Below are 70871 nucleotides of genomic sequence, written 5' to 3'. Positions count from 1 at the left end.
TGCTGTTATTTTTATGAATAATACTTTTAATATATTCCTTTTACGAGGCGATTAAGACCCATTCTTTCATAATAAACATCTCGAAAAACCAGAAAAAACCCGTTCTTAAATTTTCTAAGTGTATGGTGGCACAAGGACAAAACAAAACAAATTTGAACTGTACAAAAATGGATGTCCCTTCGCTTTTGGATGCTGCCGCAGGTGCCTCACTTAGCTGGTGGGTGGGTTCCAACTTGACATGTCATCAAAAACACATTAAATGCGTTTTTTACGAGCTCGTTTATCCAAACTGTCGTCCACCTGTTAAGTTCACCCAGGGAGGGGGCGGGGAAAATGAGGCGGAGGCGGAGGAAACCGCCGAGAGGACTACGACCGGAAATTGCCATTGCGTGGTAATTGAAAACTTTTTTTTTTGCGGCCCCGTGAGCTTGGGCTGCTGCTGCTGTTGGCAACAAAGTGGCATTTCTGTAAATTAGTTATGTGTAATTTTTGTACTCCCCACAAACAACAGCATCAGCACAAAAAGTTGCAGGAAATTTGACAAGTTTTTACTGTTCCTCCAACGATACCGAATCGGATTGTGTATGGTGCGGCCAGTAATGATTTATGTTTGTTTCACTTTCCAGACGCATTGCTTTATTTGCCCCAAATGAAACACGTAGGAAGGCTGTTCACTAAACCAAGACTTGCTTTAAAATTCTAAATTTTATTAAAATAGAAATTATACAAATTTGCATTTTAAAAGAAAAATGTGATAAATCCAAGTATTTCATATTGAATTGAAATATTTAATGCTTTGACACTTATCCATAATATCGGTTAATTTTGCTTACCATACAAAATTTAACTTTATGTCTGGAAATCAGTTGTGTTTACCTTTTAAATAACAAGTATGTTTGTGATTTGATTCAATAGAAGAGGCCTGTAATTTAAGTGAGCAGAATAATCTTGAGGGCCAGAAGTCGGCCCATTAATTCGTCCTTTCAACTTGGTTGGCTTAGTGGTAGTCGAGACCTGGTCGCAGCCATCCTGTTTTCTTGTGGCCAACTCGCTCTCATTGCCAGCCACAAACTACTGCTTAAATAGGAGCCTTGTCGCAGTCTGAGTCGACTTAATTAAGATAAATGTTCACCAGCAATTAACGTCTCAGATTTAAATGAACTTGTCCGCCATGTGTGGAGTGGAGTGGCTTGTGGGTAGTGCTAGGATGCCTCGTTGACACTTGAGTCATTAAAAGTGGCAGAAACACAGGGGGAAACGAAGCACTTTTCGGGGTGTAAAACAAAAAAATATGCTGCAAATTAACCACCTCTTTGGCCCTCCAAGTTATTGTGTAAAAATTCACGCCTAGTTCGGATCGAACCTGTCTCCCGCCGAAGTCCTGCCACATTTTCCCCTAAAGTTCGCGCAGTCGGAAACTTTGTCCTTTACGCTCCATATAGCCACAGTCATTAACTTTCCTAATTGAAACTATTAGCGAGTTGCGGGAGTTAGGGTTCGTCTCTCTCATTCTATTTTTATCGAAATTTTGCATAACTTTAAAGTCAAATGCGATTAAGCCCCAGTTGCAGTCGAGGATTAGGTTATCGCTCAAATGTGTGCAATGGAATTATGTGTTGCCTGACAAGCTTGCTAAGTACATGACTAAGGGATCGGAGGGTGGAGTTCATGTGGTTGTGTGCAGTGTCATTGATAACTTAATTTGCACCATTGTGCACTCCGCAACACGCAGTTTCCTTACTCTCAAGAATTAAACAAATACTATTTTCATATTAAAGACAATGATAAGCAAAAAGCGATGTCAACGGTATTACAATTTATGTTTTAAAGAATTTTTTTGCTACAGAAATCTTTAAATAGTTAATTTTTCTAGCAAAAGTGTGTAAAAGTATGCCACAATGTTTTTTGGAGTTTGAAGTATGAATGCTAAGTAGTACCTTATTTATACTTCAAAAAAAAGTTTTTTTATGAATGAACTGCTTAAAACTTGTGTTTCTTTAAAATGTAAAAGTGATATTGAAAAATAAAAAAAAATGTGTAAGCGATAAATTTATACTTTTTATAGCATACTTTTAAACACTTTTTTAAATGATTTTAAACCTGTTGAAATTAAATATGCCAAAATAATGTTTAAAAGTTTTCTGTTTCTAGAAAATATTTAATGATACTAATGGTTAAAAGAAATAAATGTTGTGAAAAAACTTTTAAACTTATTAAATGGGTTTTATGAAGGTAAGTAATGACGATCTATTTTTCATAGCATACTTTTTAACACTTTTTTTTCATATGGTTTCAGACATCTTCAAATGTACCTATAAACGATTGGATGATACTGAAAATTAAAAAAAAATACAGTTATGATACAGGATGATACTGAAAATTAAAAAAAAAAAGACAAATATGAAGTTCTATGAAATCCGGCCGGTTACTGTTCTAAAAAACACTATTGTTTCCATATGGCCACGAATGTTTGTTGGGTATGTGTGTATGCACTTATGCCATCAACCTGGATGAAAGGCTGCCCACGGAGACCCAACTAATTAGTGCCACACAAAGTTGGCTCACACGAGGACGCAGCTGCTCAATGTTTAAGCCTCGAGCGTTTGCACAAAACTAAAACAATGCAGCGAGCCGAGGAGCGAAGGAGTTTGGTTTGCGGAAACTTTGGGCAAATGTTTGCCTCTGCCAACTGTGGACATTATTCAGAAATGCATGAAATTGCTAAACTTGCACCGGAACGGCACTCCTCGGGGGAGTATTGGCCACCGAAGCAGGAACAGTTGGAGGCCGTCACCTCGATGGGAAAACTGTCATCTCCATCTGCCATCTCCCATCACCATCTCCCATATGGAAATCGATGGACGGCGGACAGCGCGCATAATTGCATGAATAATTCAGCGTGCATGGCCGTAAACAGCGACACAGTCGACACGTATTACCCGTTCGCTTGACCGTCAATTGCCCATCAGACTGCCCCCATATCCCCATTCCCCTTCTCCGTTTTCCCGGCATCTCCTGTAAGTGTCGGAGGAGCCGGGCACAAAGTGCTAAAAATCAATGAGCCACTTGTCACGGACATCGGCGAGCCAGTTGACAACATCCTGGGACAGGGCAATGAGCACGTGCGCGACATCGATTGGAGTGCACGGAAAGAAATTGATAAGATTTCATAATTGAATACTTTATTTTTCACATACAACCACATTAAAGCGTTGGGGCAGATACTACTATGCCTAAAGAGCATTTTCAAAATGTCAAAACAATATATATGGTAATATATTTTTGATATTATAACATTAAAGTTTCATGTTTACAATATCCACTATTTAAAACTTATAAAAAAGCAAAAGAAAACACTTGTTAAATTTTATAAAGTATGGAATGTAAAGATCATAACAAAATTATACAATATCGAAATCTTCTTTAAACGCTTCTATTTTAAATTGCATAAAAAACACTAGACCTTTAAATCACTTATAAATTTGTCTAAAAGTTGGCAATATTGTATATACAATATATTTTGAACCAGGCTACTTCGATTTCAAAATTAATAATTATAAGCTTATATATAGTCCAAACTTTTTTTCTTTCAAAATTATATGAATACTGTAAAAATCCATTTGTACTGTTTTTTTTTATCTGTGCTAAGACATTTTCCACATGAAGGCAGGGACTGCTTCCAAGTATCACGCAATTATGTCCAACAGGACATATTGCCATAAACCTACAAGACCTCGGTGCGGTTTGTATGTAGGTGTGTGTGCCGAAGAGCTGTACACAAGTAATTTGCAAATAAGTGAAGTCAACTTGTCAAAATCGAATTCCGCAAAATTTCCCTGCCTCCACCACCTCCACCCGAACCCAACAATATAAACACACACAGAGCAGAAGGGTCGGGATGTGTATCACTGGCTTGTTTGTCCCCCACGTTTTGCTCCCCCAGAAAGTCCAATTCAATATGCAGAGCATGTTACGAGTTACGAAATGTACTGTCAAAACTGTCTCCGGCCGAACAAGCTCCTGGCTAACCCAAAACAAAGCTTCACAACCAAAAACTTTAAAGGAGGTTGGAGGTTATTTTATTTCGTTTTCGTACCCCGACCAAGTGGGATGTAAATTAGGAATGCGATTTAAAATGGTGAAGTTCTATAGAGTCGCAAAAGGAAGTTCCATTGTGCAATAAACCACATGAGAGATCCTTTCTCTATGTACTTTACATTCATCTACCTGCCAGTACATCTATAGCCCATCTATCTGTCTGATTTCGTTTATGCAAAAGTAGCATTTTTACATCCCCTACCTACCTACCTACTGGTCGAAAGGATGTGGACTGGTCTGGTCCAAAAGGTTGGGCAAAAATAAGGGCACGGATAAGGCAGTTTACTGCCGGGACAGCTGGTCAAAATTAACAAGTTCCAGCGCATGTCCCTGACTTCTCCATTTCTCTGGCCCCCCATCCCCTGTACTTGTGTATGTTTGGGAGCATAAGCAATTTGTTGCAAACTTTTCTGTTGCCGGCTTTTGTTGGTGCCCCACTCTCTGATCCTTTCCCTGGTCTTTCGGCTCGGTAAAGAGCCTCTGAGGGCAGCTACACTATAACAAATTGCATATGTCAAGCAATTTTTTAAAATTAAAAAATATATTTAAAAGCTAATTCTGTCAAAGGCTCAATTGTAAATATAACTGGGCGTTTGAGTTATGATCAAAGGTATTAAAGGTTTATCTGACAATATAAATAAATACTGAGTGAAATGACAACTTCTCCTTAGTCTTTCCTTCATAACTTAAATGCATGCAAAAAATATTTTGTGATACCTTTAAAAGAAGAGAAGTTAAAATATATCATTCTTGAGTTACAAATGCCAGTCTAACAAATATAAAAACAAAGTGTATTAAAAAAGACTACCGAATCCTTCTATTTTAATGTACATTAATTTACAAAATATACCTACAATATGGAATTATTATCTCCATAAATAAAGCAAAGCTTAAATTTAATTTGATTTTAATTCGATTTATGTATAATTTGACCTAGTTTACTAATTTATTTTTAAATTCATGACTATATTTAAATAAAAAGTATGTACTTTACAAATACGAATAACATTGATAAACCATGGTGCTTACAATTAAGAAACCATTATATATATATAAACAAAAACAAACAGTTTTACAATTTTGAATTCAAGTCTCCATAAATAAAAAAAGGTTTAATAGAATTTTGGGTTAATTTCCTCATTTAAAAACCAAAACCAAAACTTTTGAACCCATACCCATATTTTGAAACCTGCAGACTAAGGCGCACATCCACTTCCGTGTTTTTGCGTCCGTTTGCGTTTGCTGGCTTCGCACAAAACTTTTAAAAGATCTTAAATTTCTGTTGTTTTGTAAAATTGATGAAGTAATTTGTTTGGTGATTGCACAAACTTTGCGTGTCAATATTTTTGAAAAACAGCAAAGTTGGCCAAACTTTGCGAACGCACACAAATAAACACACAGCTGGGCTCTTCTTCGGCTATTGGTCGTCCTGTGGGAGTGGACAAGGACACGCCCACTCAAAGGGGGGGTGGCGATGGGGCGGGAGGGGGAGGGAACTGAAAAGATGGACTGGTCAAAGTCGAGTCTGTCTGGCCAATAAGCCGTTTGCATTTTTAATGACTCGAAATTGTGTAAAGTGCCTCAGCTCGGTTCGAAAGGACTGTAGTGAAGGCAGGGAGCACAACAACTAGCCATAGAGAAAATCGAGAATATTTGATTTGTGTTATGCTTTTATCGCTCTCGCACCCATGACCCCTTATTTGAGTTTCTATGAAATGTGAGTGTGTAGTTTGACAACTTAAACGCGTCCAATTGAGGATTGAAAGACTTAATTTGCATGCAGTTGACCAAAAGAACAATTCCCAGGCGATTTGAATGTCGACCGATTGGACTCATCACCTCAACTCTCTGGAAAGGACTTTAGTTTATCAGAGACTACCATTTGAATTTTAATAGCCTCACAGCATCATTTAAATTATTGTTTTTAAATTTATTATATTTTTTTTTATCAGTATAAATTATAGACTGCTTAATTTATCAGAGCCTACTATTTGAAATATATATTAACAAACAATTTGAGGAATATATATATATTTCAATAGAAATATTTTAATGCTTGGACTACGCTATCTAAGCTTGCTAGTCTCCCTCTGCTTGATTTTTTTTAAATAATTAATTAAGGACACGAACAGATTAAAGTGCTTGTTAAATTAGTTTTAATTTTAATTAAATATAAGGTACTTCAAAATGGTCAATTAAATCTTCAAATTTTGATTTAAGATAAATAGCAAGCGTACAAATTAATTAGAAGTAGAACCTCCGGGCTGCGTGCTGCATCCTGTGGCCTGCTGTTTTAGTTGCCTTGCTCTGGTCTGCTTTTCCATGACCACCAGGCAACGGGCGCAATGGCAATGTAAGCCAACAAAGCCAAAAATCCAAGTAGCTCCACCGCCACCTTGACAGAAAAACAAACTAATTTCCAACTTTGTGGTACGCCGAGCTGCTCCAGGGAAATGGAGATGGTGGTCGGCGGAGGAGGTGCGGATGGGACGGCCACAGCTACCAGTTGAGCTACACGGAGAAAAAAACTTACCTCAAAATTGCCTAAAACATGGCATACAAAATATAGCCTACCAAACTGAATTTGTTCTACATATTACCTATACTTAAAAGTCCATAATTTTTGGAAATTTTATGAAATATATATTTTTACGTCTGCGCATTTTTTAAAAATATGGAAAATAGTCCATATTTTCATATTTCACGGTAATGAGTTAAACAAATTTGTAACTGTAGTTTATTTTCGATTTCTTAGATGATGTATAACATAGGGTTTACTAAACTATTTTTCTGTGTATTTGATTATCCATATAAAAAATGGAACACATACCAGCATATCAAAAGGCGTTTTAAAAAAGATAATAATGATTTAAGAGATAGAGGTTAAAGGTTATACTTTAACGAGCGTTTTTGAGCAGAGAAACAATATAATATGCACCTGACAACTGATGTTTGTTATGTCACATGGGACATGCTGTTGGCAAGCTTCCAAATTCATTTGCATATCTGCATAAAGTTTCTATATGACGCACTCATCAAAAAGATATGAAACTGATCAAATTGATATAAACTTTTTTTTTATAGTGTAGTTTTGTGTACAGTTTTGGTCCTGGCCATTGATGTCTGGTTAATCGCACAGCACACTGCATGTCACGGAACGAGGACGAGAGGTTGGGAGGGGTTTCAGGGGATTTAGGATGCAGCATGCAACTGGGGAATGGCGAGCTGGAGAAGGCAAAAGTTCAGCTGGAAGAAAAATAGTTGTGGCTGTCGATAATGCGGGCGAAAGGGCAGAGGCGGAGGTGACTTGTGCTGGATTTTATGTAGTTTGGTTGGGGCTCTGTTTACTCTCGAATAGTTATAGAAATGTTATTGTGCGCAATGCAAATAGACTTGATCTCGGGGGGGCCGAGACTTTAACTCCCCAAAGATGTCGCCTTTAAGAAGCGCCAATACAACTTTATGCGCAAAAGTCAGAAATTTATATAAAACGTATATGCATTGCGATTAGATTCATTCCATTCCATTCACTTGGAGCTATCGTTTCCGGTTGGGATGAGACAAGTGCCCCGGCACTTGAGTGTATTTTTATTAAGTATTTATCAAGGAAATCAATATGTCGCCTAACCGATTGCCCATCCCGTCCATCCGTCCAACCGTCCATGTGTAATATATATCTGTATATCTGCCTACTTCTCGGAGCTTCCGCTCATATCGGGCATATGAAATCGAGAGCATTCACTTCCGCCCATTTAAACGCCCCGCACCCCCACCACCACCACCCATTTATATGTTACTCCCCCACATGGACACAATTGAAATTGAATAAAATGAGTTTTCAAATTATTTGCGATATACAGAAACGGCAGGCAGGCAGGCAGGCACATGGTGGTGCCTGAAGTGCTTATCTATGGGAAAATGTTAACTGTAGGAAAGCCATAAACTGTAGATATGCAAAGCTGCCGCCATTCCAGCGGAAGAAGGCTGAGAATACGTAAAAACAAATAACAATTTTGCGCTCAAAATAGAACACAAACAACACACACACACACAAAAGGCTAGAGGGCTGGCATTTTTCCGGAGGTGGGTTCTCCGAGGAGCCTCCACAGCCAATTCCATTCACATATAGTATCTTGGAGGAGGTTTTTGTCCAAACGGGGTAGTGGGTATAAGAAGGCAGCCAAGTATCGATTTATGCATATTAAATTACACGCACTGCCTTTACATTTCTCGCTGGAGTTCGTATACTTACACTGAAAGCAAATGTTGGTTAAATTCTGTCACTATAGGAAATATATAAATTCATCATCAAGTCCATTTGAATTAGTATAACTTTATATTTATAAATTCGTGTAGTCTGAGAAAAAATTGTTGTGTTAGGTTAAAACATTTTAAGACACAATCGACATAAAATTCAACTTGCCAAAAAGTTTGCACTAAGTAATATTTTAAGTGAGCTATATTAAATGGATATTTCTTCTTAATAGTTTTCCGTGTATTACGTAGCCGCCCGGTGCTCCGGCGGAGCAATTTATATTTCCTTATTGGCCTGTGCGTGTGTATTTCTGACATCTCAGTTGAATCGCCTTGGCCTCGTCCCCTTTTTTTGCGCCATCATTACCATTGGGATTCCACACTAGCGCCCAATTTATAAACGTTTGGCTGTTTGCCTTATCTCGAGCTTGTCCTTCTTCGTTTCCACTGCCAGGACACTTGGAGAAAAAACGCAGGGCTGGAGATACGACGGCGAGGATAAGGGCATGGAATGCCCCGGCCCAGCTAGAAATTTATTTCAAATTGAAAATTCTTCTTTCCGACTCGAAAAAAAATCCATTTATGCGCTTTGCCCACCGTTCCCACCTATCCTAAGCCAAATTCCACACTCAAAAAAAAAATACTTAAAATCAACTTCGAAACATTTTTACATTTACTGTTTACAAAATGTCATTTAATAAGAAATTGTCTAATATGTTGGGCCATTGAATAGTGTTATATTCATTAAAAAAGTATCAAAACTATTTATATTATGGTTTTCTTTGATGCGCCTTTAATAATATGAAAACTATATTTTTTTCAGTTATTTTTGGGCTTTAAATAGTATTACAGCGATTAAAATAGATTACAATGTTTAAATTATTTAATTTATTTTTCTGTTTAAAAAAATACTATTCCAAGTTGTGGATTAACTATTTTAAATGACATTCCTCGAATTTGTATCTCTTTGGTAAATTTGTGTGTCAGGCTAGTAATCTTTTTAACATTCAGTAAATGTTGATATTAAGTCCAAAAATGTTGCTCTTCCTTTTTTAGAGTATCATTGACTAGACATCTATTTTCATGGCAGTTACCTATTTCGTTATAGGCTGGGCCAATTTTAACTATTTATTGGTTTATTTAACTCATATTTTGTTCCGTGTGTACCCCTCTCGTCCTGATCTCAATTCGAATTTCATGCGGCGAAGTGCATATTTTAGAGGAACTTAAAGGCGGACTTACTTTCCTCCGCGGAGCGAGGGATACAAGAAGGGAAACTATCCAGGCAATCAGAAGTTGACTTTGTAGCATAAGCGGCGGTCATAACTCACGCAATCCACGCCAGCATATGGAAATACGAGAAAGCCGCAGAGGGAGACTCGGAAAACGTTCAATTTTCAATGAGCACTTTTCGCTGCAAAGTGGGTGGGGGTGAGGGTGGGGATGGTGAGAGATGGTGAGAGATGGGTGCTGGGTGATGGGTGGCGACAAGGCTTTTCGAAGGGGGAGTTACTGTACTGCCCTGCAATATTAATGCTCGCCAGAAGCAACGCCCAGAACGTTAAGAGTGTCAAACCAGTGACTGACCAGAGGAGACATCACGGATGGGGACAATCGGGGGTCACTCTCGAATCGCACTCTTAATTATTCTGGTCACATCTGTTATGTAAACTGCGACCGGGCCATAAAAGTCGCCTTTCGAAGAATGGCGAAGGCGGCGCCCCAAAAGACAAAGCCCGAAACTTGGAAACCCTCGTGCCTTGCGAAAAATTAAAAACAAAAGCCACGCACTTGTACACTGGTAAAAAAAAAATAACGCTGTAAGCTTAAGTATTTCATAATCAATTTAAATATCTTTCTTTGATTTTCATACATTAGCCCTGACTTTTTCTAAGCCTTGTTCAAAATATTTTTAAAGTCTTGTTAAATATCTCTTAAAATAAAAAACAAAATTACTTTTAATTTAGACTTTTATAAATCAAAATAAAAAATAATTATTAAACTTAAATAATTGAAAAGCGAAATTAAAACATTTTAAACTTAAATAAAGTTTCCTCATTAGTTTAAACAATTTTATAAGCTTATGTTTAGCAATATGATTTTATGTATAATTTATGGATAAAATATATATATTTTTTGGATTTCGTAGTTAGATATTAATTTACACTACATCATTTTTTATCAGTGTGTTGGGCAGTGGAAATGGAAACGGAGGGCGGAGCCGGAACCTGTTTGGGATTTTCCAAGTCCGAGGCCTAAAGGCAGAGGACTCGGGACCCATAAATAAGCAGGCGCTTGTCCTGGAGCTCCAAAAAGCAGAGCCTTAATTTTTAAAACACTTCGCCCTCAGTTGCCCGAAATAACACCTTTTAATAGTGTACGAGTAGATGGCCACAGTGGATACATTTTCGGCAGAAGGAAATGCCTTTTAATGATAAACTAATACAATTTTGTGAAAGATATATTAAAAACATTATTTCGTAATTAAATACTATTAAGAAGACGTTATTAACAAATTCCTCGTTTAAAAAAAATATGATTTATTCTAGATTTTATAAAATTTTATTTTGGTTTCGTTTTAGGGCGTCAGTAATTGGGAAATATTTGGAATATTTAAAAAAATTAATAATGTTACAAATTACTACCTTGGCTCAACAAGTACAGGTAAGTATTCCAAACCCAAAGCGAGTTTTCTCTAGACTAGATATTCATATTATTTATTTTATATTTTTAACTGAAGAAATTTTTTATTTAAATTCACGATATTTAAATTTATTGTATTACTATGAAAAGTAATACGATTTAATTGAATATAACTATGACGCTTAGCCAAATTTCACAAAAATTTGGGTTAAGTTATTGATATTTCTGGCATAAAATAAAATATTTCCTTGGAAATATATATATGTATATATGGAAATATAAATATGTATATTCATAGTATTCATACATATATATTATATATTGTATATATATTATAATAATATATTTCCATGGTAATATTGTCTATCAGACTTTTAGTTATCATTATTATTTTAATCATAGCCAAATCATTAATAACTTAAGGGGTTTTTTCTAGCATAGAGTAAAATGATTTCATGACAGAGCTTAAAATATTTACAAAAACAAATATCTTACTCACGTTTTCCAGGGTAATACCATACTAGTCAGCAGTTTTAGAGCCACTGCATTCCGCACCTCTGGGCAGCTCAGCAAGCCACCTTTGCTGACATCTTTTACGTTGATTTTGCTTGGTGCCAGCCATCAACTTTTTTTGCATTGTACTCTATCCGCTGTCTCATCATTTGCTGTCTTTTGCCAAAAAAAACCCACCATTCACCACCCACTTGCCTTAGGTCATTCCAAACCGTATTTTTAATTAATGTTGACCGCAATTTGTGGGCCTTGTCCTCCGGCAGCTGCTCTTCTCAGATTTCCCACTTGCCATCAGGTTTTGTCTATCAGGAGGAACCCTTTGGGTCGTCGTCACCAGGTAGGCTTGGCCCTTTGGTTATTAAGAGATTCATAAAAACAAAGCTGCAAAGGGGCCAACGACCAAGTGCCAGAAGAACAACAACCTGTTTTTTGCAAATGGCAACCAACGGAAGCCGTTTCGCTGGAAAAGTGCTCGCCTCTCGCGGCGGTCAATGAAACCAATTAACTGTACTCGAAGTGGACTTGGCCAAGTAGGTCTGCTGCACTTATCCATCCGTGGCACATCGAATGTACTCCAGTTCCATCTGGAGCGTTTGCCTGGGAAAGACCAAACCGCAAGGGTCTTCTTTATATATCGTCGCTGGCAGATGGAATATCAATTACCTGCGGTGGCCGAACCGCTTCCTGGTAGCAAAACAGAACCAGAAATAGAGCTGGAATCTTGGAGAGAAACCAACTAATTGCAGAGTATAAGAGCTGCACAAACTCGTTCTGACCACAACAAAAACCGATATTCATTAGGGGTAAACAGAAAACATACACGGTATAAATAAGCTGTTTGAAGCCTTGGTGTAGCAAATGCAATATACATTTTAAAGGAGCTGATGTGTGTGGTTGTTTTCACAAAATGTACATATATTTACTTAGATGGTTAACCATGGATTTCGTGTCGATAGATAGACCAGCTTGGATAGATGAGTAGATTGATCATCTACTTCAACTTCTTCTTGGGGCGCAGGTTGTTGGTGTGTCCGCACTTCTTCTTGCGGCAATTGGTGGCACGAGGATGCAGACGAGCGTAGCACTTGCGGCAGATCATCTTGTCGCAGTTGTACTTCTGGGCCAGAATCCTCAGGGAGGGCTCGATGATGCCACCGCGCAGGCGGAGCACCAGATGGAGGGTCGACTCCTTCTGGATGTTGTAGTCCGACAGGGTGCGACCATCCTCCAGCTGCTTGCCGGCGAAGATCAGACGCTGCTGATCTGGGGGAATGCCCTCCTTGTCCTGAATCTTAGCCTTCACATTCTCGATGGTGTCGGAAGGCTCCACCTCCAAGGTGATGGTCTTGCCGGTGAGGGTTTTCACAAAGATCTGCATGGTGGCGGCTTCACTGTAAAGGTATGAGATCCAAATTATTCCTAAATCAAGTGGGTTTTACCAAGAAAACTTGGTGCTTCCAAAAAGCGGGCGGAACTTGGAGGTTAGGTCCGACCTGCGGGCCAGTTTCTCCTAAAAGAAACTGCTCCACAAGTGATTTAACCGCATATTTCACATTTCCCATCTCACAAACATTTCACTGAACGTAAAACACTTGACTTTCTGCCACGCTTTTAGGTTTTTTCGCTTATTTTTGCAATATTTTTAACAACTCACCAGAAGAAACGTGCAACCAAATGCTATTCACAAGAGAAAAGAAAGTGTGACCGCCGCTTGGCACTGTCAATATACCAAACTGGTATTAAAATAAATACCAACTTTTATTTTTATAATATTTTAAAGTATTTAATTAGTATAAACAAAAACAAAAAAAAACATCAAGAAGTACATTAACATTAATTGCCAATATATAGTTTCTAAAACGTAAGTCATTTAAATTTTGTAAATACAATTGTAGCAATTTGAACCCAAATATTTTATATTTAAAAATGCCTTGCAAAATAGATTTCTTTTCATATAAAATATAAAAATTAGTTTAAGCTGGCTCTTTTTAATAGTAAATTTCTTTAAAATATTTAATTGTTCAACCTGTAAAATAGCCCTATGGGTAAAACAAAAAATCAAAGCAATCAAACAAATTTAAATTGATATGATTTTTGTTTTAAAAATGTAATATTCTTGTTAATATTGCAACTTAATAATATAAGTGAATTAATTTATTGTAAGTCTTGTTTTAATTTTTTGGTTTTTAACAGTTTGAACAGTTTGAAGTGTAAAAATTACAATGCTTAATATAAAGTAAAAACAAGTGTTTCTTATAATCTAGGTATAAATAATTCTAGTGGAAAACATGTGTAAGCAGGGCAAAGTGTAAAAAGTTTATTTCAATTAGCCGGATGGTTAATCCATTCTACCGCCGCGCGGTCACACTGTTTTCAACATTTGGGCAAACTGGAGCACAAGTTGTGCGGAAAACGGGATAAAAAAGGGAAAAACGTGGATTGCCAATAAAAATCGGAGCATGTCGAAAGCAGGCGAGGATCAGCCCGCTGCTGAGGGAGCGGTAAGCAATTGCGGACATTGACCTTTGCCCCAAAACCATATAATTGCTCCGTTTTTTTTCTGCTAGGTAATCGCTGGCAACGGGAACGGTGAGCTGGCCCAAAATGAAGGTCAAAATCAGGAGCAGCAGCAGCAGCCACCCCAAAACCAACCCACCCGCATGGAATCGTTCTTTGCGATGACCAAATCCCTTATCCTGCGCGCCCTAATCATCTACTTTGTGAGCTCCTTTTTCCGGCGACCAGCTCCTGATGCCGCCACTCAAGATTCCAAAAGTGTGGCAAATGCCGGTCCCAAAATCACTGCCTGGAATTACTTTGAGAACGGCACGGACTTTGACCTCCACGTTTGGCTATCGGAGCACCCCGATGTGGTCAACTTCCAGCAGAAGGCGAATCTCCTTTGGCTGCAGGAGGATCTCACCTATGGCGATTGGACATCGGGTCTCAATGGCGATGGCATCTTTACACACAGTTTGAAACTAAAAACCAGCCAGCATTTGATGAACAATGGCAGTGTGTACCTTCATGCGTTCGTCACCCGCACGGGAATGAGTCCTGATCCTCAGTCACCCAACTATGCCACCAATGGACACATGGGCCATCAGCAGCATCAGTTGAACAAGTTCAAGAAACTGCGGGTCAATCGCAACTACAATCTGCTGGCCAGCGAAAAGGAAAAGCTGGAGCATGAGCTGAAACATGCGAATCTCAAAGACACCATTGTCTCGCACTGGCATCCCAACCTCACTGTCAATCTGGTTGTAGACCAAACCAACTGGGCACAGGGTTCAGTGCCGCCTCCACTCGATGAGTATGTCAAGTTTGTGGACGGTGGCAAGACCTATCTGCCCATTGTCTTTGTCAACGACTATTGGAACTTGCAAAGGGAATATCAGCCCATTAATGAAACCACTCCCGAACTGGAGCTGCATTTAACTTTCCAACCACTGGGCATGTTCAAGTGGCAGCTGTATGCCGCCAAGCAGATGAAGAACAAGTGGGCTGGCAATATGCTGGGTGAGCTGATGGCCGCCAGTCAACCGGAGGAGAGTGACGAGGATCAGGATTCGCTTAAGGAAACTCTGCTGGATACCAATATATATTTGCTGGGCATTACAGTGGCTGTTTCCATACTCCATTCGGTCTTCGAGCTGCTGGCTTTCAAGAATGACATTCAGTTCTGGAACAATCGGAAATCCCTGGAAGGATTGTCGGTTAGATCCGTCTTCTTTGGCGTCTTCCAATCGCTGATTATTCTGCTTTACGTGCTGGACAACGAGACCAACTTTATGATACGCATTTCCTGCGTTGTGGGTCTCGGCATTGAAGTGTGGAAGATACACAAAGTGGTGGACATTAACTATGACCACGATCAGAAGATCTTGGGCGTGCTGCCGCGCATCAGTTTCCAGGATAAGGGCTCCTATTCGGAGAGCTCCACCAAAGACTACGACAAGCTGGCCTTCAAGTACCTGGGCTGGGCCTGCTTCCCGCTGCTGGTGGCCTACTTTGTCTACTCCCTGATCTACAACGAGCACAAGGGCTGGTACTCGTTTGTGCTTAACATGCTCTACGGCTACCTGCTCACCTTCGGCTTCATCCTGATGACGCCGCAGCTGTTCATCAACTACAAGCTCAAGTCGGTGGCCCACATGCCGTGGCGTATGATGACCTACAAGTTCCTCAACACCTTCATCGATGACATCTTTGCTTTTGTCATCAAGATGCCTACAATGTATCGGCTGGGCTGCTTCCGCGACGACATCATCTTCTTTGTGTTCCTTTACCAACGTTGGCAATATCGCGTTGATCTCAAGCGTGTTAATGAATTCGGCTTCTCCGGTGAGATGGAGCAGCAAAGTGCGACCAAGAAATTGGAGGGACAGACTCCAAATGGCGCCATCGAAGCTCCTGAATCTGCAAAAGCAACAGCGCCAGCGACCAAAAAGACAGCCGCACAAAAGAAACAGGACTAAAAAAAATGAGGAGCAGCAGCATATAGGTCAAGTAGCCACATTTTTAGGCATTAGCGTTAGAAGACAATGCTATATACCCATATACTCCACTCACTTCACTTCACTCCCAAATATGTATGTAATCACTATCCAGTATACATAGTCAAGTAACCCAAATAGCATCATTCTTAGGGCTAATTGTATGTACGTATGTTTGTGTTTTGTTTTTCGTGCCCTCCGCGCTTCTCTCCGCAGCGTTGGAAGATCAAATAAATTAAGTGTGAGATGAGCCATGTGCGTGGTATTATCTAATCTTCGAAACAACTTGAAAATGGGGTGATCATGATGGGCTGACAAAATTAGTGATAAGCTTTCTTATCTGAGAGGTTTAAGGGACGTGGCCATAGAACGTATCATGATTAAAATGAGAAATAATTTTATGACCATCAGGCTTTCAGCAGACATTTTCAGTGGCGTAGAATATTTTAATTAAATAAATTGAAATTTATTCATATTAATTTTCCATTTAAGCAAAATGCCCAAATGACTGAGATAAAAATCGCATAATTTCTGATAGATAAAATTATTGTATACAGTTTTCAACAGACATTTTGATTAAGCGGCAGCAAATTAATTGAATACATTTCAATTGAAGGCCCAATTGTTTTTCAATTACATTTTGAGGGGGGAAACTCGCAATTTAAGCAAATTGGGATTCTCCCTTCAGCAAAACTTCTGTTTCCAATTTGAGTCGTTTGAATTGGTTCTTCCTGCCAATTAAAAGAGTCTCCCATAATGTTGTAATTTCAAATAAAAAAATTGAATATAGGTACAGGTACGAAATGAGGGGTACCATACATATAATATTTAGACATTTTACAGCACTATGATTGGTCCATTTTGCAGCACTGAAAATAAAACGCGCCAAATTATGAATTTAAAAAAATATAAAACGAAATAATGTTTTTACCTAAAAAAATGTTTCTGTGACAATTATATCACTAAAGGAAAACATGTTTTTTAAATTAGGTAGAATTTTGCCATGTATTGTCAAATTTACTTGTTTTAAACTGGAACAGGAGAAATGTTTAGTCGCCCACAAGAAGTCGGAAATGGAACGATGCCGACTGGATTGGATGGGGGGCAGAAGTGGTGAAGTGGCGGAGAGCTTGAATGCTAGAGTGCTGGTGCTGGTGCTAGTGCTGGAATCGAAAGAGCCACAATAACTGCAATAACACAACAGCATGTTGCGTCGTCGTAGGCTCAGCTATTTTTATTGGTTTGCCTTTGTGGCTTTCGGTCTTCTTGGACTTTTGCTCCAATCGCAGCCGCAGAACGTTAAAGCCAAAGCCAGGACGACTTGAAGCTCGCAACTCTGGGCTTTGCGTGTTTTTGTAATATTTCTCAAAAGATAAGAATGCGACCGGACCGGGCTGCTGCTGCTGCCGCTGCTGCTGCTGCTGCTGCTGCTGTTGCTGTTGCCGAGGCACTTGGCCTGGCATTTAGGCAGCGACCACGACCAAGTCGACGACGACGACGACATTCATAAAGAAATAAAATCGGACAAAACTCTTGTTATGCTCTTTTTACTGCACTAAGTGACAGTTTTACGAGGCAGCCAGCGAGTCGCGAAACTCTGTTGAGGTTGCCTTGCCAATTCCCCTCGATTCCATGCCTCTTTGGCTGTTTGTTATTTTCCCAACTCCCATGCAATTCCATGTGGTCTGGAGTATTGGAGAGCACATTACCCGACCCTATTTCTATTTCTATTCCCTGGGCTCTGTACAGAAACCCCTGAATATTCACACAGATTACGATCGATAGATTTTTTTTTTGTAGAGTGCCGTCAGGAATTCGTGGAATTTCCTTCAGTCCCAGATTCGAATTTCCAGCCTAATAAGAATAAAGATGGCCAGCCAGCTAGCGACATCCGACAGGCAGCATCCAACAATCGTCTGCAGGCCAAAATTGAGCGCCCAGACAGAAACTCATTCTCTGTTCTTACTGCAGTGAGAAAAGTGGGCGAAAACCAACAATATTGCTAAAGGACCACTAATGTTTAACTAACGCTTACGGTATGAGTAATAAAATAGTGCTTAACACCAAAAAATGAACAATACAAAAACTGTGGGGCTTAAAATACTAAGTTTAATTATTTTCTTAATTACAAAATATTTGGTAATTACAAGTCACACTAAAAAGCATAATTTTCTTTTTAATTTAAATTTTTAAGTGTCATGTTTGATTTTTCGTTTGAAAATTGTATAGGTAAAAAAACATCAATGACTTTTATAATTTCACAAACATTTTTTATTGTGTGACCTTTTATAGGTATTTTACTTTTAAATGTTATTTCAATGTTATAATTAATTTATAAGGTTATTCTGTAGTATTGACTCCATTAGGAGTTTGATATTTCTTTATTAAAATTTATAGATATGAAAACATCAATTACTTTAATAATAATAAAAACATTTTAAATTGTGTGAATAAAAATCTATACTTTTTTAGTACTAAAAAACATTTTTCCACAGAACACTCTAGAGGTTTATAATCCCTGAAAAAGGTATGCTGTAAAACATCTTGATTAACATTGTTATGATTGATACTCCTATTTCCCTCAGTGTACACGTTTAGGGCACGCATTGGAGGAGTGAGATTGAAGCGGAGATGGAGACCGAGAGCTAGGTTCACATTCACACCAGCAACAACACCATCACCATCGGCCAGAAACAACAAAAATCAGAGGCAACGAAGGGAAGTAAAACGCAGGTCCCAAACACAAAACACCAAACACCAAAATTCCAGAAAGCCAAAAAAAAAATAAAAAACAAAAAAATGAGGCACCAGCAGCAGCAGCAGCAGCAATAACAACAACAAGAACAACAACGGCAAAGTAAACGACAACTAACCATAAGAAAAATGACCAGCGATAATTTTAATTTGAAACCAGTTTCTATGCTAAACAAAATTCTACGGCGCTGGCCAAGAAAAAAAAAACGGTCTTGATCGGGGAGCAATCCAGGGAAGAAAACCAAATAAAAGAGTCCCCAGAGAGCGGGATTCTCGAATTCTCGGATTCTCGGCGATTGGGAGAGCGAATCGAAGAGAGCCGCTAAAGAATTTCTTTTTATTTCGAACCTGTGTCACGGCAGTGAGGAGTACTACTCGTACTCGTACTCGAACTCAACCCCAACCTCCTTCAGAGATCCCTGGATTCTAGATTCTAGTAGTAGTAGGACCGAGTGAGCACGACTGAGCACAACCAACGAAAGAAAACAACTACTCCACGGAGAACAATGGGTATATTGACTTAGGATCGGATTTATGAGTGTGGAAAATGGTAAGTACTCGTTAAAATTTTAGTACAAATCACATATAAAACTTTATTAATAAAACTGTGTCTGCATGGGATTGGTTTTGCACTTGCAATTAAATTCTATTAACGAAATATAAAATCAATAAGTCGGTTTGTGATTTAATTGCTTAATTTGCTTTAATGTTTATTAAAAAAATAAAAGGGGGCTAAATTTGAACTTGCAATTAAATTCTAATAAGGATTATATCATCAATATAATTTTATAGGTCGGGTCTGATAAGCGAGGATAAAGTGATGTTTACATAACTTTAACTTATGCAAAACCATTACATTTGAAATAATTGTTTTATATTTACCAACTAAATATTTATAACAATCATTTGTTTAAAGACCAACAAATTGGTTATGGCAATTTTAAATGATATATACATTTTTTATATAAGGGTTGATTATGTGCATAATATATAGATAGCCTTATCTTAACCAAGCCCCTAAAAACAAATCATTATTTAATATTTATCAATTTTATTTAATGTACAACTTTAAATTTGTTTAAAGACACATAAGATTGTAATGGGTATTTTAAAGCCCTGCAAATTAGATCAACTTTTCTCAGTGGGTACCAAAACTTTGTGTCAGTGTAGCAGAGTCAACTGAAGTACCCTCTTGTAATTTTTATTGTTACTGTGTATGGGTCGCCGGTGGCTATTGAATCTCGTTGGACTGGACTGGACCAAAGACCAAGATGAAAACCGAAGACTCTGAGAGCGCTGTTCCCCGCCGAACAAGAAAATGAAAAACGAAACTGCAACAAGTGAAAAATGTGTTGCAGATACAACAGGTAGAGTAGGTAGAGCGAGAATATCTGAGAGATACGTTTCTCTCAAGAGAAGTATACCATAGTACTCCTCGGGTGGGTCTCAAAACCCGCCTGACGGCTTTTCCCAGTCTTGAGTCTTGAGCTCTCAGCCGAATCTCTGCTGGATTCAAAGTTAAAGCCACTCAGTTCGGTTGCGACCACTGAGCGAGTGGTTTAGGCCAAGATATCTTCGCTTCGAGACGGATTAAATAAACGCGCGTGTCTTCAAAAACGGTTGACAAAAAAAGTGAAGGTGCGATTGTGCATATTCCAGGATATTTCTGTAATAATAATATCCAAGTTAAACCGAATTTGATGATATACCATCCTTTAAAATAAAGCTTATTCGAATCTCGAGCAGCTGGATACCCAAGTTTACCTCCGTATTTTCTGTGTGTGTGTGTGTGTTTGTGTGTGTCGCCGTTGCAAATTTTTATAAGTGAAAAATTCCAACAACGTTGCAACCAAGAGCAACAACCAGCTACAAGCCATATATACAAGAGCGAAAAATGAGGCAAAACACGTTTTGCTGAAGGAAAAAAAATACAACAAAAAAAATATGTTGCGTACATGTGTGTGTGTGCCCCCGTGCGTGTAACTGTGTGTGTGCACCGCCGTATTCTTGTGTGTATGTGTGTGTTAGCCCACCAACACCAAAATGCATGTAAAAATGTGAAGAAAAATGGTAGGTACTCATAAACATTCATACTCCATACAGGATAGATATTTGCCAGTTCCTTTTCAGAATTTTTTTGTTTTTTCCCTGCATACATCAACATGTAAGCCCCATTGAGAATCGTAGAATATTGCCAATCTCGAGCCAGGTTATTTGCATAAAATCAATAAGCCAGCGCGGAACTCAAATCACTTTTTCCCTGCCCACGCGCCGCTCAAGAAAGGTAGTTTTAAGCTAATGCATTCATAAGCAAATCCGAATAGGAATAGGAGTCTGGTATGCAAACAGACAGGCGATACTCAAATATACATCCCATAGACCTGATGCGACCAACACAAACAATGCGAATTTACACTGGATTTTGTTAGTGTTTTTTGTGAGAATTTAAAAGTATAAATATACTGCTAAATATTCTCAGAATGTGTGCAACACTTTATATCAAAATATTTAGCATCCTTGTATATAATTTTATGAAATGAATTTTTTTTTGTTGAAACAAAATATGAAGACTAAATATTCTTATTATTTTATGAAGTAAACAACAAGACTACTTTAGATATAAACAGCAGGAAATATATCTATACATTTAAAATGTGTGCACCACTTTATATCACATTTTTTAGGAAACTTATATATTATTCTTAAGAAAAGAAAACTAAGACAACATTTAAAAAAATTCAACTGCAATTATTTACAAATTAAAAGAGTTATCTTTTAGTTTTGTTTATATTTTTAGACAACTTTTCTTATAAAGAAAACATTTGTAGTTAACACGCAAACACAAATGCACAGTGAACGCAGTGTAAAAAGCATACAAGATTAATTGTGGAATTATTATAAGCCAACAAAGGTAACGTAGGCAGTTGTGGTTGTAAAGGTTGGCCTCTGAAGTTGATGTTGTTTTCGTTGTCGGATGCTGGGGCTCAACGAAAAGCAAAGTCTCGAGATCTCTGGCTTTGAGTTTGAGCATGAAACGCCTCGCTGCCACGTAATGGCTGAAAAATTGTCGTTTTTTTTTGGGTTTTGGGTTTGTTTTGTTATTGTCAGAAAAATATCGACGAACGGGAGAAAGAAAAAAGAAAATATTCCTGGACGTGTCTTGTGTAAGTCCCCACTCTCTTCAGAAGACCTTATAGCTGGAATCTCGCTGGAGAGCGAAATGTAAATGAATATGGAAATATGAAAAACACGTTTCCAACTTGGCTTGTCGGCTGCGGGCTGTAACTTTGGTAGTGAGATGTAAAGTGAAAAGCTCAAATAAAATAAAAATTCATAATAATAACGAAAGGAATCGGTATCGGGATTGGTATCGGGTGTGCTTGGGGCATCATCACGAAATTTCTTTTGGTTTTTTTGTGTGTTCTTTTTCGGTGGTTCTAGTTGAGATACTCTGCCCTTTGTTGTGGGTTTTTGGACTTGGACTTAAATTTGCATTGCAAATATCGTTCGCCGCATAAACTAGCCGGGTCATGCACAGCTATGGTATTTTATGAGCTCTTAAAAATAGCCCGCACAGCCCCAATATCGATATTAATGGCGTGGAAACCAGATATGCCATAAGCCAATCGAATGCGTGTGGGAAAGTGTAAAGGAGACGGATAAAGTAATATGCATACATCAATCAAACAAATGGGTTTTGCTTTTCATTCCTTTCTTCGAGACAATATATTTAAATTTTTCTGCCATTCGTCGTGGACTGTGAATATTGAACTCCAAATGAGCATTAGAGGTTTTGAGGCGGACAGCTCATGCATTACCAATGAAAGTAATATTTTAGAGAGGAGGAAAAACTTATTTCCGTTTATTTAAAAATCGAAAATGTCTCATAAGCCACATATTTTCAAAAAAGAAACGTGCTTTAGGTGGTAATAGGAAAGGCACAATAAATTGTTTTTATTTTCCTTTGGTTTCAGTCAGCAGATAAATGTCTTACATTTAGATTGTTAATTACTATTTTAATAACTTAATAAAAATGTATAACTATATATTTATTACTTTCAACAGCACCAATTTTAGTTTATGTTTAACACAAATGTTGTTCCATATTGATATGCGGATTTAAATAATACTATTTTTATAAAGCCTGGGGATTTTAATGTATGAATGAATATTCCATCTCAAATATTCCTTTTTTTTATTGCCGTATTAAGATTTTAATTTTGACACTCTTATTAACAAAAAAGGGGTAATGCTTTTAAAATTCTAAGAAAATTTGGAACGAGGATTACTAATGCAATCGGTATTCGATAGAAACAGAGAACCGAAAATCCCGGAGATGGATACATACCTATAGATTTAAGCATGTGTGTGTTGGGAAACAATAAAAAAGACAAAACACCAAGGCATAAAAAATATCTTTTATAGAGACCAAAAACGAAATGAGAAGATTGCAAAGGAACAGCTTCAGCTCCGGCAACAAAAACAACACCGACAGCTAACAATACCATTAGAGCAGGTAGATTTTTAAGATTAATGAACGGGTTCGGCTTCAAAAGCTTCACTTCAGACAACAAAAACGAAATTTACGACGTATTTTAGGTTACGTATCCGAGAAGACAGAGAGATCCGATTCAATTCGTTTCGATTCGAACCCCAGTCCAAATTCTGACAGATTCTGCGGGTCCACTGCCATGAGATATGTCTAGTTAGTCCATCTAGTGGTTTTTATAATCCAAGGGTATAAGCATGCGATATATGGATTGAACAAGTCTTTCAAATTAGCCTTGAAGATCAATCCTCTACAAAATTATATACTTTAAAGAATAAAAAACGAATTATAGCTATTGTGGTTATGAATTGATACTAGTTTAATATTAATATTAATAATAATAAATTTATATATCTCACTTTTGTCTTTAAAATTCTAGTAAATAATATATGAAAATATAGTATTTATTTTGTTTTTTACAAGAACCGATGTTGAGAAACTAAAATATTGTTACTTTTGTTCTATAAACAGGGTATTTCGCAATCTATCACTTAGAAATTTGGGATGCTGCGGCGTTTACGCTGTTCGGGTGTTAATACGTATACGAATCAGTTAGCTGGTTTTAGAGCGCTGCTACATTGTTTAAAGGAATTGGAGATGGAGGTGGAGGTGGGCAGGGGTCTTTTCGTCTTTGTAGTGATATTCTTAGAGTCTCAGGTTAACAAGAGATTGCCCACAAAGCATTAATTTGGTCCAAAGCTGACACGCATGCTATTAATGGAAATTTTCCCTTCTTTCGGTCGTTGTCTCCATCGCCGTTACTGTCTCTCCTCTCAGTATATGTGTGCTTCGGAATTTCGTTTGATTAATAGACGCCGCCTAAATCTTGATTAGATTTTCCTAAAAGCCTAGGACCAGCAGCTCCAGTTGGGGTCTCTCTGGATTTCAATCAATTCAAGCGCTGGACCGGAGCTTCTTTGGTTTCTTTTCCATTCGCCCCTATATATTTTAGACTGAAAAAAGGGCGTGGGTTGAGAGAGGGATTTATAATGAGATTGGTAAGGTCAACGAAAAATATAGAGGTGTAACAGAAAACTGACTGATATCTAAGGACTAGTTTTATTCAAATATTAAGCTATAATGTTCAAGTTCGTGTCCTCAGTCATCCGTTTTTTTTTTGCTTTTCTTTGTTATTCTTTGTTTAAAAAAGAATACAACAGAGGATGGGGAATTTAAATTAATAAAAAAATAAAATTCTTCGTTATCTTCTTAATCTTAATCTAAAATATATTTTTAAATATAATATGTTCAAATTGTATAAAAAATTAATTTAGTTTTTTAATACAATTCTCAGTTTCAAATTTTTAACATTCCAACTATTGAGCCTTTGGCAGAGCAAACCTTTATGGTTAGTCGATTTTCCGCTTTGGCGCCTCATATCGCACTGAATTGAGCTTAAGTAATTTTATGCTCGACGAAGTATGAAATAGCTGATATGCTTGGTAAGCGCGTTTCATGAAAGTGGTTTGTTAATTGAAAGCGTTACTCCAACAAGTGGCACAATGCACGTCAATACCTAGTTAGCACTAAATTTAATTTACCCTATACACATTGCTAATTTTGAATTTCCTTTCTTTTTGCTTTCAGGCGACAGGCGACAAATCAAGAAATCATTCTAAGATGCCTTCAGAGTGTGCGCAGCAAGACAAGACATCCAAGAAAAGTGCAACGAACAAAATAAGTGCAAAATAAATAGTAGAATAGACATTATTGTCTCCATCCAAAGATGGAGAGGTTCCTGCTCCTGTTTTTCCTGCTGCTGGCCAGGGAATCTCTGTGCCAAACAAGCGGTGGTGACACCAAACTGGAGCTACTGGCACCGCGTGGCCGCAGTTATGCCACAACCTATGAACAATATGCCGCCTTTCCCAGACGAAGGAGCTCATCACCGTCATCGGGTGAGATGCAGTCCCGGGCCGTGGACACCAGTGCCGACTTCGAGGTGCTCGAGGGTCAACCGAGAGGAACCTCAGTTGGTTTCATACCCACCAAGCCAAAGTTCTCGTATCGCTTCAACGAACCGCCACGGGAATTCACGCTGGATCCGGTGACGGGTGAGGTGAAGACCAATGTGGTGCTCGATCGGGAGGGAATGCGCGATCACTACGACTTGGTGGTGCTCTCCTCACAGCCCACTTACCCGATTGAAGTGAGGATCAAAGTGCTGGACGTGAATGACAATTCACCGGAGTTTCCCGAACCCAGCATTGCCATATCCTTCTCGGAAAGTGCCACATCCGGCACTCGATTACTGCTCGATGCCGCCACTGATGCGGATTTCGAAGAGAATGGTGTGACGGATCAGTACGAGATTGTGGCCGGAAATGTGGACAATAAATTCCGGCTGGTCACCACGGCCAATCCCAGTGGCGATAACTCTTATTTGCATTTGGAGACCACTGGTAATCTCGACCGGGAATCACGTGGCAGCTATCAACTGAATATCTCCGCCCGAGATGGTGGTTCGCCACCGCGTTTTGGCTATCTGCAAGTGAATGTTACTATCTTAGATGTCAATGACAATCCCCCGATATTCGATCACAGTGATTATAATGTATCGCTTAACGAAACAGCTTTACCTGGAACTCCAGTTGTGACTGTCATGGCATCGGATAATGATTTGGGCGACAACAGCAAGATCACCTACTATCTGGCCGAAACGGAGCACCAGTTCACAGTGAATCCGGAGACGGGAGTGATTTCCACCACAGAGCGTGTAAATTGTCCACCGCAAACGAACTCGAAGAGCTCTTCCAACCAGAAAAGCTGTGTCTTCACGGTATTTGCCAGAGATCATGGTTCTCCCAGACAGGATGGTCGCACCTATGTGACTGTCAATCTCCTGGACACCAACGATCACGATCCCATCATCAGTTTTCGCTACTTTCCGGATGGCGGCAAAGTGGCCACCGTGGATGAGAATGCTGTAAATGGTACTGTGGTGGCAGCCGTGGCTGTTAAGGATTCCGATTCCGGTCTGAATGGCAAGACAACGGTGCGTATCGTTTCTGGCAATGAACTGAGGCACTTTCGCCTCGAAGAAGCTGCTGATTTGCATATAGTAAGGGTAAATGGAGTCCTGGATCGTGAGGAGATTGGCAAATACAATCTGACGGTGGTTGCCATGGATCAGGGTTCGCCAGCGAGAATAACAACAGCCCACCTGATCATAAACGTAAACGATGTTAATGATCATGAACCTGTCTTTGAGAAATCAGAATATGCAGCTGTACTTAGTGAACTATCACCCACTGGAAGTTTTGTGGCCTCAATAACAGCCACGGATGAGGATACAGGCGTTAATGCACAGGTTCACTATGATATTTTGTCGGGCAATGAACTGAAATGGTTCTCCATGGATCCTCTGACAGGTTTGATTGTGAGTGCTGGTCCTCTAGACAGAGAGATACGTGACACCATCGAGCTGAGTATTTCTGCAAGGGATGGAGGTCCCAATCCCAAATTTGCTTATACCCAGTTGAAGGTAATTATTCTGGATGAGAACGATGAGGCACCGCAGTTTAGTCAGAGTGAGCAGAATGTGACTTTGGCCGAGGACTCGCCGCCACAGACGATTGTGGCTTTGATGTCGGCCACCGATCATGATCAGGGCACCAACGGTTCGGTGACCTTTGCCCTGGCGCCCAGCGTTGAACGCCTGTACCCGCGACAGTTCGCTCTCGATGCGTTAACGGGCCAATTAACAATGCGCCTGCCCCTCGATCGTGAGAAAATGTCGCGCTACGAGATTCCTGTGATTGCCCGCGATCAGGGAGCACCCACACCCCAGTCCGCAACGGCCACGGTTTACCTGCAAGTGGCCGATGTGAACGATAACGATCCCGAATTTTATCCCAGACACTACATCTACACTTTAAGCGAAGATGATATCAAAGTTGGGGAGAACCAAAAGGAGAAGGAGATCGAAAAGGAGGAGAAGACGCTGCTCCATGTCACGGCCTCAGATCTGGACGATGGTGATAATGCCTTAATTGAGTACAGACTGGAGTCAGGTGGCGAGAATCTCTTCCAGCTGGACTCGCGATCTGGTGCCATTAGCCTGCGTGGCGTTGTAACCACGATGCACCTGAAACCCCACTACAAACTTCAAATCTCGGCACGTGATGCTGGGCAGCGGAGAAGCCAAAAGGATGCCGTCGTAGAGATTGTGCTGAAATCCAAATCGGAGTTGCTAGAATGTGGTCACGGAGGGCAAGGTGGTTATGAGTTCCAAATGGTCGAGGATCACGAGCAGCAGCGGCAGAAGCAACTCCATCGCGAAGTGGGCGTCGTGCAGGTGAAGTCACCCAAAAATCTACCCATCGAATATGATATTATCCAAGGAGACAAGGCACAGAATTTCCAAATTGATACGCGAAGTGGTCGCATCACCACCGCCCGCACTTTAGATCGCGAAGAGCAGACACACTATCGTTTGACCATCTTGGCCAGCTCTACAGCCAGTTCCTCCATCGTTTTATATGGCCAATGCATCGTGAATATAGCCATAATCGATTTAAATGATAATGCTCCAGTTTTCTCCTTGGATCGCGATTCAGAACCCACGATTTGGTTGCCCGAAAATGCGGCCGTGGGTCAGGAGATCTATTTATCTAGAGTAAGAGATCGAGATGCAGGAGTAAATAGTAGGATAAGCTATAGTCTTACCCTTAATCCTGAAGAGCAGTTCCGCATAGGATCAGTCACTGGAGTTTTGTACCTTCAAAGGCCCATTAGAGCGGATCCGGGTTCAATGATTCATGTGGAACTCATGGCCACGGATGCAGGAAATCCTCCACTCTCCAGTAAATTGAGTCTTTCGGTTTTCATAGCCGATGTTAATGATCATACGCCCGTCTTCGATCACACCTCGTATGAAACTTCATTGCCAGAGACCACAAAAGTAAATACCCGCTTTTTTGCTTTGGCCGCTACGGATATTGATTTGGGCGAAAACGGTAGAATCTCCTATGAAATCATCGAGGGCAATAATGAACGCATGTTTGGGGTATTCCCCGATGGTTTCCTCTTCGTAAGAGCTCCACTCGATCGTGAGGAAAGAGATTACTATGCCCTAACAGTTTCTTGCCGGGATGCGGGTCAACCCTCCAGATCTTCGGTTGTGCCAGTGGTGATTCATGTCATCGATGAAAACGACAATGCCCCGCAGTTTACCAATAGCACATTTACGTTTAGTATTCCGGAGAATGCACCTGCCGACACTTTTGTGGGTAAACTAACGGCTGTGGATCGAGACATTGGACGAAATGCGGAGCTTAGTTTTACTTTGTCCAGTCAAACGCAGGACTTTACCATAGATACAAGAAATGGTTTTATAAAGACTCTGCGACCTTTTGATCGGGAGGCTCTGGTTAAAATGACTAGGAACTTGGATACTGGCAGCGAAGAGGGAAACCTTAGGGGCTCCTTGGCTGGAAACTATATGCTGCTGGAGGCCACAGTTTCGGACAATGGCAGTCCTCGGCTGCAGGACAAAGTCAAAGTGAAGGTGATTGTCACCGATGTTAATGACAATGCACCGGAATTCCTACGTGCTCCCTATTACGTGACCATTTCCGAGGGCGCCTCCGAGGGAACGCATATCACACATGTCTTTACCCAAGATGCCGACGAGGGTCTGAATGGCGATGTCTACTACACACTGGCCAAGGGCAATGAGGCGGGTCAGTTTAGCCTGGACAGTGCCACAGGTCAGCTTTCCCTGGCACGCCGTTTGGATCGCGAATCACAGGAGATTCATCACTTGACGGTTGTGGCCCGTGATGCTGCCCTCAAACATCCACTGAGCTCAAATGCCAGCATCACCATAACAGTTCTGGACGAGAACGATAATGCCCCGGAGTTCACACAGTCGAGCAGTGAGGTTTCCGTTCTGGAGACAAGTCCAACGGGCACGGAACTGATGCGCTTCAGAGCCAGCGATGCGGATCAGGGTGTCAATAGCCAGGTGGTCTTCAGTATATCAGCTGGCAATCGTCGCGACACTTTTCACATAGACAGCATTACGGGCAGCCTTTATCTGCACAAGCTTTTGGACTACGAGGACATTACAAGCTATACTCTTAATATCACTGCCTCCGATTGCGGTACTCCATCGCTGTCCACCACTGTTTTATACAACGTACTGGTTGTGGATGATAACGATAATCCACCGATTTTTCCCAGCACTGCTATAGTTCGTCAGATCAAGGAGGGTATTCCTCTGAAGACACCCATTGTGACCGTGACTGCCGATGATCCAGATTCGGGACTTAATGGCAAGGTGAGCTATGCCATTAGCAGACAAGAGCCTCAACTTCCGCAAGGTCGGCACTTTGGCATCAACACGGAAACGGGTGTGATTCACACTCTGAGGGAGATAGATCGTGAGTCCATTGACACTTTTAGGCTAACAGTGGTGGCCACAGATCGAGCTCAGCCCTCGGAACGACAATTGTCCACGGAAAAGTTGGTCACCGTGATCGTGGAGGACATCAACGATAATGCCCCTGTTTTTGTGTCCATGAATGCGGCTATACTGCCACCTAAAGTTCAGACTTCGGCTGTGATGCAAGTTCATGCCAAGGATGCGGACTCATCGAGCAATGGCTTGGTGACCTACGAGATCGTGAGTGGCCAACAGGAGCTATTCCGACTTCAAAGGAACACGGGAATTATCACCTTTAACCCGGGACCTCAGTTCAAACAAGAGGTGCGCTATCAGTTGACTTTAAAGGCCACCGATGAGGCGGTTCAAAGTGAGCGTCGCAGCAGTGAGGTGTACATCACAATTATAACACCGGGTTCCGGCGGAACTGAATCGTCCGTGCCGCAATTCGAGCAACGGAATATGCTTTCCGGTTCCGTTTATGAGAACGAACCCATTGGCACGAGTATTCTAACAGTCACAGCTCATCTGGGTGCCTCGGAAATAGAATACTTTGTGACCAATGTCACAGCAGGTGGATCACACGGGCAAGTGGATCGCTTATTCGACATCGATGCCAAGCTGGGAATCCTGTCCACAGCCGCTGAATTGGACCGCGAGGCTGGACCCGACGACTACGAGGTGGAGGTCTACGCCATTGCTCTTGGAGGTCAGCCACGCACATCGCGCACCAAGGTAAGTTGTCAGAGATATTAAAAAACTTCGTAAAGTATATATTAACTTTGCTTTATTATCAAATATCACAATACAATGCGCTTCAATAGAGCATCATTCTCTAAAAAAGTTTAAAAGATCAAAGAGTTTTTGAAGTTTTTATGTTTTTACTATGTTTGCTATTGCTACTATTTTGTAAAATCTTGTTCTATTTAATATTGATATAAATTTATAAATGCATCGTTTTTATTGACTTTCCAAATATAACCCTAAATTAAATTACTCCAACTTAAAGAAATTTGTTTAATCGTTTATGATTAAAATGTTTATTTATTAATAATTTTTTATTTGTCAATATTTTGTTTGCTTATCATGATCTTTTCTTTAATTTGGTTTAGTAAATTTTAAATAAGAAATAAATCTTCGTTTTTCGTGCTTGTCCAAATGTACCAATGTAACAACCACTCTTTGATCATAACGTTCGGAATTCAAAAAAGGCTTTTATCAGATTGCGATTACTTGCACCAAGGGCTCTTCGAACATACCTTTCTTTTACTTCGTAGCCAAAGGTACGACTGGCGAATGGCGATATGGATATGGGGGATATAGGGAAAATGGTTTCTTTTTTGCTGGCTGTGTCGGCCATTTCTGGGGCAGTTTCAAGGGCTTATCAGTGCAAGTCGAGACCGCACTAATGCGCTTTTAATGTCTTGTGCTGATACGAAATGTTGATTACACGCCAACCACTCCACAAAGAGAGCTGCCGAGTCCCTCAGTCATCCTTTTGCTGCACATGCACATGCACATGCGGTTATGCCTTCAGATGCAAATTAACAGGCCGACGAGGAGAGGCTCCAACTTCAACTCCAGCTTCTTTAGCTCCATCTTCAGCTATCTGCTGAATGAATTTGATTCGGGGAAGGGTTGCAGCAGGGGGCAACGCAACCAGACAGACCTGTGTATCGAGAAAATATTTTACATCGCAGCGCTGCATAAATGGGCCGCAGGGATAGAATTATAATAAGTTGCTTCATTGGCAGATGCCTTTAATTATGCCCAGTACCCTACTCACCCGAGTCGCGGTCTCCCGATCGCTTGTGTCCCGCCCCTCTTCGGTTGGAGGGTATTTCGCAGACCTCTGCAGACCTCCTTAGACTGGTTTTCATGCGAGAAAAACGACCAGGAGAGAGAACAAAGGCAAAAGGAACCCGGCTCAAGTACACTTACAAAAAATTAAAAGCTATATCAAATTTAACTCCACATATAATGGGGCAATATAGAGATCTTAATTTTAAAATGAACAAATTGCGATTCTAATTGCCTGACATAATGTACTAATTAATTAATTAATTCTTCTTAAAATTTTTTTTTTAGCTGTGAATTTTTTTTTACTTTTATAAAAGCAGCAGAAAACGCTTTTTGTAAGGATAATTAAAAGACCTAATCGATCTTCTGGTTGCCTAGCCAGCTATAATAAAAAAAATAAGTATAAATTTTAATTTATATTTTTTTGTATCTTAAAAAGATTTCTAAGTAGTAAAGTTTAAAGATTCCTAAGATCTAATCCATTGTAGCATAACTTTTTTATCCCTTCTATGCAGACTATTTTCGCTATTCAATACATTTATTTATGTTCATAGGACGTGCCTAAGACAATTAAGATCCAAGCAATCCTAATATAGCAACCATTTTCTTTCTGTGCAGACTCTTTTCGAGTCTCCCCTTCACAGTCTTTTCTTTGGGGCCAGATTCTTTTCCTCACAGGCAACCATCGAAAATCCTAAAGCTTTTTTGTTTGCCTTCTTGCCGATCCGCGTGTTCATGGCCAACACGTCGTATGCGTAGGTATTCCAACAATGCACGCATGCAAATGTGTGTAGTTCCAGTTCCAGTTTCGTGCAAGAAGCTGCAAAAAAGGATAAAATTAAAAGAAAGAAGTAAAAAACACAGCCTTGGGTTAGTACAAGCAACTATGGTTTAGTGGATGTTTCGATCGCTGGTCCTCGCGTGCGAAGAGCGTTTCAATCAACTCATTGTTGCATTGATTTAAAACGATTGTCATGTTTTCAATTTCTTTTCGCGTTAATTTTAAATATTTGCGATGTCGGGGATCGGAAAAGACACTTATCCGGTCGCCCATTCAAATACGGAATTTTGGAATTAGTTAATTGATTTTAGTTTAAAATTTGATGCATTCAATAAGGGCAAATAAGAAAAGTAATAGTACCTAATTTTTAGACATTTAATTATGTTCTTCCAAATCGGTAAAAAATAAAAGTATTCGGTGAATAGTCTGAATTTAGTTACGATAGGTTTTTTTTCTTTTTTGCTAATAAGCATAAGTATAAACAGAAATTAAACTAAATGATCTCAGAATCCAATTATGCTGCGCTTTCTAGTCTGCGATTCTCGACCTGCTTAGGAAATAATCGCAATTAAATGTAGGCAAACAAGCGAGTGAATGTCATTTGGCCTTCCATCAAAATGTCCCCTGATCCGATTCCCGGGGTTTGGAATTTCACGCAAATTTATGGCCATCCCAATCGCTAGTTTCTGAGTCGTCGTGTTTTTTGGTTGCGCTTGGGCTCTCTTTTCTTGGCCATTAAGCGGATTGACAAATGGTTACATTTTCTGCAGCTGCACCCGCTTTCCACTGCCTCAAATTAGTTCAATTAGCCGCACACATTTCACCTGGGCCTCGGGCATCCTACATATGGTTGGATGTTGCTCCACAGACTGTGTGCCCACTAATACATTCGTGAGTGGAAGTAGAAGTGGAAGTGGATCCCTTCCTTAGCACCTCAACCCATCTGATCCTTGTGCCAGCCGTCTGATGTTACAAATTTGCATAAATTTTATTACAAATGCTGTATTTACTCGCCCAGCACCACCGACTTAACACCATCATCCTATCACACGACGCTATATATCACGAGCCTGGATCCCCGACTCTCGAGTGTTTATTGCCTTCTTGGCTCTTTGTCCTTCATGTGAGACTTACGAGTTGGTTTTAGTAGACCGCCAGCTAGACTAACTCGGGTTTTAAATCGATTCTCTATCTTTTGCCGACTCTTAATACAAGAATTTTTGGATTTAATGGCTTTAGAAAGGCCTAAAATATGCTTTCCTTATTTCGCAAGCGCTTGTTTTTACGTTTATGTCTCATAAATTTATACTCATTATATTTCGGTTGATTTATGTTCAGGCTTTACTACTTTTAAATTACTTAGAACAAATGACAAATACATTAAATTGAAATAAAGATTAATAGGTGACAATGGTCACATTAAATTTAATTTTTAATTAAATATTTTCACGTTTATGTCCAATTGTCCAATGAATTTATCTAAATTGCAAAATACATCAAATTGAAATGAAGGTTTTTCGGTGACAATGGCCATGGTAGATGTAAATGTTTAAGTAGCCGGTTTTAATCGTGCCGAACTGGAAGAGAAACGGCCTGTACTATAATTCGTTCGGTCATAAACAGAAAGTTCAAGCTGTGGTAACTGGCTTCGCATATGCCATATACCATATCCCATATACCATATACCATTTCCCATAAGCGGGTCATTTTGGGGCCAGGTTAAAAGAGATGAAGAATGCGATTGACATTGCGACAGAAGTTCGGCGGGCACATAAGTGGATGCTCGTACATAGAATATTCTGGGCATTTAGTGCCAAATATGGAACTAGTTTCCGCTCTAAGCCATATCGCTGATGCCAGTTTGTGTATTGCGCCACCTCCTCCTCCTCCCCTTCGTTCAAGTGGGTCAGTGTTATTGACGCAATGAATACGCTTTATATGTATTCCCCCGGCAGGTCAGAGTAACAGTTCTGGACAAGAACGATAGTCCCCCGCAGCTCCTCGACACTCCGTTTGTCTTTAATGTCAGCGAGGACTTGGAGATTGGACACACTATCGCCACACTGCGGGCCAACGATCCGGATACCCTTGGTTCGGTGGCCTTCCTCCTGATGGATGGCCACGATGGCAAGTTCCTGCTGGAACCCACAACGGGAAAACTTCTTCTCAACGACACCCTCGATCGGGAGACAAAGAGCAAGTACGAGCTACGGATCCGCGTTTCCGATGGAGTCCAGTACACAGAGGCGTATGCTACTATCCAGGTAAGAAGAAAAAAAAATACAAATTTAAACTTGATTTTAACAAAAACAATGCTATAAAATTGCAAATAAAATTAACAAAAAATATTAATAAAAAAAAATATATATAAAAAAAAATGTACAGTAATTCCAAACAAATTTTTCCCAGGTGAGCGATACCAATGACAATCCGCCCATGTTCGAGGATACCGTGTACTCCTTTGACATACCGGAAAATGCACAGCGAGGCTATCAAGTGGGTCAGATTGTGGCCAGGGACGCTGATCTGGGCCAGAATGCCCAGCTGTCCTACGGAGTGGTATCGGATTGGGCAAACGATGTGTTTAGTCTGAATCCGCAAACAGGAATGCTGACCCTCACGGCTCGACTGGATTACGAAGAGGTGTGAATGAAAAACAATTTAATCTCATAAGGGAACATACTTGACGTTTCATATTGTACCATTCAACAGGTTCAGCACTACATCTTAATCGTTCAGGCGCAGGATAATGGACATCCCAGTCTGTCCACCACCATTACGGTCTACTGCAACGTGCTCGATCTGAACGACAATGCTCCCATTTTCGATCCCATGAGCTATTCGAGTGAGATCTTTGAAAATGTGCCTATCGGCAAGGAGGTGGTCACAGTGTCAGCGAAGGACATTGATTCGGGTAAGCTAGTTAAAGATATGCAATGTCACCTTCTTATAAACAACACCCATCTCCATTTATTGCAGGCAACAATGGACTCATTGAGTACAGTATCACAGCAGGGGATGCGGACTTGGAGTTTGGGATTGATAGTAATGGCACAATTCGAACTCGCCGCCAATTAGACAGAGAACACCGAGCTTTGTACACACTTACTGTGACGGCCCGCGATTGCGCCGATGAGTTCGCATCCTTCAGCGAACTGGAGGAGACGCAGTTAAAGCTCAAGTACCGATCGCCCAGAAGATACCAGCAGAATCAGCAACAGTTTCTGGCCCATCAAAAGCAGCAGAGATTGTCGTCGACTGCGAAGGTAAGTTTCGCTACATCAAAACTAAACCCTAAAAAGAAGTTCTTGTGCTGTTTGTGTGCTGTAAAAATTGATTTGCTTACCCACATTTCTTGTCACAGCTCTAATGTCTATGTGGTGGGACATTAATAGCAATTATCTAGGCCTTTCGATTGGACTAAAATGCTTAGATCGTAGAACCCTAATTAATTAGAAGACTAGTTTTAGGCACAGCAAAACCCGTTCCTAGACTTTATCGCTCGTTTGGCAACTTACAACACATTCACCCAGCCTTATCTAAAATGCCATGAAACACAATTAGCCAAATACTGATCCCCACTTTCTTCCTAGGTGACGATAAATATCAAAGATGTCAACGACGAAGTGCCCGTCTTCGTTTCCGCAAACGAAACGGCCATCATGGAGAATGTGGCCATCAACACGGTCGTTATCGCTGTCAAAGCTGTCGACAATGACGAGGGCAAAAACGGTTTCATCGCCTATCTCATGGAGGAGGCCAAAGTCATGGAGGACATGGGTCAATCGGAACCCCAACCGCTGCCCTTCTCCCTGAACCCCACCGATGGACAGTTGCACGTGGTGGATGCACTAGATCGCGAGTTGCGTTCAAGTTATCTGCTCAATATCACTGCCCGTGACAAGGGGGAGCCACCTCAGTCGACGGTGTCGCAATTGCTCATCCGAATTCTGGATGAGAACGACAATAGTCCGGTCTTTGATCCGAAGCAATACTCTGCCTCGGTGGCGGAAAATGCCAGCATTGGAGCGATGGTCCTTCAAGTATCCGCCACTGATGTGGACGAAGGTGCTAATGGTCGCATTCGCTACTCCATTGTAATGGGTGATCAAAACCATGACTTTAGCATCAGTGAGGATACGGGTGTGGTGCGGGTGGCCAAGAATTTAAACTATGAACGACTTTCGCGTTACTCACTTACAGTTCGTGCTGAGGATTGTGCGTTGGATAACCCAGCAGGTGACACGGCCGAGTTGACCATCAATATACTTGATATAAACGATAATAGGCCAACATTTTTGGATTCCCCGTATTTGGCGCGCGTCATGGAGAACACGTTACCGCCGAATGGTGGATATGTGCTCACGGTAAACGCCTACGATGCCGACACACCACCCCTGAACTCGCAAGTGCGTTATTTCCTAAAGGAAGGCGATAGTGATCTTTTCCGCATTAACGCCTCATCGGGTGACATTGCATTGCTAAAGCCATTGGATCGTGAGCAACAGAACGAGTATACCCTGACATTGGTGGCCATGGACACGGGTTCGCCACCACTCACGGGCACGGGAATTGTGCGAGTGGAGGTGAAGGACATCAATGACAATGATCCCGTCTTTGATCTGCAATCCTATCATGCCACTGTGCGCGAGAATCTACCACCGGGCACTCATGTCCTGCGACCAAAGGCCACAGATAAAGACGAAGGACTAAATGCCAAGCTCCGCTTTAACTTACTTGGCGAGTACATGAATCGATTTCACATTGACTCGGAAACAGGGGAGATTACCACGGCAACTTCGCTGGATCGTGAAGAGACATCCGTTTACTATCTAACACTAATGGCCCAGGACAGTTCCATTACCGAGCCGAGAGCCACTTCCGTAAATCTGACAATAAGTGTGTCCGATGTTAATGACAATGTTCCTAAATTCGACGCTAGCCATTACAACGTGGCAGTTCCGGATAGAATCAGTACGGGTGAGTTTGTGTTTGGGGCCCGCGCCTTGGATTTGGACGAAGGAGAGAACGCTGTGGTTCAGTACAGCATCAGTGGAAGAGATCAGCAATACTTCGACATAAACACCAAGACGGGAGTGGTGAGCACAAAGCTGGAGCTCAAGAGTAAGAGCAAATCTCCTGGTGACTTGACGTACACAATTGTCATATCTGCCACGGATCATGGTGAAACCCCTTTGAGTTCCAAAGCAGAGCTTACTGTAATTCTTCGACCTCCGGAGCTCTTTCCCACTTTCGCCTACTTGACCAATAGTCACTTTACCATGTCGGAGGATGTACAACCGGGCAAAATGATAACCAAAGTTAGTGCCACATCGCCAAAGAAAGGATTGGCGGGTAAAATGCGATATGCCATAGCTGGCGGAAATATCGGAGATTCCTTGAGGGTAGATGCCAATAGCGGAATTTTGTCCGTGGGACAGGATGGCCTGGACTATGAGTTGACACATCTCTACGAGATTTGGGTAGAGGCAGCCGATGGCGATACCCCGAGTCTGCGTAGCGTAACTCTTATAACTGTCAACATAACGGATGCCAATGATAATGCACCCGTTTTGGAGAGACTCATTTACAATGCAGAAGTTTTGGAAGAGGAATCGCCGCCCCAGTTGATTGCCACAATCAAAGCCAGCGATCGCGATTCCGGCGACAATGGAAAGGTAACCTATCGCTTACAGAATGATTTCGATGGCACCTTTGAGATCATGGAATCGGGCGAGATTTACACGAAGATGCGACTGGATCGTGAGGAAATCGGTGACTACGCTTTCGTGGTGGAAGCCGTGGATCAGGGTGTGCCCCATTTGACGGGGACAGCCAGTGTGCTGTTGCATCTACTCGATAAGAACGACAATCCGCCCAAGTTTACACGCCTCTTCTCCCTGAACGTTACCGAGAATGCGGAGATCGGCAGCTTTGTGATCCGTGTGACCTCTTCCGATTTGGATCTGGGTGCCAATGCAAATGCCTCTTACTCCTTCAGTGAGAATCCCGGCGAAAAGTTCCGCATTGAGCCCCAGAGTGGTAATATCACCGTGGCCGGGCATCTTGATCGCGAACAGCAGGATGAGTACGTCCTGAAGGTGGTGGCCTCCGATGGAGCTTGGCGTGCCGAAACACCCATAACGATCACGATCCAGGATCAGAACGACAATGCACCGGAATTCGAGCACAGTTTCTACAGCTTTAGCTTTCCGGAGCTTCAGCAATCGATTGCCTTGGTGGGCCAGATCATAGCCACGGATCGCGACAAGCAAGGTCCCAACTCGGTGATCTCCTACTCGCTGCAGCAGCCATCTCCAATGTTCAGCATTGATCCAGCCACCGGAGAGGTCTTTAGCAAAAAGGTAAATATTATATATATTATTAAATTATTTAATTATTTAATATTTTAATGGTTTTACCCAACAGGCTGTTCGCTTCAAGCACTCTCAGTATGTTCGCTCCCCGGAGAACATGTACGCCCTCACTGTTTTAGCAACGGATAATGGAAAGCCACCGCTGTACTCCGAGTGCCTGGTGAATATCAACATCGTCGATGCCCACAATAATCCTCCAAAGTTCGAACAGGAGGAGTACCTCGCGCCATTGCCGGAGAATGCTGTTCGTGGTCAGCGAATTGTTCGTGTCCATGCAAATGACAAACAAGATGCGGGCACTAACGAGATGGACTACTCCCTGGTGTCCTCAGATCTAAGTGCCGTCTTCATGATTGGTCGACACGATGGTTGGATCACTCTGGTCAGGCCACTACAAGTGCCACCCAACTCTCGATACGAACTGGTTGTGAGGGCAACAGATCGAGGGGTTCCTCCACAGTCAGACGAGACTCGCGTTGTTATTGTGGTGACCGGAGAAAATCTAGACACTCCGAGATTCTCGGTAAACAGCTATCAGGTTATTGTGCCCGAGAACGAACCCGTTGGTTCCACCATCCTAACAGTGGGTGCCACGGATAATGATGTCGGTCCAAATGGCATGCTACGATATGCGATTTCTGGTGGCAACGAACGTCATGACTTTAGTGTGGACGAACGCACGGGCGGAATTGTGATACAACAGCAACTGGATTACGATGTGATACAGGAATACCATTTGAACATTACGGTTCAGGATCTGGGCTATCAACCACTATCCGCCGTTGCAATGCTAACCATTATATTGACGGATGTTAACGACAATCCACCTGTGTTCAATCAGAAGGAATACCATGGCTACATACCCGAAAACAAGCCAGTGGGCACGTTTGTGTTCCAGGCTCATGCCACGGATAAGGACTCGCCTAAGAATGCCATTATCCATTATTCATTCCTGCCCAGCGGAACGGATCGTCACTTCTTTATGATGAACCAAAGCAATGGCAGCATTTCATCGGCAGTTTCCTTCGATTACGAGGAACGTCGCGTCTACACACTTCAACTTAAAGCAAAGAACCCGGATTCCAGTATGGAGAGCTATGCCAATCTGTATGTGCATGTGCTAGGCGTAAATGAGTTTTACCCGCAATTCCTACAGCCAGTTTTTCACTTTGATGTCTCGGAAACATCCGCCGTCGGCACCAGAGTGGGTGCTGTTCAGGCCACAGACAAAGATAGCGGAGAGGATGGACGCGTCTACTACTTGTTAGTGGGTTCCAGTAACGACAAGGGATTCGGAATCGATACAAACACTGGCTTGATTTATGTAGCTCGGCACTTGGATCGTGAAACCCAAAACCGTGTGGTGCTCACGGTGATGGCCAAGAACTACGGCAGCATTCGAGGCAACGACACGGATGAGGCTCAGGTTATCATCTCGATTCAAGATGGCAATGATCCTCCAGAGTTCATTAAACACTACTACACCTCGACCATTTCCGAAGCAGCTCCGATCGGCACAAAGGTTACGACTGTCAAGGCTGTTGACAAGGATGTGAGGCCGCAAAACAATCAGTTTAGCTATTCAATCATCAACGGCAATCTCAAGCAGAGCTTTAAGATCGATGTGCAGACGGGTGAGATTAGTACGTCAAGTCACTTGGATCGCGAGGAGATTGCCACCTATAATTTGGTGATTGGAGCTATAGACACTGGCTTGCCACCGCAAACGGGAAGTGCCACAGTTCACATAGAACTTGAAGATGTGAATGACAATGGTCCGACCTTCACACCCGAAGCCTTAAGTGGATACATTACGGAAAACGAACCAGCTGGAACTTCCATCATGACTCTAATGGCTAGTGATCCGGATCTACCCCGAAATGGTGGACCCTTCACTTATCAACTAGTTGCTGGTAAACATAAATCCTGGCTGAGTGTTGATAGAAACACTGGTCTGGTCAAGTCCACAACCAGTTTGGATCGGGAGATCACACCCGTGCTGGAGGCCATTATCGAGGTGGAGGACAGTGGAAAGCCGAAACAGAAGTCCCAGCACCTACTGACAATCACAGTTTTGGATCAAAACGATAATCCTTCCACAGCAAGGAGTATGCATTTGGCTGTCAGTCTATTTAATGGCGATCTACCACCGAATGTGAAGCTGGCTGATGTCCGTCCCAATGACATTGACATTGTGGGTGACTATCGTTGTCGCCTTCAGAAGAATCCAGCCCAGAATCCACAGTTGCAGTTGGCCATTCCAAGAGCCTGTGATCTGGTTACCACATCGCACACAACACCAATAGCTTCGGTCTTCAGCTATACGGGTAATGATGGAAAGCACGGAGATGTTAGCTCCAAAGTGAGTGTGGCTTTCCAGAGTTTCAACAACGAGACCATGGCCAATTCAGTGTCCATCATGGTGCGTAACATGACAGCTAACCATTTCTTGGCCACTCACTTTAAACCAATGCTGGAGATGATCAAGTCCAGAATGGGCAACGACGATGAAATCCTTTTGTACAGTCTGCTCGAGAGTGGAGAAGGCAACTCAACAAGTCTTCAAGTGATATTGGCCGTTAAGTCGGCAAAGAGTATGTACGAACCGCCCAAGCATTTGATTGAACGCTTGCGAGAGAAGCGATCTGCTTTCTCGGAACTCCTTCAAAAGGAGGTGATTGTCGGCTACGAACCATGTAGCGAACCGGATGTGTGCGAAAATGGAGGAGTCTGCAGTGCCACCATTCGACTGCTGGATGGCCACAACTTTGTTATCCAGGACAGTCCTTCTTTGGTGCTAAGTGGACCCCGAATCGTTCACGATTATAGTTGCCAGTGCACCAGTGGATTCTCCGGCGATCAATGCAGCCGTAGACAAGATCCTTGCCTGCCAAATCCATGCCATTTGCAAGTTCAATGCCGCCGCTTAGGTGCCGACTTCCAGTGCATGTGTCCTGCCAATCGGGATGGCAAACAGTGCGAAAAGGAGCGCAGTGATGTGTGCTACAGCAAACCATGTCGCAATGGAGGCAGTTGTCAACGAAGCTCGGATGGATCGTCCTATTTCTGCATTTGTCGCTCTGGATTCCGCGGCAATCAGTGCGAGAATATTGCCGACTCGTGTCGTCCCAATCCCTGTTTACATGGCGGATTGTGTGTCAGTTTCAAGCCGGGATACAAGTGCAACTGCACGCCAGGACGTTATGGAAGACATTGTGAACGCTTTAGCTATGGATTCCAACCGCTGTCCTATATGACTTTTCCGGCCCTGGATGTCACCACCAATGACATATCGATTGTTTTCGCCACCACCAAACCCAACTCCTTGTTGCTCTACAATTACGGCATGCAGAGCGGCGGAAGATCCGACTTTCTGGCCATTGAACTGGTGCACGGCAAAGCTTACTTCTCTTCTGGAGGAGCACGTACTGCCATTAGCACAGTGATTGCCGGACGGAATTTGGCCGATGGCGGATGGCACAAGGTCACGGCCACTCGAAATGGCCGTGTTATGTCGCTCAGTGTGGCCAAATGTGCGGATTCCGGGGAATTATGCACGGAATGCACACCCGGAGATTCCAGCTGCTATGCGGATGAAGTGGGACCCGTTGGGTAAGTGTCTTATTTGTGGAGTACTATTCAAGATACCAAAATGGCTTTTAAAACAATAACTTCTATTTAAAATATTGACAAACCGACATTTTTTTAAGGAAAACTTTTATTTTGGGAAAGATTTTGTTTTTTATAAAAAACAAAAAATTAAAAAACCTAGTTAAATAAAATTGTTTTTTACTTTGTGGTGTAGAATAAATTCCATATACAATTTTCGACATGGAAACTCTTTTAAAAGAAATACTTTTGTTTTAAAAAAATTTTTTTTAGCTAGCTAAGAATTTTTTTTTTTTTTTTAAGTTAATACTAATTCGTACATCTCCCACAGAACTCTCAACTTCAACAAGCAGCCTCTGATGATTGGCGGCTTGTCATCGGCTGACCCTATTCTGGAACGTCCTGGCCAAGTGCACAGTGATGATCTTGTTGGCTGTCTGCACAGTGTGCACATTGGAGGCCGTGCTCTGAACCTGAGCTCACCGCTTCAGCAGAGGGGCATTTTACCAGGCTGCAATCGACAGGCGTGTCAACCAGCTTTGGCCGCCGAACGGTGTGGAGGATTTGCAGGACAGTGCATAGATCGGTGGTCCAGTTCGCTATGTCAGTGTGGCGGCTATTTGCAGTCGCCCGATTGCTCGGACTCGCTGGAACCCATTACCCTAAGTGGTGGGGCCTACGTGGAGTTTAGGATCTCTGAGATTTATCGCCGGATGCAGCTGCTGGACAATCTTTATAGTAGTAAAAGTGCCTGGTTGGATAATAGTCAGTCGTCAGTAAGGGAGCGTCGTCAAGTGAGTGCTGCAGGCAACCTGAGTACCGCTTCCCAGATCTACGAGGCCCCTAAAATGCTGAGCTTACTCTTCCGCACTTTTAAGGATAACGGACAACTCCTTTACATGGCCACCAATCAAATGTTTACCTCGCTATCGCTACAAGAAGGCCGTTTGGTTTACTACTCCAAGCAGCATCTTTCGATCAACATGACAGTGCAGGAACCTTCTGCGCTCAACGATGGCAAATGGCACAATGTAAGTTTGTTCAGCGAAAGTCGAAGTCTGAGACTACTGATCGATGGCCGTCAAGTGGGCGATGAGCTGGACATTGCCGGAGTACATGACTTTTTGGATCCCTATTTGACCACCTTCAATGTGGGTGGAGAAGCCTTCGTTGGCTGCCTGGCAAATGTCTCCGTGAACAACGAACTGCAACCGCTGAATGGTTCAGGCAGCATCTTTGCCGAAGTTCGACATCATGGCAAAATTGAGTCGGCCTGCAGTGGCGACATGGGTCAAGATGCCGCCCAAGTGGCCGATCCCCTAAGCATTGGCATCACTTTGGTGATTGTCTTTTTCGTCATCCTAGTGGTGGCCATACTCGGCTCCTATGTGATCTATCGTTTCCGTGGCAAGCAGGAGAAGATCGGCAGTTTGAGTTGCGGTGTGCCCGGTTTTAAGATCAAACATCCCGGTGGTCCAGTGGCGCAGAGTCAAGTGGATCATGTCTTGGTGCGTAACCTCCATGCCAGTGAGGCACCTTCGCCGCCCGTGGGAGCTGGCGATCATATGCGACCACCAGTTGTCGGTGGTCATCACTTGGTGGGTCCCGAACTGCTCACTAAGAAATTTAAGGAGCCCACGGCGGAATTACCTCAACCGCAACAACAGCAACGTCCTCAGCGTCCAGATATCATAGAACGGGAGAGTCCATTGATACGGGAGGATCACCATTTGGCCATTCCTCCACTTCATCCTCTGCCGCTTGAGCACCCCGGCTCTGTGGACATGGGCTCCGAGTACCCCGAGCACTATGACCTGGAGAATGCCAGCTCCATTGCGCCCTCGGACATTGACATTGTGTATCACTATAAGGGCTATAGGGAAGCGGGTGGTTTGCGCAAATACAAGGCCACTGCTCCACCAGTTTCCGCCTATACGCATCACAAGCACCAGAGTTCTGGTCCCCAGCAGCAACAGCAGCAGCAGCATCGTCATGCTGCGCCATTTGTGAGCCGGAATCAAGGTGGGCAACCACCTCCACCGCCCACCAGTGCATCGCGAACCCATCAAAGCACTCCGCTGGCCAGGCTTTCACCCAGTTCCGAGTTGAGTTCCCAACAGCCGCGTATCCTAACCCTACACGATATATCTGGAAAGCCACTGCAAAGTGCTTTGCTGGCCACCACATCCAGTTCCGGTGGTGTGGGCAAGGATGTTCACAGCAACAGTGAACGCAGCCTAAACAGTCCGGTGATGTCACAACTGTCGGGTCAAAGTTCCAGTGCCAGCAGGCAAAAGCCCGGGGTTCCACAGCAGCCAACGCAACAAACGTCCATCGGTTTGACGGCCGAGGAGATTGAGCGATTGAATGGCAGACCAAGAACTTGTAGTTTAATATCCACCCTGGATGCCGTTTCCTCGAGTAGTGAGGCACCTCGAGTATCGAGTAGTGCCCTCCACATGGATGTGGATGCTCACAGTTCCACTTCCACCGATGAGAGTGGCAACGATAGCTTCACCTGCTCGGAGATTGAGTATGATAATAACAGCCTAAGTGGCGATGGCAAGTACTCGACCAGTAAGAGTCTTCTGGATGGACGTAGTCCGGTCTCAAGAGCCCTCAGTGGAGGTGATGCTAGCAGGAATCCACCGACGAGTGTGGTCAAGACACCGCCCATTCCGCCGCATGCCTACGATGGATTCGAGTCATCGTTTCGCGGGTCACTGAGTACTCTGGTGGCCAGTGATGATGATATAGCCAATCATCTGAGTGGAATCTACCGCAAGGCCAATGGTGCCGCATCGCCATCGGCCACCACGCTTGGTTGGGAATATCTACTCAACTGGGGTCCCAGCTACGAAAACCTGATGGGTGTCTTTAAGGATATCGCCGAACTTCCCGACACAAATGGACCTGCCGCACAGCAGCAACAACAGCAGCAAACACAAGTGGTGTCCACGCTAAGAATGCCATCATCAAATGGACCGGCGGCTCCAGAGGAGTATGTGTAGTATATATAATAATGTATCACATTCGATTGCGTCTATTTCCTATTTCCGTTTTGGTGGAAAAATAAGGGATATTCTGGATAAAACATATATGTAAATTTTGTGTAAAGTTGCATCCTTTCATAGTAGATGTTAAGTAATGCCATTTTGTTTCGCAATGTACAACGAAAACGTAACGAGAATAGCTAGTAAGTGAAAGAAAGCGTAGAATCAAGCATATTTTTAGGATAATAAGCCTTTAATCTTAACTAAACGCCTTGTATCAAGGTACGAACCATCCTAAGTGCACTTCCGTTAAAGGGTTCAATAGCGAAACTGTAACGACTGATACTTCCGTACATTAACAAACCCATTAATTGCTGATCTGATTCTGTACTTGTGTAAATGATTTCCCCGAGTGCTATATTAAGATAACTTCAGCAAGACCTATGTATTGAATTTTGATCGCCATTTAAGTACATTTTAACATTGTTCTAATTTATTGACAATCTCGCCAACATCCCCTAACTGCCTTAGTTGTAGTCATAGACAATTAATTTCAGAGATACTTCGCATTCCTTTAGATGTAGCCTAATAAAAAACCGTGTATATGTATGTAAGTTTGTATTTTTAATTCGTAGTAAAATGTTATTAAATACATATTAACCATGGAAAAACGTTCGATTTTTTTATTAGTTTTTTATTTGAAATATGTTAAATTTCTTTTTCTTACTTTATTTGAGACAGCGATTATTCTCCAAGGGATTAATTATTTATTGAAAAAAATAACCTAATTCTTTTTCAATTTTTAATCTTTATCTACATATCTATTAAATGCAATTGCTTAGAATCAACAAACGAATATTCTCAGAAATTTTATTTTGAAGAATTGTTTTTGAGTTTCTGTGAAGCTAAACACTATTGCCCTCTTGGCAAATTGTAAAAAGATGCATGGAACATGGAACATCATTCATTACGCCGTCAAGAAGTTCGACGCAGTGCTCATCGCCTCCCTTGTTGTTGGGTTCGCCCGATCGCCACTTCAAGAATGGAGCTTCCTTTCCGGTGGCCTGCGATACGTAAGTACCATTATTTTTACGATCGTTGATGCCCAGCCAGAAACGGCTATTATTATTGATTTTTGCATTAATGGCGTCCAGTTCGGCTTGGTCTTTAATGGCGACTAATGATCCACCCATTTCGCGACAAATTGCTTCTGCCACAGGCAAAGAATCTGGAAAGTGGTTGTCAGATATATAGAAACGTCTAGCGCCGATTTGCTCGAACTTTCGTGTTTCTTTTGGAAAATATTCGGAATAATGTTGATAGGATCGCCGAAAAGGAATCCCAGACATAATAAGAGCTTCCTGTGCCTCTACCTGGGTCTCAAGCCTCTTTATTCTTTTCTCATTGTTTTCTAGAGAGAAATTTATTTACAAAAAATTTGGAAGGTTGAATACTGGATGCTTAACTTACTCTCCAACTGCAAAATTTTGGTTAAAAATGCATTCGACTTATCCTGCAGTTCACGACCAACATCTTCAGCGTCCATTATGTTTGCCTGGGATTCATATAAATTCCAGACAATAAATGCGAATGAAAAATATGCTCCGAGCTTAAGCATAGTGGCGAATGTTAGTAATGAACTGATTCTGCATTTAGGTGGGTGCTGACTTTTATAGGACTTTTCAGCTCTGATGATAAGAACATTTGGAGAGGGCAAAGCATTTTGTCACACAATTTTTGGTTGCTCACATAGATTATCAGTGCTTTTTAAAAGCATGCATATACAATGTTGGTAAAACCTGATACTTTTGATCTATCAGAATGTCGATGTTGAATTATAATCTTTCGAAATTGCCCATTTAAAGTTTCCAAATAAACAAGCGCATTTTAAATGGCTTTAAATTGTTATCTTTCTGATAATGATTCATCATCTCATCAATTGTTCCATTTGTTCGCGGATTATATTTATGTCTCTAAAATACAAAAACAATTATGTATCGACTCGATAAGAAAATCACTATGTCGATTTATACATTTTTAGAAACTTGGCAACATTTTGAGCTCATTAAAATACGCCAAAAAAGATTATATATATAGTCATTTTGTAGAATATTAAAATTGTATTATAGCTGAAAGGTTTTATAAACTTTGGTTTGCCAAATATGTATTATATTTTATTTCATATAAATAAATTGTGTTCTACGTTGGGTATTAAATCACTTATACCACCCAAATCTAATTATTTTAAATCTTTTTTTGTGGAACCCATTGGCGCCAAATAATTATTTTTAGAGTTACCAGAGGGCTCTCAGTAAAAACCCATAAAGTTCTTTCCAATGTTTTTCAAAAGGTGTCATAACTAGAAAAATATCTAAATTTATCTCTTTCAATTAAATAAATTATGAATATAAAACAATGTTTTTTATTGTCGATTGAAAAAAACAAAAGGTTTCTTGTTACTTTTTAAACATAAATTGATTTTCTATTAACAAGATGAAGAGTGAATGGATTTTTCCAATTCTTTATTACTAAGATAAATTTTGTTCTTAATAAATGTTAAAGCTATGCATTTTGCATTTGTAGCATTTTTTAATAACTGTAGTTTGTACCAAGATAAAATAACGAAAGCTTTTCCAATTTTAGCTTTTTTCAAGAGTTGGGATAAAAAAGCTAGAAATGACGGTAAATGGCTGATTTTGCAGCACAGCAGCCGACATAACAGCGCAATCAGCTGTTCGCAACAGAAGAAGAAGAACGTGCGCGAGCGTTCGCTGAATGAATTGAAAGTAATTCACTTTTTTCGTGTATTTGGCGGACAGTTATTAAAAAGAAAGCAAATAAATGTACCAAACAAAGTGATAAGCCGGTGATTATAGAAAAACCAAATGAAAATCTGTAAGGATCAATGCAATATAATAAATTGAATGTGGCAAAACAAAAAAACAACTGCCGAGCCGTGTAATTAAAAATGATGAATTGAAGTGTGCGCAAAAAAAAAAGTGAAAGTGCATACAGAATTCTCCCGCCCACGTCAACGTCCACGCCTCCTCTTTTGGGGGGTGGCAGTAACGCCCCTTTCTCACTTTTTATCCCCGCTTTTATGTGTGTTTGTGTGTGTGTGCGTGGTGTGCGCCTGTGTTGCGCGACCTTCACGCAACCTTCAACATGCAGCAACACGTTGTGTGTAATCTTACATTTTAGCCAATAATCTAAAACAACAAACTTTGAATAGAAAAAAAAGCTAGTAAAAAAAATGCAAAAACAAAAAAATCAAAACCAACCGGCTGCCAATGGCAACACAAAAACAAAAATCAACAAATTCTCCCAGCAAACAAAAAACAAAGCTCTCTCGCTCTCTCACTCTCCCTCTCTCGGATATGTTAGCTCTCTTTCGTTTAACCCGTTCCTTATTGCGATTTTCGAATTCAATTCAACTTCAAAAGCTGAGCGGAAAAGTTCGCCCCGCAAAAAAGTGATCTTCATATGAGTAAAACAAATAACTAAAAACGCGTTATCAAAACAGCGCCTAAAATCGTGTTATTTTAATTGATAACGTAGCCTACATTAAAGTCAGTTTTATATTACCCTATGCTAATTTGACTCGAATTTCATTAACATTTCAAAAGTTGCCTTAATTTTGGGTTAATTTGCGTTTTAGTTTCGGTACCGGTGATTGTGAAAGAAATTGTTAAGGTTTTTAAACTCACAAAAATTTAAATGAACATGTGTTTACTCTATAAAAAGTGTACTTTTTAGTTGACTTTACCCTTTAAACATAATTTTAACTTATCACATAACTTTTTACAACTTTTAACTTATCTACAAAACTCTCCTTTGATTAATATAATTATAATCATGAGATTGCAATTTCTTGCAAATGAATAAAATTCAAAGCAAATAACAATTAATATTTAAATCATATAAATATTTAAATGCTGTTTAAATAGTATTTAAGCATTTGTTGAATTATTTAAGTAAAAAGTTCTTAAAATTAAGCATAAAAAAGATTAATAACTTAAAACTAACAATATCAAGCCACTCAATGTAGAAATCAAAAAAAACAAAACTACTGGGTATCTCTCAAAGTGTACAAATAAGTCAAATATTCCTAATTGTTTCTATTGCATTCTTATGCTAAACTATTTGGACACGAGCTCACGTTTCTCGTTTCTTACGTCATTTGGGCTGAAACAATTTACAATTCTCCTACAGCATCAATTGCAAAACAATTTTTTGCCTTTTACAGATTACAGACGTAAAAGTTCAACGCCTTTCGCTCGATTATAAATAAGCCACGCCAAGCAAAAAACAATAAATTAATTTGTTTATTTGGCACATTAATTGCTTCAAAACGAGTCGCGTGTGAACGAGTTAAATAAAAAATTGCCCACTGACTGGCACATTGAAAATCTAAAGGCATATAGCGCAAGATTCCTCAGATCGGCGACAAAATGAACGACCGTGAATTGAGCTGCAGTGCGGGCGGCCAGTTTATGGATCGCGGACGGATGAACCAGAATGGAGTTGTCCAGCCTTTGCTAACTGGTAATTAACAAAAATTTATATTGCCAACACATGTTTGTAATAATTACTTAAGAACATGGAGAGAAAAAGCTGCGTGTAGGCAATTTTGTATTGAAATTAAAAGATTTTTGGGATTTGTAGAATTTAAGAGAGTATGTTTGAAAACACAATTGCATACATTAGTACAAAAAGTTCTTGTATTTTACAAAATATTTCAAAAGATAAGCTCATTCGTAGTTTATATGTTTTAAAAAAAATATATATATAGTTTATTTAAACTTTTTGACAATGGAGTAAAAAACTGAAAAACTTTTAGGTATTGTAGCACTTGAATTCAATTAAAAAGCAATTTCTTTTTTTTCCTTTTGCTCTTTAAATTTGAAAATTTCAATTTCTTTAAATTTATTTAAATCCCTTCAAAAAAAGTGGTTTTTATTTCGTTTTCCAAAGCTCTCAAACCGGCTGACATTTAGGCAGAGACAATTTGGCGCGCTATGCGATGCTTTTGTATACCTTTCTATATATATACCCAGCATATTTTTAGGCATTGCAATGCAGACACGAGCGCAAATAAATAAAAAAAAAACAAAACGATCTTAAGGTCTTTGCACTTAGATAAGAATTTGCATTTCATTTGCGGGCTCGTATATTTGTATTTGGGTAGCGTTAATTGCCCCCATCAGCTATAGACTTTCCAAGTTATCTTATCTGCCCCGATTCTTGGCTGAAATGGTTGCTACTGTGTACAGGGGAACTTAATTAACCTGAACTTATATCAAGTTTTTATAAATATTATATTATAAGGTCATAATGATATGGTAGGATGCCATAATAACCATATTTTTATATAATTTTATTTTTAAAAAATTATGTTTCACAAATCGAAGTATGTATTTAGTCAGTTAGAATTTGATTTACTGTACCTGCTTAGATTCCTGTTAATAACATTTATTAATATTGTATGGACTTACCCATAATATTACAGATTTGTATCAAATTACGATGGCCTATGCATATTGGAAGTCCGATAAGACCGACGATACGGCTGTGTTCGATCTGTTCTTTCGCAACAATCCATTCCACGGTGAATTTACAATTTTCGCCGGTCTAGAGGAGTGCCTCAAATTCCTGGATAGCTTTCACTATTCCCAGAGCGGTAAGTTAAACATCTTTGTATATTTTGATACAAAATAGTTAATCAATTTGATCGGACCTTTTTCAGATATCGAATACCTTAAGCAAACATTGCCCGAGGGCATTGAGCACGAGTTTTTTGAGTACCTCGGTAATCTGACGGCGCGGGATGTCACCTTGTATGCCATTGATGAGGGCACGGTAGCTTTTCCACGGTGGGTTTGCATGGGAGCCATCGTTTTTTTATAGTATATTAAGAAGTATATTAAGATTGAGTTCCACAGTTCAATTATTTGTTTTCATTGTAAAATGATTGATATTTATGATATATAAATGTTATAAATATTCATAGAATCCTTAGAATTCAGCTATATTGACCAGTGCTAGTTAGTTTTTACATCAAAGTAAATTAAGTCTAAGTCACCCAATTAAATGTTTGTGTTGCTCTGATAAGCATGATCGTATGTTAATTATTTTTAAGCAAGTAATTTGTTTTCTTATCGATTACTCGTTTAAAAATGCTTAGTAATTATGGTATATATCTTTTATAAATATTTATGTGTCAGGAATGTACATGCACTCTAAACGCAATCTATTTTAAAATGTATATTTAATTCTGGAAGTTATTATTAGAGCAGTCATCAAAACAGTCAGCACGTATTTTATCTCTGAATTGTGTAATGGTTATAATGTATATGGCACTTGATAAGTTGAAAGATGTTCATGCTTATCATAAATGCTATTATAAAATTACATTATCGCTTATGCACGCGCTTTCATTGTAACTATTAAGCAACTAAGATAAGTTAAGCCTGTTTATACATTTTTTATAAATACCTTTTATTTTCAGAGTTCCCATAATTAAGATCGAGGGACCTTTGATCATAGTGCAGCTGTTGGAAACGACTCTTCTCACCCTGGTGAATTATGCCAGGTATGTATTGCATATATTTTTCCCTGTTTAATGGAAATTTCCTAATAGTTCCTCTTTTTGCCACCCAAAAAAACAGTTTAATGGCCACCAATGCAGCCCGCTATCGCATGGTAGCTGGCAAACATGTCAAACTATTGGAATTTGGACTGCGTCGTGCCCAGGGACCGGATGGCGGTCTATCCGCATCGAAATATTCCTACACAGGTACTGAGCACCACCATAAAAAATGAACTTTCACACGCCCCACACTCTTAAAAACATGGAGCTCTGTAAAAAAAAAGCCCTGACAAGTAAGGTCAACTGTGTGCGCGATACAAACATTTTTCGGCATTGCCAAATTGCATGCAGACAGCTCATTATCAATTAAAAATAATAGGGGATAGAGTAGGCCGGATTTGGGCAATGCTTAATCATAGTCACCTTTTTTGACACGCTTTTTTCGGAAGTGAGATACATAAAATATTTGCATACAAGAAATCGTTGCCAATAATATTTATCTATATTAATTTATCTTAATTGATTTGCATATACAAACATAAGACTATAATTTAAAGCGAATTTCCTAGAACTAAATATTAGAACTTGTGGAAGATTAGATTGGCTAGAATATCAGTGTTAATATTAAAATATAAAAATGTAAATCAGTTACATATTATACCAAAAAATATCATTTTAGTAATATAAAAAATGTACTACATTTTTTTTATAAACCTGTAGGTAATTATTATTATTATTACTATCATTGTTATTGTATGTTCTACAAAGCATTTAGGGCTTTTCCCAATACTTCATTTAATAACCTTTGCAAGATTAGATTGCCTAAAAATTGCAAATTTTATAATAAAATAAAAACATTTAAATCAGTTTAAAAGCTTGTAGGTAATTTAAAAGAGTTTCATAGCTTTTAGGTAAATTTTAATTACTATCATTATTACTATACTAATTATTTTACAGGGCATTTAAGTAGCCTATTCGTAACCTTATCATTTTATGCATTGATCTTTCCGAAAGGGGGTAAGGCAGGAAGGCAGTAAGTAGGAGCTTTTCATATTATTTTGTGCCTGACTTTTTATGATGTGCATGCATGCAAAGCACGTGTCACTGTCAGGAGTTGAGACTTCGCTGACTCCGATTTCCGATTTTTCCCATTTCTCAAGGCCCTCCCGCCCCCTCGAACCATGAGTAATTCTCCGCCTTCATCAAGGCTTCCGCTTCCCCATTGTGTTTCTCCACCTTTTGCCCCTTGCTGCGGCAAAGTTCAAGAACTCTTGTTTATGTGTTAAACTAAATGAGCCCCGAAGGCAGTAAAAATCCCTAAAGTGGGTGGCACACGCAACGCCCACGTGGGGTGTCCATGTATATGGAATATCAATCGGTGCCAGGTGCCAACCGAATCCGAATTCTCAGCCAGGAATCGCTGTCTTTCAATTGGCGCTCACACATCGTAACTTTTTTCGGTTCCGTTTGTTTTGGCAAACTCAACGCTCAAAGTTTTTAATGCGTTGGGTTTGGGATATACATATATCCCCTATATAGTATCACCCCCAAATCAATGGATAGCTTCGCGTGCGCGTGACTCACGCCGTCCATTTGGCGTCAAGGTTTTTACCAAGGCTTCAATTTTTCGGCAGGCTGAAGAACTGAAGGGAAAGGCTGCTGAATTGATATGTTTATAGCCGGAATATTCTTGCTTAATGGGAGAATATAATGATATGGGACCATTAAAGGGTTATTTAAAAGTTGAAAAGGTTGCTTTGCTGTGCATTTAAACGATTTTCAGGAAACTTTAAATTAAGCCTAGTATTGTAGCTTACACAAAAAAAATACATTGTTATTCACGAAAATTTGTAATATAGAGTTACCAAATATAATTAGCATTTTTTTCTGTCTGCTAGGAAAAGGTACATGCTATATCGATTTCGTTCTCCAATTTATTACTACCCATTCTCCCATTTCTTTAAAAATATTTAACAACTATTACAATATATTTAACTCTTAATTTTTAGGCGGTTTTGATGGCACCTCCAATGTGTTGGCTGGAAAGCTTTTCAATATCCCCGTGAAGGGAACCCATGCACATGCGTATATCACTAGTTTCAGCAGCATTGGAGAACTTAAGACACGTCTGCTAAAGCACAAGCAAACAGGTAAGTAAATATTATATATTAAAGCAAGGGAAAACCAGTTTGATATTCGAATATATTGCAGGCATCATGGAGGATCTTCTGGAGCATGCGGTTAGACATCGGGCAATGTTGTCCCATCTGTTGGACGTGTCCACCGAGGAGTCCAGTGAGGGTGAACTGGCCGCAATGGTGTCCTATGCCATCGCATTCCCTGACGGATTCATGGCCCTTGTCGATACGTACGATGTTAAGAGGTATTTCGCTTCTAGGCAGATTCTCTCGGAACAGTTTTAGTTTTCGGTTTTTCCTTTTGTTTGTGTTGTTATTATCCCGTCGTAACTCGACCCATATTTTGCCCCTTGTTATTTTTTGAGTATGGATTTTAATTGATCTGTTTTTGTATTGTATTTGAGACTCTCGAGACGTGCACCAGCCAGATATAAAAAATAACAAAAAAAAAAACCAGAGTAACTATTAAACAAGCTAACCAGTCAACTTTACCCATAGAAAAACCAACCCATTCATGATGATATATTTTTAAAGTTTAATTTTGGTTTCACCCATTTTTTAACTGTGAGCTTTTATTTTTTTTTGTTTTTCGTTTGAGTAATAATCCAAAGTATTTCCAACAGCCGAGAAACAGAACAGGCCAACACAGAACCCAAGCTTATCAATGAACTAAAAACTGAGAGCAGTCCGCCAAAGCAAAAGCCATCGACCAATGGCCATAAAAATGGTCAAAGTAATGGTCATATAAATGGGCATAAGACCAATGGCCATCAGAATGGCATTGCTCAGAATGGTGGCAGTAGATCGCCGAAAGATACAAAGATACAAGATACTAAAACCAGCACAACAACAACTACGACAACAGCTGCAACTACAACAGCAACAACAGCTTTAAAGACAACAACAGCAACAACAGTGTCCAATGGGACGGCATACCTACCAAAATATGTCGAGAAGTCATTCAGGTAAATGTCGTTATCGCAAAAAAGACCAAACTAATGAGTCATAGATAAACCAAAAACTAAAATAGGAGAAAAATAAATTAAATAGAGTTTTCCTTTCCATTTTCATCTTAACTAACCTCATCATTTTCTACATTTGCATTTTTAATAACATTTTTCTTTGGCTACTTGGAAGCTTTTCCTATAACTTTACCGCTCATTTAAGCTATCATAATTCTATCTCAAATTTTACTAATTAGAGCTGGCAAAAACTTTAAATACTGTTTAATTTTATGTGAGAATAAAATGAACAAAATAATATAACTTTTTGCTAGCTCTCCTGCTAAATTTTTAAGTTTTCTTAATGTAAGCCTGCATGTTATCGTAAAAATATATATAACTAAAATTTAGCTACCAAATTTAAAATTATAACCATCATATACATGCATATATATGTGTATATTTAAGCTAATATATGACTATATGTCTATGTATGTGTCCTCTGCTTTGGTGTTATGAAATTGGTCCCCAAGTCAGTCCTTATAATTAGGAAGAATTCTGGCAAAATAAAGAAAGGTGAAGTGAATTTATTTATTTGCTTTCTCCCTCTTGCTTTTCTAACTTTCTTCTCGTTATTTTTGCCCATCACTTTTCCTACTAACACGCTCATTTATCATATTACATTTTTTCGTTTGGCATTACTCTCTTCTAACTCAATTTTGTTTATTATGCTTTTTTATTTTCTCGTCCTAAATGTGAATGTGAAACAAATAAAACAGAAATCATTAATCGAAACCGAATCAGAAACCCATGAAAAAACCGAAAATGAAAAGAATTTACGAATCTAACATAGTAAACAAATGACTTCCGGCACTATTTTGGCAGAGGTATGTAAAACAACACACGTATTCAAGTTACAACAATCCCAAAACAATTCGAACAATCAACAACATGATATAAACAAACACTAAAATATCATATGGCATATACTCACACACTCGAAAGCAAAAATTAGGACAACAAAAAACAAAAGTTCCTGCATAAATGATAAACGATCCTATGTCTCACACACAACAAGGTGCATAAAACAATTAATATTCATCACTTGAAAGTGCTAGGAAAATTTAAATGATTGAAAATATTACTTATTCCAATTTATTTAGAGAATTTACAAAACAATATAACAATCTAAAAAAGAAAATGTTTATTACAGTTACTGCATATTATTTAATACTTAAAACTTATTTTCAACATTATTTAGAACTACAAAACTCGTCAAATTTCTTCGACAAACTTCAAGTAAAGTAAAGTACAATACTTCCATTACCCGTTCGTTTCTAAATGTTTAAATTATTCAACATTGTTTTAAGCAAACAAATGAAACCAAAAACTAAAAACCGAAACACGCACTGACTCACCCTAATGTCATAGTCTTAACCCCGTTTTAATTGTCCTTGTCTCCAGTTAAAAAACGATTTGGTTTAAGTTTTATTATTTTTTTAAATTTCCTCGTTTAAATGTCCCCCATTCTGAATTGGTATATATTTTTCCCCAAAATATTTTTTCTAACCAAGAAATGACCTTTGAAAATTTTCCAAAATATTTTTTTGTTAGTTCTATAACCTGTACATAGTTAAAAATAAAGCGTCCGAGAGAGCACACTGCATGGCTTGAAAACAAAAACCGAAAATCTTCGACATTTTGTGCTGCTCCCTATTAAAAGAAATTATAAAATTTAACCAGGCTGAATATTTCAACACCAAGAGCCGCACTTGCAAATCGAAAGGAACCAATTTGGGTCCTCAAACACGTTTTTTGCTCCACCCCACTTTCGAAACATTTGTTTTTGTGTAATTCTCGCTTTAAATTTAGTGGCAAAAATATTGCAAAATAGCAAAATGAGAGAAACATTTTTGTTGAATTGAAAACCAAAAACAAAGCAGCACTTGATGGGTAGTGTAGATGAGATTACTGACAATTTGTTGCTATTTTTTTTTTACTTTAGGAGTGGTCTGCTGAATTTCAGTGCCGTGGCTTTGGCCCTAAACGACTTGGGCTACCATGCTCTGGGCATAAGGATCGATTCCGGGGATCTGGCCTATTTATCGTGCTTGGCGCGGGAAACCTTCGAGAAGGTGGCTGAGCGATTCAAGGTTCCGTGGTTCAACAAGCTGACCATTGTGGCATCTAATGACATCAACGAGGACACAATTCTGAGCCTTAATGAACAGGGACATAAGATCGATTGCTTTGGCATTGGCACGCATTTGGGTGAGCAATATAAGTAATGACTAACTTAATAAGAAATTTAGCAGGAAGTTTATGAAACCTTGTATCACAAAAAATGAAATAACTGTAATTCAATTTGAGTATATATATGCTTAAGTACAACGTAGCTTTGCCGATTTAAGGATTCATTTTGTTGTTCATTTAATTCTTCAGCTATTTTATATCGTTGTCCGTTCTTTTTAAACTAGTATGTTTCAATGAGAACTATATGATATAATCGTCGTATACGGTTCATTCCGATTTATTTAAGTTAGTTTTAAAATAGAGAGACTATCTTACGAAGAAACGGACAACAAAACGGACAAATGGTGATCAAGCATATATTGACTTTAAAGGTTTGGAAAGGTCTTACTTACTGCGCTATAAACTTTCTTAGCATCTTCTGATTGAATTACGCGGTATAACTAAGTATATATTTGAAACTTACTAATATCGATTTCCGAATTAAATCTCCAGTAACCTGCCAGCGTCAGCCGGCACTGGGATGTGTGTACAAATTGGTGGAGATCAACGGCCAGCCGCGAATCAAACTGAGCCAGGATGTGGAGAAGGTGACGATGCCGGGCAATAAGAATGCCTACCGGCTTTATAGTGCCGATGGCCATGCATTGATCGATCTGCTGCAGAAGGTATCGGAGCCACCGCCGGCAGTGGGCCAGAAGGTCCTGTGCCGCCATCCTTTCCAGGAGTCGAAGCGCGCCTACGTGATACCCTCGCACGTGGAATCGCTGTACAAGGTGTACTGGAAGTCGGGCAAGATCTGCCAGCAGTTGCCCACCTTGGAGCAGGTGCGCGAGAAGGTACAAATCTCACTGAAGACGCTGCGGAATGATCACAAGCGCACGCTCAACCCAACGCCCTATAAGGTGAGTGCCATAGTACCATAGTTATTAATAGTTTAAAATTGCTTAGAGCTGTCTTATGGATTAGTATGCAATTACCAACACAAACACAAAACAAATCTCATTTGAGTTAGCGATAAAGAAAAACTTACTTAACACAAAAGGCAAAAACAAATTGGCGATGAAAAACAAATTGAATGTTATTGTTGTTTAGCTTTGCCTCATTCTTATCATCATCATAAAAAAGAAACGAAACAATGCTAAAAATGAGATGATTTTCCGTAAATTAAATCTTATTTCCCACAATCCTTTTCCAGGTTGCCGTCAGCGATAATCTGTACAACTTCATTCACGATCTGTGGCTGCAGAATGCTCCCATCGGCGAGCTCTCATGATCTATATAAGTAGGATCTAACGATCTATTTTGATGATGCGCGAAAACATTTCCGAGAAATTTACTTTTATTTGGTGTACAATTTATTGTTGGCCACGATCTGCGGGCTTGTGGTTTAAATTTTAGTCATTTGCTGGTCATATGCATTGTAGAATTGGAATTTGTTCGATCCCACGAAGATTTACCCCGAATTTGGAGCACAAATTCCAACGCGAACTTGCGAGTGAATTTCAAAACATTGTGTAGTCAATAGTTTTAACGTGTTATATATATATCTAATAATAACTGCTATATAAAACGCACATCATATTCAGGAATGTGTCATGTGCCTTAAACGAGAAGCGGGAACGGAAAACGAAAAGAGAATCAGGATGCAGAGCCCAAAAAAAAAAATAACTTAGATCAACCAAAAATCGGAGCGAAAAAACCAAACAGATAAAGATGTCTTTAATATTTTTATAGTACTTAAGTGTTGAAATGTTGCTAACGGAGGATAAAAGTAAGAAGTACAAATGCTTTTTAGGACATTTGCACGCAATAGGGCACACATCAATCACACACTTAACTCTATATATATATATATACTATATATATATATGTTACTTTACATACTACGTTTATGTATTTAACTAAATTCAATTGTAAATATGTTTAAGTGGATAATTGTAAGGCAACTAAGCAATACAAACACACAACCAACACAACAAACACACACCGCCACCACTGAAATACCGCTTCTTAACAATGTTTGCCTGTAGTTTTGATCGAAAATAAAAAGTGAAAGTAAACACGCAAAGGTTGTCGTATTTTAAAGTTTAGCTAAAAATCAATTTATTTACTTTCAAAGTCAAGTATTTGTAGTTTTCCATTAACTAAAATTCAGTGTCCGACTGGCAAATGAAACCATATTTATCGGAACACTTGTTGTCGTTCATTTCGATTCCACCAAGTAGTTCAATGCAGCGCTCTGCGTTTCCCGCGTGATTTGGCTCTCCAGATCCCCATTTTAAAAATGGAGCAACTTTGCCCGAAGCCACGGACATGTATATTCCACTGAACTCCCGATCGTTGATACCCAGCCAGTATCGGTTTTTTGTCAGCTTAACTTTAATGGCAGCCAGCTCCTCTGCATCTTTGATGGCGGCCAAATGGGCACCCATTTCGCGACAGCTTTCTTTGGCTTCAAGCCAACTTTTCTCCGTATCATCAATGTAGAAGTATCTGGAACCTATGAGCTTGAATTTGGGAAATTCAATTTTGTGAAAAATTCTGGTTAGTGTGGTCTGCAGTGCGGCTCTTTCGGTTTCCATCTTTGTTTGGAATGCATTCTGCTGGACTTCTATCTTGAGGAGTCTCTCTTCAAAATTCTTGCCCATTTCTTGTAGTGAACTTTGCAAACCTTCAATTTTTATCTGATTCGCGTTGTGCAAGTCTTTCTGATTTGTTTCCGTTCTCTCTAGTCTTCCCTTCAAGTCGTCGAAGGATGTGGTTTGACCTTCTAGCGTGGTTTGTATTTTGTTCAGTTTAGCTTGGGTGTCCTGTAGTTTAAGGGCATCGGAGGTGTTCCATTGCTCCTGGTGCTTGGCAATGTGATTGAGGAGGGGTTCCAGTACCGAAAGGCAGAAATCTCCGCACTGATTCGGCGGATCTTGCAGTAGGCATACAGATCTGGCTTTATCCTGGCCCTCCGATTGGCATCCATGCAAATAAAAGGCAATGAATGCACAAACAAAATAGGTTTGGATCCGGAGCATTGCGAATTCGACAACCACGAGACGAGAGAGTTTTAAACGTACTGATTCCGGACACATTTCCTGACTTTCGAAGAGCTCTGAAGTTGATAAGAACCCCGTATTTATTATATAAAAGTCGCATATGTATAATAATCAGGAATGCTGGATGACATTACTTTTGGGCCGTATCTTTGTTGCTTATATTCTACTCCTATGGGCATATCAATTAGAGAAAATGTTTGTGACTCTTAAAACCCCCTCCTTATATAATAAAAGCATTAATATAGATTAAAAGTAATAATAACATCAGAGTATTTATTTACAAAACTGAACTAATAAAAGGAAATAGTACGAAAACAACACAATATATGTATATTTTTATAGAGCTTATAAATAAATTATTAGAAATGGCATAAGACACAAACATTTGCAACTTGCAACCGAAAGAAGAAAACGGTTTTAATTTAACAAAACGAAAAGCTTAACAATTTGAATTTTTAATTTTCGCGCCCTTTTTCACTTTGGCGTTGCCAGACTGTTTAATGAAGCCGCATTCACACAGAATTTATCCAACAGCTACGTTTCGTTGTGATTGTTGATTTGCCGGACGGTATAAATTCTCAATAGCTGCGCGGTCACACTGTTTCCTGCGAACAGTTGTGTTGATTTGATAAATAAATACAAAATTAAATAAAAAGGTTAATAAACAAATGAAAATTAACAGATTTTCCTTTAGCGGACAACTTGACCAACAGGCAAAAGAGATTTATCAAGTGGAAAGGCGACAGTTTCCCTTAATTTTCTGCAGCTGCGCAACTTGCCAAGAAAAACAACAACAACAACAGTGATTCAGAGAGCCCCCAACCCAAAAAAAAAAAACAAATGAAGTTTCCTCTTGCTTAATTGATTTTTAACCAGATTTATATTTATAGGTTGATTTATCGATACACCTGAACATGGAGGGCGATGCGGAAAATCGCAAGGATCAAGTCCTTGAGCGACTAAACAAACGTAACAAGGACAGGCAAAACTATTTGGATGTGCAATCCGAACAGCGTTCCAAGGAATCGGTGCAAAACGAGGGCGTTGACTACTTTTCGCAGACTTTCCGGCAACGAACGATCGATATAGAGCAGCGATTGAAGGATCTGCAATGTGGCGATGCCCCGTCCCCGGATTTGGCCAGGAATTTTGCGGATATAACGTTAGAGATTCAGGATTTGCAGCGATACCTCACCGCATCCACCATGTTTCTCTCGGACTTTAAGATCAAATCCTGTCAGAATATTCTGAATACCCTAACTGCAGTCAGCGATGAAACCCGCCAACGCCTGATGCCCAAGAAAAAGTTCGGTTTTAGTGGCAAAAAAACGGCTACCAAACAGAAATCATCTGCAAATAAGGATATTGTTGATTCAAAGCTCAGTAAAACCGCCGAAAAACTGGGCTCCAACTTTAGCTGGACCATTGAGAATCGCAACAACGAGCATATAGTTCTAGATTCCAGTCAAGTAAATGGTCAGGATATCACCATTTCGAATATAAGCCACTGTCTGGTGGAACTGCAGGGACATCCCGGTTCTGTGCAGGTTTCCAAAGCCTCGCATTGCACTTTGCTGTGTGGTCCCATCTCCAGATCCTTCTTCGCCGAGAATATGGATGAGTGCACCCTGTCCATTGCTTGCCAGCAGTTAAGATTGCACTCATCCGGCGCTATTCGTATCTATCTGCATGTCACCTGTCGCGCCATCATCGAGGATTGCAAGGACATCCAGATCGGGGAGTTCAACTATGATTATTCGGAACTGGAGGCCGATTACCTAGCCTCGGGACTCAATAAGTCACAGAACAACTACACGGATGTGGCAGACTTCAACTGGCTGTCGCCCGATGTCCATTCGCCCAACTGGAGCCTCATTAAAGACCATCCCGATCCGAACTGGAATGCCTGGCGACGGGATTTCATCGCCAATAACCACAATATTGGACATAAGCAGGGTGATAATGTGGTAAAGGATACCTCCATCATTTAGTGGCTCTGGAAAATGCTGCTAATGACACCCAATTAGTGGGTTTAATAATCGGCGATCTGTGTAAATAGCTTTAAGCGTGTTGAATAAATAACCATTGTATCGAAGAACCAAGCAAATGTCACATTTTATTGCTACAAAGGCCTTTTTTAAATTGTTTGCCTTTTTCATTTCCTTTTTCAAATGAATATTATAGCCAATACAAGATAACACAGTTGAGGTTTTGAATTCCAAATTTATTAAAGACGTTTTTAGTTATTTACAATATGTTTAATATTTTTATTTTTATTCATTTTTAGGAAAGTATTCGTATAGTTGGGAATTCGTCTTGGAAAAAATTTTAAGCTCGATATGTTTGACTGCATATCTTCTTGTTTATGTGCATGTCTTGGCTAATTTGACATGTCCATTTCGGATGTGGCATAATCAGCGGTTGACCAAAATGGATGTGGCTGCCATACAAATTACGGAATGTGAGGACGAAGGACGATGACGCAGACACAGACAGGTCTCATGCAAGTTTCATGTGGCCACAACAGGACCTCTCAAGTCGTTACCTCTGTTGTCTTCATATTGACGAGGGGCACTCAACTTACTCAACAGGTTCGTACCGAAAAATCTTAGTTTTTTAATGTTTAGAAAGGGAATACAATTGTAATGTTTATATTTAATTTACTTTTAAATTAATTTTAGTTTAAAAATTTGAGCGACACTTAATACTTATACATGTTTCCAATGTATTGAGCGCTCACTGTGTTTTTTATATTTTACAACTGTTAGTGTAATCGCGCTTCGACTTTCTTAAACGGTTAATCTCTCACTCTCTCTCTCTCCATTTCACTCATTCCTTTGGCTTTGCGTGTGTCCACTTGTTCGACTGTCAAAATAATTAACGAATTCGAGTTACAAGCTGTAAATGGAGGGATACATACATACATATATACATGGCTTGAGAACAGAGAGGAGAGAGAAGGAGAGAAATGTGACAATATCGACATCTCATATAGAAGAGGTAATCGAACTGCAAATTACACAAATTACGCAGAATGTGCGAGAGAGTGGTAGAGAGGTGAAAAAAATAGATAAAGGGAGATTGAGCGGCAGGTAATAAGCTGTCAAAACTACGTCTCCTAAAGAAAATGGTTCAATAAAACGTGAATGTAAGATGAAAAAATACGGAGGTGCCAAACCAAGAAAAGCTGAAGCTAGAAAATCCAAGAAAAGTCAAGGCAATTAGGGCACTTCCGATTTTATTTTTGCTTGCTCTCCAAGATCTTATCAAAATTGAGCGTCTGTGCCTGTTAAAAAGAATACGAAAAGAATTCAGGTAAAGCAACAACGTCACTTAATTTAAAACGGTAAATGGCAACATTTTCTGTAGTTTTCTTTCTTAAGAAACGTGAAAAAATGTAATATACATACATAAGTGATTTTTATGTATTTAGTGGAGATCAACTAAGTTCTAGCATCTTAAAAGGGTAAGCAAATTTTATTAAAGCCAACAAAAATTAGTTGGTCGTAAAATAACCCTTTAATCATTGAATTATGTATTTTAGTACATTGTTATTAGGTAATTGTTTATGTGATTTAATATTTTAAATATTCCAAACATATTATGTTTAATCTATGGTTAACCCAACTTGCTCCAATCTAATTGCAAATGAATTGTAAATGATGTCACAAAAAGGCCTTAATTCGCAATCACCTGTTTTTCACCAGTATTCTCCAGTTGGTGAATAGAAGACTCAAAATTCGATAGAAATAATTTTCATTCTCAACATTTGTAAGCAACAACAAGAACAAATGCTAACAATTTGAATTTTAAATTAAGGAGTAATTTGGTGGCAGAAAGATAAAGTGGGGGAGTAGTCTTAAAGTTTCAGGGAGAAGCAAAATCACGAAAACACAAAACTCATGCAGCTTGCAGCACGAATGCAATTTGAGAAGTTACACCAAGAAAAAAAAATAGGAAAGCTAATTTCTACTCTAAAAAATTTCTATAAATTGTTATTTATTGTTAATTTAGATCTCTATTTTAAGAACTGCATTTTTTTTTACATGTACACTAATGTGCGTAAATACTTTTGACCAACCCAGTACAATATTAAAATAATTTAAATTATATTGTATAAATATATTTTTTTAATACTTAATATACCAAAGTGGTTGTATATTTTAGTTTTATAAAAAATATATGATTTCATTTAAATTTAACCATACTTCAAACTTACGCTAAAAAAGTGAATGAAATGTAGTGTAGTGTAGAAAAGGCGGCGGATTGTTAGAGAGACAGGACAATTAAAAGTTCGAGTTGCATCCTTCTCATTATCGGTCGCCATTTTAGCATCGCGATGAAAATTCAAATTCGGAAAATTCAAACTATGTTTAGCGTACACATGTACATACGTATGTATTTGGACAAATTGCGTATAACAAGCTGCCAGGTCTTCAAAAAGTATTAAATTCATTCCGCGCTTTCTGTTTCTAAGTTTTAGAAAAATCCAAGATTTTTACCATATAATAAAAAATCTTAAAAAAAAACTACTTCATTTTTTTGTAAATGTGTTACCTTTTAGTCTTTTTTTGTTTGGTGCGGCTTCAATTTCCTTTTATTCAAATGAATCCCGATAAACCATTAAATCTAATTGGTTTTACTCTTGAACAGTGTTGGTAATTCCAGCCACACACCCACCTGTGACACACACCACACACATAGGCACACTCACACGAGTAAGTGCATCTGGTGCTGCCACATTTGCATAGCTCACAATTAGTTTTCTCATTATCGCAGATAATATTCGCCGCATTTGCGATAAGACCGAGACCCCTAACAATGGTGACCGCCTCCACATTAATATTATTATGCCTGTAATTGCCCGTCTCTCTCACACTCCCACGAAATGGCAGTGCCCATGCTTTGATGGTTTCAATTACTGCAAAATTACCGACCCGCGTCACCTTCGTCTTCACCGCCTTCGCCTTCGCCTTCGCCTTCGCCTTCCCAACTTTGACCCACATCCAATCCACAAATGCCTTTGTGTGCGGATTTTATGGCTCAGCTGATGCAACGATGCTAATTTACGCATTTAGTTAAGCAGCACCACCACAATGGCCCAAAATCAAGCTTAATTTCGTAGTGTAATATCAAGAAAATAAAAGTCAAACAATGGAAAATCGAAGAATGAAACCCATTGAATAGTAAACATTTATATTTTAATTGGAAAGCACTATAATCTTATTTTGCTTTTCCTAAAACCAAAATTTAAGTCAACATACAGACATTCGAGAAAATATCACTCATACGCACCGTATATCCTAGAGCTAACTTAAATAAATTTCTGTCAAACCATTTATCAGATTTTAGCAGCTAAGAGCTAACAACTTACGGGTCTTAGAGGATTAATTATGGAGTGTATGCTGCCAATTTTGCACAACAATTTCTCAACGGAAACTCTTTCCGATATTGATAAACGCAAAAATGTTGATTAATTAAGCGAATTACGGGAGTCATGCAGTGCAATTAAAATGTCAGCGCAGCCACAGAGTGTCGGAGATATATAGGATTGGGTTATGCAACGCTCTCTACTGGCCTTTTTTTTATTCGCAGCTTGTCTCGGTTTTTTTCTTTCTCCTTCCCCGTTGCGAATTCCCTCGCTTCGCGAATCTCCGCTCTGCGTGTGCAGCTCAAATTGTAATTAATGATGCAAGACAGCCGGCAGCCTCGTCCCCTTTCACACCCAGATCCCCCACAAATTCCCCCTTGCGGCCGCAGTCGGATCTAAACCGAAAATCTCTGCCTGGCCTTGTCATCCTGCCCCGCCCACGGTGTGGCTTCCGCCTCCCCTGGCTGTTGGTTTATTCTACCCTGTAAATAGGGGGGTTTTCATCTTTCCGATCCCTTCTAGTTAATTCATAGTCAATGCTATCTAAAATAAATTCTTTCACAAGAGCTTTGCAAAGCACTACGCTATTTATATTACATTCTTAGTATGGAACAGTAAAATACCAAGTGGTTTTTAGTATCAGGAAATTATAATATACTTAAATTAACGAGTAAGCCAGTTAGGCACTGATCTCGTTTATGATCGTAGATTTTTTGTGATGCCTTTTTATTTTAGAGCATTTCCATCTTCGTTCAAGTATACTTTTGCCAATTCGCCTGCTGTTTGTTTACTTAAATCATCGACGCGGTGCGCGTTTTAAACGCGTTTCTCATGCTTTTCGTGTAAATAAATGAAAAGTTCGTTTAATTCTCGTCGATTCTTTATGCGTTGAACAAGGAAATGGTGAAGCGGGCTGGAGAAAGGAGGCGAGGGGGCGTGGTCTGGTATCGTTTACTTTGGAAATGAAAAATTATGATTACATCAACAATAATCGAAATGCGCTTGTAAGCTGCTCTGTTGTTGTCTCTCTCGCTGTCCCTGTTCCTGTCTTTTTGCGCCTCCTCTTTTCCCTTCCCGCTTTCTCTTGCAATTCCGTTCTTGCTTTCCGCACTCCAATTCTACACTTGAAAAATGTATTATTTAAATACAATTGAACTGAAGTAAGAAACCAAAATTCATTGCCAAAATTAAATTATAGATACACCTTTATAGCTACAATTTTAATATTCCCTATAAAATAACAATTTTTTAATTATAACCAACAAAATCATGTTTACTTAAAATATTAAATTTATAGGGGCGCACCTTCTTCATTAACCTCTTTTTTTCATGCTCCCATATTTTATAGGAAATATCTATTAATATTTAGGTTTTATTTTGATATTTCAATGTTTTCGCCCAGTGCTTTGCTATCTTTCGGTTGGCTCCCTTACTCCAGTCTTTTATTATTTTTGTTGTCATTTTCGTTGTGCTTTGCTCGTTTTGGCCATTTCTCTTCGTTCGCGTTGCTGACTTGCAACGCTTTCATGCGTAGCATTCAATGGAGTAAAGGGGGTAAAAGCGGGGGAGTTGGGGAGGGAGTTATGTTAACGTTCAATATTTGTGTTCAAAGTAAAAAATCGAGACGTTTCCTGGTCTTTCCGTTTATTCCCCACTTTCTCCGACGCGTTCAGCCAAATGTATGCAATGCAAAATCGGAAAAATGCGCGTGGCAGCACCTCAGCTTTCAGCTTTCAACTTTCGGCTTTAGCATCAAGCCCCCAGCCCAGGCTGCATCTCTCTTATCTGACAGGATCCCATATATTCCTCTGTTTTCCCTGCCCCACTGTGCACTGAAAGAAAATGTTTAGTTGCAAAAGAAGCTAAATATAAAATGATATTTTTGGCCTTTTTGCATTTCAGAAATAATGTTGTTTGACTTTGCTTTTAAAAACAATTTTACCTGAACATTTTAAAAAATATGTATGATATCATATGATGAAAAAAGGTTTATAAAATATATTTTAAATTTTGTATTAAAAAATTAAAAAACTGTTTTTAATTTCCTGAATTTGTTTTCTGTGATCGCTTTCTTTGGTAAAGTCTGAGCCATGCTTATAAATCAGCGACGTCTGGGAAAGGCGACAGGCGTTTTTCTTCCATGCCCAATTGTTCAGCCCCCTATTCAGCTCCCATTTTCTTTCACAATGCCAGGCCAGACACAAAACACAACAATTTTTGTTGCCTGCATTGCGGCGCCTCCAGAATTTTCGTATATATAGTAGTACCCCGACCATGCAAACCCCTTCTTATCCCCACTTTTGGGTTGGCTGCACTCGGCATTATGCTTTGCGTATTTGTCGCTTTATGAAGTCATCTTGGCGTAAAAGCAAATTTATGACCAACTTCACTTTATTTCTGTCAGTTTTTGGCCCAGCATAAAGATGGCCATCTCTTTGCCACTGTCTTTTTCGCTATCTTGCCATTCTGCTGTTTTATATCTGGTTTATAAACTCCCGAGAATTGTGCATTAGCATCAGCTGGGGTAATGTGTCAAATGGCGTGTATATTCCTTAAAAATGTATACCCAAAAAAAAGCGTTGGTATTCTATAAAGCGATTTGCAATGCTTTATTTAATGGTTTTATTTACAAACAACGCATTTAATTGAAAGTCCATTTCAGAATTCGTTAAAAGTTTATTATTTTGAAGGTAATATCACTAACCATACAACATGTTGTAACAGTTAAAGTTATTGCTCGTAACTTATTTATTTGCTTATTGTGTCCTTTTTACTGAGGAAAAACATAAAATAAGCTCCAAGTGCACAAGTTACACATTTCATTATAAATAATAATAAGAATTAATTTTAAGGAGTTAGTTTACTTTGGTTTCTTATGTTAAAGTTATAAAATTGCAGACTTTCATTATCTGCAGTAAAACATTATGACCAAATCTTAAATCCCTTTTCTAAAGTATAAAAACAATTTTAGTTAGGTAATTAACATGTTTTATATCAATTTTCTGTGCTTTAAATCTGATCTTTAAAAGTTTTTCAAGCATTTAATTGGTTTGCGTTTTAATTGCCCTTTTTAAGAGATGCAGAACCATTTGCACGTTCATTGTCTGACATCTCGCTGCATAAAGCCCGATAAGGCAATATCTTTGCGCATATATTTACAAACTCGCACAAAGGAACTCTGATATCCTACTTAAGCGGGCAGCGAGGCATTTGCCCTTTTCGTTGGCATTCGGCGCAATTGTCAGGCCAATTACGGGCCGCAATTATGCCGTATGAGCACATAAAAACCGGATACGCTGGCTACGCCGTTTTATGCCGGAGTCGCCGACCCTTGGGCCATAAAACTCTTAGCCCTCAGGGGTTATCATCGCGGCTTTGGGGTCCCCAGCCTTTAGGGTTGACCTCGAAAATGACACCGAATCGTATGCAAACAGTAAATGAAAAGTCATGAAAATAGGGAGGCTGTATGTACTTTTTGGAGGTTATTTGCCAGAAATGTCAGGGGAATTTCGGTAAAAACTGAGATGAGACGAGAAGCGAAAGCTGCAAGTCGGCCCGAAAAAGTTATCAGCTTGTTAATTGCTTAACTTTTTCACTTCAACTTTTTTTATTCGTTTCAAGGAGCTGAAACGAGTCCCGAAGATAAAACCAAAACTGAACTGAAGGAAAGGTTGCAAGGGTGCTGGTGGAGTTACAAAAAGAGATGCAAATTTGGCTGCACTTTGAAAAAGATTTTAAAAATATTACGCTTCTCACTTTTTATATCGAAAAAAATAAGAAAAACTTACAAAAGTTGGTAGTCGTTTTAAGCAAACTCCTCCAGATCTATGAAGAGTTCCCTTATTTCAAGTTACAAATTTAGCATGAAGTTCAAGTTTAGCATTGAAGCAATTATTCATTAAATACTGAAAAATGTATTATGTATTTTTTGATGTTTTTTTTTTAGCTTTTTGGTCAGTGTAAAATCTATTTCTCTTTTGGTTGAACAACCAGTTTTATTTTTCTTGTCCTTTCACAGAAATTAAAATGACAAATGGCAGAAGGCGACTGCAACTTTGACCCTTTCCCTGGCCCCATTTTTTGACCTCCGTTTTGGACTCGCTCTCTGTGACATTTGCTTATCGGACGCTTACAATGTCATAACACAGCCTCCAGAGTAAAGGAAGTTTTTGCTTCCCAAAAAAAAAAAGCAACAAAAAATCAGAGAAGTGGAAACTTTGCCATCCTCTAATCTTGTGACAGGCCAAAAGCGGCTATACAACCTGCTCCTGTAATTAGGGTAGAGTTTTGAGCAAAAATGGGAAAAATTAAAAATCAATGCAGGCACCTAAAACTCTCATTACTCATATGCCGTGAAGGTTGGGATCTGGCGCCTTTGACCATAAAAAACCCATTAAAGCCATTTAAAAGTTTCCCTAATCTGAACAGCGAAAGGTTAACTTCTATAGTATATAGGTATATAGACAATGTTTTATGACTTTTTGCCCGTTTCGCTTTCTCCTCCGTTTTATTGGCCCGCCCAAATTGATTAAAAGATCAATGATTATGTGCCTGTTTAATGGTTCACTGCATTTAATTTAATTTTTTTGTGCTTTTAATTTTAGTTGAGATTTTCACAGGTCGTTATGCGAAATAAAAGGTTTGGGTAGCCGAAAGTCCAAAAGATAATAAAAAGAAAGAATTTAATTGGACCGAAAAAGGTTGACCAAAAAATACATTTTTGTTTTAGGGCATTAAATCATTCGTTTCCGAAAGGGGCCATATGTAACCTTTAAAAAGTAAACCGAAAATAGTTATAATATATATATCAACATATTGTTTTAAATAATAATACTTACATGAATTTAAAAATGGAAACAAAATATTCAAGTCAATGTATTATCCTTAACCTTCTTATCCTTACAACCAAAATTAATTGCTTTCACGCTTGGCATTTCTGGCAAAAAGCTCAAATTTTCTAACTATTTTGATGGCTTCATATAATCTCTCACGTAACCGAAGAGTAAAAGTTGGGGAAAGTATTATCGCAGCATTAAGAGATACCAACGAACCCCTTTCAAAACTTGATTCAGCTTTTCCCCAAGAAAAACAAAGACCATATATAGATAAAAAAGAGCAACGCTTTCGTTTTCTAAAAAAAAAAAGACAATGTGAAATGCAGACAATTGCGATAAATGCGATGGGGGGAAAAGTGTTTGAAAAATCATTGAATACCCGCAACGTGATGCAGAAAGTTCGCATATTTTTCTTGCTCGCACACGTTCGTCCATTTCCTGC

General features: G+C 39.7%; 7 protein-coding genes across 13 annotated transcripts; 4 read left to right on the top strand and 3 right to left on the bottom strand.

The window, feature by feature from the left end:
• Window positions 1–12338: 12338 nt before the first annotated feature.
• On the bottom strand, window positions 12339–13235 carry LOC108149504 (ubiquitin-60S ribosomal protein L40). Its single transcript, XM_017277132.1, has 2 exons — window positions 13163–13235; window positions 12339–12899 (listed from the first exon to the last, which is right to left on the bottom strand). Exon 2 carries the CDS (start codon window positions 12884–12886, stop codon window positions 12500–12502), a length of 387 nt encoding a protein of 128 aa, XP_017132621.1. The 5' UTR covers window positions 12887–12899; window positions 13163–13235; the 3' UTR covers window positions 12339–12499.
• A 636-nt stretch (window positions 13236–13871) lies between these two features.
• On the top strand, window positions 13872–16254 carry LOC108149479 (cleft lip and palate transmembrane protein 1 homolog). The gene is made up of 2 exons (XM_017277099.2): window positions 13872–14009; window positions 14076–16254. Exons 1-2 carry the CDS (start codon window positions 13968–13970, stop codon window positions 15984–15986), a joined length of 1953 nt encoding a protein of 650 aa, XP_017132588.1. The 5' UTR covers window positions 13872–13967; the 3' UTR covers window positions 15987–16254.
• Window positions 16255–20303: 4049 nt separating this feature from the next.
• On the top strand, window positions 20304–45930 carry LOC108149338 (cadherin-related tumor suppressor). The gene is made up of 9 exons (XM_017276819.2): window positions 20304–20828; window positions 24895–30430; window positions 34232–34540; window positions 34686–34919; window positions 34989–35190; window positions 35256–35542; window positions 35870–38641; window positions 38706–42265; window positions 42594–45930. Exons 2-9 carry the CDS (start codon window positions 25034–25036, stop codon window positions 45271–45273), a joined length of 15441 nt encoding a protein of 5146 aa, XP_017132308.1. The 5' UTR covers window positions 20304–20828; window positions 24895–25033; the 3' UTR covers window positions 45274–45930.
• A 183-nt stretch (window positions 45931–46113) lies between these two features.
• LOC108149130 (C-type lectin 37Db-like) lies at window positions 46114–46882 on the bottom strand. The gene is made up of 2 exons (XM_041710619.1): window positions 46726–46882; window positions 46114–46666 (listed from the first exon to the last, which is right to left on the bottom strand). Exons 1-2 carry the CDS (start codon window positions 46871–46873, stop codon window positions 46161–46163), a joined length of 654 nt encoding a protein of 217 aa, XP_041566553.1. The 5' UTR covers window positions 46874–46882; the 3' UTR covers window positions 46114–46160.
• Window positions 46883–48002: 1120 nt separating this feature from the next.
• LOC108149410 (nicotinate phosphoribosyltransferase) lies at window positions 48003–59244 on the top strand. 6 transcript variants are annotated; one of them, XM_017276970.2, is made up of 12 exons: window positions 48003–48150; window positions 49502–49800; window positions 50765–50935; window positions 51002–51128; window positions 51764–51847; window positions 51924–52051; window positions 53854–53994; window positions 54056–54227; window positions 54606–54947; window positions 56929–57194; window positions 57669–58078; window positions 58372–59244. In XM_017276970.2, the coding sequence occupies exons 2-12, from the start codon at window positions 49707–49709 to the stop codon at window positions 58447–58449; spliced, it is 2013 nt and encodes a 670-aa protein (XP_017132459.1). In that variant the 5' UTR covers window positions 48003–48150; window positions 49502–49706; the 3' UTR covers window positions 58450–59244. The 6 variants fall into 6 exon arrangements, 5 of the variants coding, with proteins under 5 accessions (XP_017132459.1, XP_041566220.1, XP_017132477.1 ...); XM_041710286.1 differs by lacking the exon at window positions 48003–48150 and adding an exon at window positions 48689–48824; XM_017276988.2 differs by lacking the exon at window positions 48003–48150 and adding an exon at window positions 48689–48948.
• Window positions 59245–59254: 10 nt separating this feature from the next.
• LOC108149439 (CD209 antigen) lies at window positions 59255–60203 on the bottom strand. Its single transcript, XM_017277028.2, has one exon. It carries the CDS (start codon window positions 60200–60202, stop codon window positions 59321–59323), a length of 882 nt encoding a protein of 293 aa, XP_017132517.2. The 5' UTR covers window position 60203; the 3' UTR covers window positions 59255–59320.
• Window positions 60204–60793: 590 nt separating this feature from the next.
• Window positions 60794–62321, top strand: LOC108149531 (tubulin-specific chaperone C). Of its 2 annotated transcripts, none has more exons than XM_017277167.2 (2): window positions 60794–60879; window positions 61114–62321. In XM_017277167.2, exon 2 carries the CDS (start codon window positions 61138–61140, stop codon window positions 62212–62214), a length of 1077 nt encoding a protein of 358 aa, XP_017132656.1. In that variant the 5' UTR covers window positions 60794–60879; window positions 61114–61137; the 3' UTR covers window positions 62215–62321. The 2 variants fall into 2 exon arrangements, with proteins under 2 accessions (XP_017132656.1, XP_017132665.1); XM_017277176.2 differs by having other exon boundaries at window positions 60858–60882; window positions 61117–62321.
• The last annotated feature ends 8550 nt before the right edge of the window (window positions 62322–70871 follow it).

Source organism: Drosophila elegans, unplaced genomic scaffold (genome assembly GCF_018152505.1).
Source record: "Drosophila elegans isolate 14027-0461.03 unplaced genomic scaffold, ASM1815250v1 contig_814, whole genome shotgun sequence".
Classification (NCBI taxonomy): Eukaryota; Metazoa; Arthropoda; class Insecta; order Diptera; family Drosophilidae; genus Drosophila; species Drosophila elegans.
This window is presented reverse-complemented; position numbering and strand designations above follow the sequence as displayed.

Bases quoted from the DNA above. Each gene is read 5' to 3' on its own strand.
- LOC108149479 (XM_017277099.2), top strand. From the start codon at position 13,968: ATGTCGAAAGCAGGCGAGGATCAGCCCGCTGCTGAGGGAGCG. The intron at 14,010-14,075 runs GTAAGCAATTGC...TTTTTCTGCTAG, and splicing joins AGCCCGCTGCTGAGGGAGCG to GTAATCGCTGGCAACGGGAA.
- LOC108149531 (XM_017277167.2), top strand. From the start codon at position 61,138: ATGGAGGGCGATGCGGAAAATCGCAAGGATCAAGTCCTTGAGCGACTA.
- LOC108149504 (XM_017277132.1), bottom strand. From the start codon at position 12,886: ATGCAGATCTTTGTGAAAACCCTCACCGGCAAGACCATCACCTTGGAG.
- LOC108149410 (XM_017276970.2), top strand. From the start codon at position 49,707: ATGAACGACCGTGAATTGAGCTGCAGTGCGGGCGGCCAGTTTATGGAT. The intron at 52,052-53,853 runs GTACTGAGCACC...CTTAATTTTTAG, and splicing joins ATCGAAATATTCCTACACAG to GCGGTTTTGATGGCACCTCC. The intron at 54,948-56,928 runs GTAAATGTCGTT...TTTTTACTTTAG, and splicing joins TATGTCGAGAAGTCATTCAG to GAGTGGTCTGCTGAATTTCA.
- LOC108149130 (XM_041710619.1), bottom strand. From the start codon at position 46,873: ATGCTTAAGCTCGGAGCATATTTTTCATTCGCATTTATTGTCTGGAAT. The intron at 46,667-46,725 runs GTAAGTTAAGCA...ATTTCTCTCTAG, and splicing joins CAAAATTTTGCAGTTGGAGA to AAAACAATGAGAAAAGAATA.
- LOC108149439 (XM_017277028.2), bottom strand. From the start codon at position 60,202: ATGCTCCGGATCCAAACCTATTTTGTTTGTGCATTCATTGCCTTTTAT.
- LOC108149338 (XM_017276819.2), top strand. From the start codon at position 25,034: ATGGAGAGGTTCCTGCTCCTGTTTTTCCTGCTGCTGGCCAGGGAATCT. The intron at 35,191-35,255 runs GTAAGCTAGTTA...CATTTATTGCAG, and splicing joins AGCGAAGGACATTGATTCGG to GCAACAATGGACTCATTGAG. The intron at 38,642-38,705 runs GTAAATATTATA...TTTACCCAACAG, and splicing joins GAGAGGTCTTTAGCAAAAAG to GCTGTTCGCTTCAAGCACTC.